The sequence below is a fragment of the Nyctereutes procyonoides genome, unplaced genomic scaffold (genome assembly GCF_905146905.1).
Source record: "Nyctereutes procyonoides isolate TBG_1078 unplaced genomic scaffold, NYPRO_anot_genome, whole genome shotgun sequence".
Taxonomy (NCBI): domain Eukaryota; kingdom Metazoa; phylum Chordata; class Mammalia; order Carnivora; family Canidae; genus Nyctereutes; species Nyctereutes procyonoides.
In genome coordinates this window covers 12647173-12719261 of record NW_026575136.1, presented here as the reverse complement: position 1 = coordinate 12719261, position 72089 = coordinate 12647173, and the positions used below count along the sequence as shown (strand labels likewise).

Below are 72089 nucleotides of genomic sequence, written 5' to 3'. Positions count from 1 at the left end.
TAAAATTTTTTGTTTGCTCTTATTTATTTTCAACGGGTTATAATAAGCTTTCATCTCTTTTATTGCTGTTTAATAGTTTGAGCTGGGTGTCACTTTATTTTGACAAAGTAACTATAATTATCCTAGAAGGAACTAGGTCTTTTGCAATAAACAAGATTAGCTTAAATGTTATTAAAAGCCATATTACACGATTACACATGCAAAAATAATACCACTGGTCAATTCTATGACAACTTGTTTGAATTACTTTCAAAGAGTAAAAATGGATTCATATTGATTCATTCACACTTTCTCACTAATTTTAACTTCAGATTTGAAGCCAGCATTTGGCAAAATAAGATCCATTTCTAATAACCACTTATTTTTATGGCTCTTTGTCTGTGAATCCTATGACTTAGACAAATAATTCAGGTATGAGGATGTTTGCTCTAATTTTATGCATCGTACCTGAAGAAGAATACCCCATTGTCATGGTATCTGTAATTACTGGCCAAAGTCCCTCTTAGTCTCCTTGCCCATACACGGTACAGATCTCACACGTGATTCCATCTCTATGACCTACTCCTAGAACCAGTTGTGGTTACTTATTTAAAGCTACAGTGATTTCATGCTTAATCTATGTGCCCCTTGAGATCTGGAATTTAGCCACAGTGAGCTTGTTACAGAGGCCAACTATATACTGCTGTGGTTTGAGTCCAGAACAGAGGTTTTTCTCGCAAGGACACCAACTGTATAGGCAATTCTCCAAGCACTGACCAGCACTCCTACAGTGAATTCCAGGTCAATCTGACCTTTCGCTCTTTGCAATTAATATTTCAAATCTCCCTACATTTCTCAAGTTGCGAATCTGCTCATCTTTCTCCTCAAGAAGCTACCTCATTTCTAATTCTTCTAGAGAAAATAGAAGCCATCAGATGGAAAATCCTTCTACTGCCCACCTACAACCCTACATTTGCACGTGTTCTCTCTCTCCTCTTCCCTTTATTAATCTAAGGCTAATCCTTTTAGTGAATCTAATTCCCCTCTCCTCAGAAATTTCACACTATTGCTTATCCCTTCAAACCAATTGTCTTCCATTTTTCCCTATGAATCAGTTTTATTAGAAAGTTATATTTCCCAAGTATCTTCCATCTCATGGTAAAAAAGAAAACACACACATACACAAAGTAAAACAAAACCACATGTTTAATCATATTCCCACTTCCCACTTGTCTAACAGCCAGACATTTATCATAATCATCAGAAAAGTGCCAAAAACATCAATAAACAGTTCAGTAACTCATCACAAAGTGAACACTCATGAACTCACTACCCAGGTGAAGAACTAAACAAACACTGCCAACTCTCACGAGACCCTCTCCTAATCATTACTCCCCTACTAAGGATGACCACTATTCTGACTTTAAGACACTGTGGTTTAGATTTACCTCTGTTTATAAGGTGATCATATTAGTTATTTTATTATTGTTATTTCTCAACATTATATTTAAAATTCAGCCATGGTGATGCCATGATTCATTCATTTTCATTACTTATAAAAGTTTGATGAGTTCTAATAAAAATAAAGTCATGTATCAGCCATTGATACCAGACAGAAAATTTCTAACATTCCCCAAAATTTCCTTATGTCTCTTTGCAGTCAACCCTACGCCTCCTCGACTTCCCCCACACACAGTCCCTGGCAACCACTGATCTACTGTCACTACAATTTTGCCTTTCTAGGATTTTACATAAATAGAACCAGAGTATGCAATCTTTTTTGTCTGTCATATTTCACCTAGAATAATGCTTTTGAAATTCATCCATGAACGATGAATCCATGTGTTGTTAGTTTATTCCTTTTTATTGCTAAGTTGTAGATCATTGTAGGAATGTACTCTAATTTGTTCATCCACTGACCAATTGTTGGACATTATTCACTGTAATTTTTATTTGTATTTTCCTTATTACTGATGGATTTGTTTATCAGCCATATATCTATCTCCTAAGTGCATTATCTAAGATTCTTGCCCATGGTTCTGTTCTTTTGAGGAGATCAGTACTTTGTTACTATTTGGATTACAAGTACTTCCTCTCACTGTGTACCTTGCCACTGTATTTATTAATTATAACTTTTGATGAACATAAATGGTCATTTTTATTTAGCCAAATATATTATTTCCCGTTTAGTTGGTATGTTTTGTGTCCTCTTCAAAATTCCTTCCCTATCCCAAGAACATTAAATGATTTCCTTTATTATCCTATATAAACTGTATTAGTGTTTCATATTGAGATCTATAATGAACCTGGAATTAACTTTTGAGTATAGTGTGAGATAGCGTTTGACTTTCTTTTTTCCTTGTTGTTTGTTTAGAATTTTGGTAAAAATACTACTTAAACTAATATCATTTTTCTAAAAGTCCCTTCTTCCCCATTAGCCTATGTGTCACTTTTATCATAAGTGTCTATATATGCATTGTTCCCTTTCTAGACTCTCCATTGAATCTTTTAATCCATAAACATAATGCATCTTCCCATCGTTTGATTCTTAAATTTATCTTTACACACACCCAAATGTGTATAGGTCATCTTTCACATTTTTAGTTAGACTTATTACTAGATAGTTAATATTTTTTGTTATTATAAAGGTATTTTTAAAGTTTGTTTGTTTATTTATTTAAGTCATCTCGACACTCAACATGGGGCTTAAACTCCAACCCTGAGATCAAGAGTTGCATGCTCTTCAATTTTTCTTTTCTTGAAATTCTTGCTGGTACATGGAAACAATTCATTTTTGCATATTGACTTTTACATATCAATATTGCCAGAGTCACTTACTAAAGATTCATGTATATATTTTTATTTTCTAATTATGCAGTTAGATCAGATGCAAATAATGGCATATTTAATCTCTTTTAAAATACTATACATTTATTTCTTTTTATTACTTAACTGAACTGGCCAGGAGTGCCAATATTTTGTCAAATAGAAGTCATATGCCTAATCTGAAAGAAAGCTCTCAACATTCACCAATAAACATAATATTTGCTTTAAGTATTTTGGAAAAATTATTTGTCAGATTAGTGAACTTCCTTTTTGCTCTCAATGTTCTTGCTATGGTAAGAATTATTAATTTTTAATAATAAATGGAATTTGAATTTTATCAAATGCATTTTGGGGTATCTATTGAATATATTATTTCTATCCTTTATTCTCTTTTAATTTGGTGGATTACATTGATTGATTCTTAATGTTAAACCACTCTTGCATTATTAGAATAAATCTAAATTTGTTGTGATATACTGGAATTTTTGTATGCTGCAGGATTTGGTTGATGAGTTTGATTGCCTTGTTTTCTCTAACGTCCTTGTTAGGTTTTTTTTTTTTTTTTTTAAAGATTTTATTTATTATTCATGAGAGGCACAGAGAGAGAGAGAGAGGCAGAGACACAGGCAGAGGGAGAAGCAGGCTCCATGCAGGGAGCCCGATGTAGGCCTCGATCCTGGGTCTCCAGGATCATGCCCTGGGCCAAAGGCAGATCCTCAACTACTGAGCCACCCAGGCGTCCCTCTTTATTAGGTTTTAAAATCAAGGTTTTGCTAGCTTCATAACATAAGATGTGGAGTATTCATTCCTTTTTTCTGGAAAAGTTTCTGTAAGATTGGTATTACTGCATTCTTAAATGTTTAGTAGAACTCACTAGTGAAGCTATATGATCCTTAGAATTTCTTTGGGGGTATAGTTTTAATTACATAATCAACATATTTAGTAGTTAATAACATTTCAATAGCCTATTTCTTATAGGATAATTTTGGTTTAGTATTTTTGTTTCCCTAGAAATTTCTACATTTCATCTAAGTTTGTTTCATAATATGCTCTTATAGTGGTTTTAATGTCTGTAGGATTTGTAGTGCTGTTCCCCATTTTCATGTCTGATATTATTCATTTTTGCCTTCTCTCATATTGTCTTTATCAATTTCACTGGGAGTTTACCAATTTTTTATAAGCTTCTCAAAGAACAAATTTGTTGATTCTTTAATTATAGCTCTAATTTCTGCTTTTATCTACTTTCTCCTTTATTTTGCTTTCTTTGGATTTAAATTTGCTGTTCTCTTTCCACAGTCTTGCTCCAAACATTTGGGACTGCCATACATATATTTTAAAACTTATAAAGCTCAAATTGCTATTGATTAAAATATAACATACTACCTAGACAAAATATGTATCCTTAAGATGCCAATATTTTTAAATATTTGTGAAGGCGTGGTTATTATATAATGGAAATTTAGCAAAATATGAAGGTGCCTAAATTTAATTATCATTGTACGTGTATGGGCATTCTGTTTTGGAAGGACAGTGTTTGGATAGATATAAAATAAAATGATGCTTAAATCATAATTGTATTTTTTTCCAGAAAAAAAAATATTTTTACTTCCTTTCAGGAAAATTATTAATTATATTAGTATAACTTAAAATTTTAGATAACTTATTTTCTATTGACAGATTTAATCTTTTTTCTTAACATGTTATACTATTTAGATGGTTTTAAATTAACCTCATTTTGGAGAAATTTTATTCCACTGAGACTACAGCAACTGAAATTGTCAATTGTCAAATGTAACCAAGAATTATAAATATCATGTTCAAGTATTAAGTGGATCTGTATTTAGATGAATACTGCAAAACATTACAAAATATTTAATTTTATAAAGTAAATTATTTTCACATATGTTGCAATTTGCCCTATCTCTTTAAATACTCTCTAGATCCAAACAGTAATATAAAGAATCAGTATTCTCTTCCTTATATCATATGCAAACATAAACTTAAAATGAATCATAGAGCTAAAAATATAAAACACTTAAAAGTACATAGCAGCAAATCTTTGTAACTTGAGTTGGGCAAAGACTTCTTAATTATGGTCTCAAAAGTGCAAGTAATAATTAAAAATAGATACAGTAAGCTTCAATTTAAAAACATTTGTGCTTCAAAGGACACCATCGATAAAGTGAAACAACAACCACATCAAGGGAGAAAATATTTTCAAATCATCTATGTGCACGGACTAATATATGACTCAAAAAGAACCCGATTTTAAAAATGGATGAGGGATCTGAGTAGACATTTCTTCAAAGAAGATATACAGTGGGCATAAGCACATGACAAGATTCTCAACAGCATTAGCCATTAAAGAATGCAAATAAAAACTACAGTGAGATACCACATTATACCTACCAGGATAGCTATAATAAAAAAAGCAACAGTAACAATTGTTGGCAAGGATAAGGAGAAATTGGAACCTTCATATACTATTGGTAGGAATGCAAAACAGTATAGCCACTTTGGAAGAAGTTTAGCAATTCTTTTTTTTTTTTAATTTTTATTTATTTATGATAGTCACAGAGAGAGAGAGAGAGAGAGGCAGAGACACAACACAGGAAGAGGCAGAAGCAGGCTCCATGCACCGGGAGCCCGATGTGGGATTCGATCCCGGGTCTCCAGGATCGCGCCCTGGGCCAAAGGCAGGCGCCAAACCGCTGCGCCACCCAGGGATCCCCAAGTTTAGCAATTCTTCAAAAGGTCAAACATAGACTTACCACATCACCGAAGCAATTCTATTCCTAGGCATATACCCAGAGAAATGAAAACATCCGTCCATGCAAAACTTATCCATGAATGTTCAAAGCAGCATGAGATTCATAATAGCCAAAAAGTGGAAACAGCCAAAATGCCCATCAACTTATGAATTGATAAATAAAATGTGGTATATCCATGCAATGGAATATTATTTAGCAGTGAAAATAAAGCACTAAGACATGCTACAACATGGATGAACCTTGAAAACACTTTGCTAAGTACAAGAATCAGTATCCAGCTTTATGTATGTTTCATCTACGATATGGGGGAGAAGTGTCTTCCTCAGGCTTGATGCTTCAAGGATTCTTGTCATTTTCCTTGTCTCATGAATCTGATGAAGGTTTGACTCAATGTCTCAACCACTCAGCTACTTCACCCCCACCCAGAATCAGCAGAGATCTCTACAGGGTTTTCTTCTTTTCCAAAACATCATCTCCTTAATTTATCATGTTGCTATAATCCCAATAGTTGTGATCAGACTTTTTCCTACTTTTATCCAGATTTTCAGAACAGTTGTTAGACTGTTGAACAGTTATTAAAATCCTCTATTCTGATTTTACCTTAAAAAAAAGATTGATTTCCGGGATCCCTGGGTGGTGCAGCGGTTTAGCGCCTGCCTTTGGCCCAGGGCGCGATCCTGGAGACCCAGGATCGAATCCCACATCGGGCTCCCAGTGCATGGAGCCTGCTTCTCCCTCTGCCTGTGTCTCTGCCTCTCTCTCTCCCTCTGTGACTATCATAAGTAAATAAAATTTAAAAAAAATTGATTTCATTATCTTTAATGACTTTTTGCTGTCTCTAGGATTACTTTATGATTTTTCAAGTGGTTTACAGTCCCAAGACTGTTCTGTCCCCTGCTCCTGACAAAGACCATAATGGATGCTCTCCCAGGAAGGACAGTAATCCTCTTTGCACAGTGTTTCCCAGAGGTTGGGAGTTGGGCTGATGGTAAATCACTGGAGGTACCCATTCAGGATGATAAATACATGTAGCGATTATTTTTTCATTTACTGGTTTTCGATTATGTAATATTAACTTTCTTTCTTTCTTGTGGTACCAGAGCTCCAATTTCCTTTGGAAGAATAACCCTTCTCCTTCTATTAGTCAGGGCTCTACAGAGAAACAGAACCATTTATATATATGTAAAGAGGTTTATAATAAAATATTGGTTTGCATAATTATGGAGGCTGAAAAGTCCCACAATCTGCCCTCTGCAAGCTGGAGACCCAGGAAAGCCAGTGATTAGTTCAAAGGCCTGAGAGCTAGAGAGCCAGAGGTGTAGACTCTAGTCTTAATCTGAAGATCTAAGAACCAGCAGCACTGAGAGCAGAAGATGAATATCCTAGACCAAACAATCAGGCAAAAGCAAATTCAACCTTCCTCAGTCTTTTGTTCTATTCAGACCCTCACTGGATTGGATAATGCCCACCCACATTGAAGAAGGCCATCTGCTTTACGCAATCCACCAATTCAAATGCTAATCTCTTTCAGAAACACCCTCACAGACACCACAGAAATAATCTTTAACTAGATATCTGAACATCCCATGGCACAGTCAAGTTGACACATAAAATTAACTGTCACATTCCCATTGCATATATTCTTGTGGAATTGTTGCTCAAGTTTATTGCCCTCACTATTGAAGGAATGGAAACATTCTCTAAGCCAATTAAGCTCCCTGCTCTGAATCTTTCAGTCTTGACCAGAGAGATGCAAATTGTGTATGTGGAGTGGTGGACACTGGAACTGATTCAGAAACGACTTTACAATGATCGGTTTACATGATCTACTTAATGTTCTCCTAATTGTTGTTGTTGCTTGCAATAAAAACAAAACAAAAACAAAGAGTAACAATAGTATTTATTCACAAAATAAAAATATGATTCGATTCATAATTTTCCTTTAAAATGACTGCATTGAAAAGAAATAATCAGTTTGGATGCCTGGGTGGCTCGGTCGGTTGAATGTCCAACTCTTGGTTTCAGCTCAAGCAGTGCTAATCAGGCCAACTGTAGGAATCTGGGCAGTGGCCAGTTTGGTGGTTAGTCTGATCCACTCTCCGTCATACACCCATGATTCAATCTTCCTTCTCTCTAAATTTCCCCTTGGAAAAAGTATCCACTTCTTTTATTAAAGCTTGTTCCCTGCTTTCTTAAATTTCTTTCCTGATTATCTTTTTTGGAGTTCTCAGATTGGCCTTGTGTAAGTTGTAAATAATCAAGGCTGATTTTGTATATGACAGAGCAGATTTTGCTACGGCTGGGTAAAACAACACACTCTCTGAAAGCCATCATAAAAGGAAATCCTAAGGCAGTTTATTTTTAATGTATAAATTAGAGGAAAAAAAGATTTCAAATGATTTTGTGAGCACAAGGCCACCCTCCCAAGCCAAATGAATACCATCATCCACAAATAGCTTAGCTCCATCCCAGCCACTGTGCAATTCTCAAGCTCATCTCAAGACAGGCTTTCAAGATGTAAGTGACCGGAGACTCCATCTTTCCTAGTTACAAGAAGCTCTTCTGAAGGTGGCTGTTCTTTATATCCCTGTATACAATTTCTCTACATTCCTTTTACTCCCTAATTTTTTATTATGTTTTCCATTGGCTCTTCTTTATAGTCCTTCTGTTTTTCATTGTGGTGATGGAATCAATAATTACACTACTATGTGAATCCAAATAAAGTTGTCTCTTTTTTTTATTGAGGATAAAACCAATGCTTTGTTTTCATTTATCTTCTTCAGCAGTCTTTAACAGCATTTCATCAGTGAAATTGTATCAGAATATTCAATACTTACAGGACTGTCAATCTCATTTCCAAAGTTGGGGCTTTTCACGTGGGCTCTGCTTGGCACTGCACTCTGCCTGACTTGGATTTTATTTGATCACTTTGGCTTCAACCAACATTGGGAGGCAAGAAAACCAGCAATCAGCCTGCCATGAACTTGCCAGGGGACCACATGCTGTTGCAGAAACAATCATATAAATTTGCTGAAGAAAGACAAATCCACAGCAGGCAGATTACAGCAGCCTGGTCCCCATGCAGTAGCTAGCTCCGGGGAAAGAGGAGCCTGAAGTAGAACATAGAATGAAGAACATACACTCTTCCTGAGATATTGGTTTCACAAGAGCAGGATTTACAGCACTTTGATCAATAACAGAAGGAAGGTAGTGTGACAAGGTACAATCAGTCCTGGGTAGAAGCTATGGACACTGGGTTTCAGACTACACTCTGCCATTGAATAGTTGTGTGGTTTGGGTAAATCATGCAAACTATAAGTCTCAGTTTCCTTTTCTGAAAATGGGAATAATAACCATTGCCATGAATAATTTAGTGCAGTTGTGAAGGTCAAATATAAAACTGCTTATGATAATTGCCTAGGGTAATAGAAAACTTTAGATGAACATAAAAGAGTCTAACTAATCATTATTTCAAAACTAATAATATGGGCAGCACTGGTGGCTCAGTGGTTTAGCACTGCCTTCAGCCCAGGGTCTGATCCTGGAAACCTGGGATCGAGTCACACGTCAGGCTCCCTGGATGGAGCCTCTTCTTCCTCTGCCTGTGTCTCTGCCTCTCTCTGTGTGTCTCTCATGAATAAATAAATAAAATCTTTAAAAAAAACTAATAATATTACTAATAATAATAACAAATACTTTGTCCCAAAGTTGGGCAAATAGCTATTAGTATTTAAGCAGGATTAGCATAAAAATGAATTTGAATAGCATCTAAATCTTAGAGGAACACATTGTGCTTTCATTTTCAAATAGGGTTTCTTCATGATGGATCATTATTAAAAAGTTTCTGAGAGTAAAAAAAGAGATAATCCATGGGAGAAATTGAAATGGAATAAGCGGATTTATGACTATTTTTAAGTATGGTTACAAAGATGCTTTTCACTTCCTTTTCTAGATGCTCAGTGTACATTCCTCTTCCCAGAAAGATCCATTTACTTTCTGTATTTTAATAACCCTATTTTCTTTTTTTTAATAAATTAATTTTTATTGGTGTTCAATTTACCAACATACAGAATAACACCCAGTGCTCATCCCGTCAAGTGGCCCCCTCAGAACCCTGCCATTTTCTTTTCTTTTTTTTTTTAAATATTTTTTTTTAATTTTTATTTTATTTATGATAGTCACACACACAGAGAGAGAGAGAGAGGCAGAGACACAGGGAGAGGGAGAAGCAGGCTCCATGCACCGGCAGCCCGACGTGGGATTCGATCCCGGGTCTCCAGGATCGCGCCCTGGGCCAAAGGCAGGCGCCAAATCGCTGCGCCACCCAGGGATCCCGAACTCTGCTATTTTCTAAACTGTTTTATGAACTGGGAAGCTGAAGTACAAAATCAATAGATATTTATAAAATCCAGACATGGCTACTAATTAAATGGGAGAATAAATAAACAAACTTAACAGGCTAGGATATATACTATTCCTAAAAGGACCTGAATAGTCAGCCCCCTTGGCAGGCAGAAACAGAACGAGATAAAACAAAAACAAAAACAAAACAAACACACGCAAAACACAAAACCCACAAAAAAACAAAACCACATGTATAGAAAAACTTGTTTAAAATGCTTTGAAATAGTCATCAGATGAATCACAATAATGTATAACCAATTTTTTAAGCTATTTAAAAATTAAGCTGATGTTAAAGTAAGTTATTACAACATTTTGAGTGTGTGTGTGTGTGTGTGTGTGTGTGTGTGTGTGATGGTCCTGTCTCATCATTAGTGAGGTATAAATTTTTGTTTTGCTTTTATCTCAGTCAATATGACATTATGGTCTGGCTAATTTATAACACCAGACAATCAAAAGAACAGATCTTCAAAAACACACAATTATTCATTAGTAATATTTGCTTCAACCTACCTTGATAAAAATATGGTTATACCATCTTTCTTTGCTTAGTGACTGATTAAAAGCCATACTGTCAAACTTTCTGTATCTTCATGCTTTAAAAATATCCCTCCTAAACAGCATTTGGCTTTAAAAAAAAAAAAATTCTAGTCTGGTAATCTTTGTCTTATACTTGCAACATTTATTCCATTTATATTTAATGTAATTATTGATAAATTTGCAGTTTAACTTTACATTTTGAAATAATTATAGATTCACAGGAAGTTGTGAGAATAGTACAGAAAAGACCCCTGTATCCTCTATTCAGTTTAAATCTTATATAATTATAATATCCAAACCAAGAATTTGACATGATTACAATGTGTGTGCATGGTGTGTAATTTTATTACATGTGTGGTTTGTGCAACCACAACTGCAATCAAAACAGAGCTATTCCATCATCACAAAGATTTCCCTCATGCTACCCCTTTATAGTCACAGCCACCCCTCACCCCACTAGAGCAGTCCTAACCCACGGTACCCTCTAATCTGTTTTCTATCTTCATAAATTTATCATCTTCAGACTGTTATAGGTTTACAAATGTTTTCTCCCAGTCCATAGCTTGACTTTTTGTCCCTTTTCACATGGTCTTCTGCATAGTAAAAAATTTTAATTGTGATGAAATGCTATTTAATTTTTTTCTTTATGGATCTTGCTTTTGATGTCATGTCTAAGAACTCTTCACCAAGCTAGAGCTTGGTCCCCAAGATCTTATTCTATCTTATCTTCTAACAGCTTTATAGTTTTATGTTTAAATCTATGATCTGTTTTTAGTTAATTTTTGCATGAGGTTTAGGTTCCTTTTTTACGGAGCGGGACATGGATATCCAGTTGGCCCGCACTGTTTGTTAAAAACATTATCTTTCACCTATTGAAATGTTTTTAATCTTTGTCAAAAATCAGCTGGCAGTACTTGTGTGGAGCTATTTCTGGGTTTACTATTCTATTCCATTGATCTAAATGTGCATTCTTCTGTCAATAACACAGTCTTTATTATAGCTATATAATGTCTTTAAATCAGATAGAATGATTCCCTCACTTTATTCTTTTTCAAAATTGTTTTAGCTATTCAACTTACTTCTCACATAAAATTTAATTCTACTATATCACTTTTTAAAAAATATTTATTTATTTATTTATTTATTTATTTATTTATTTATTTATTCATGAGAAGACACAGAGTGAGGGGCAGAGACACAGGCAGAGGGAGAAGCAGGCTATTTGGGGATCCCTGGGTGGCGCAGCGGTTTAGCGCCTGCCTTCAGTCCAGGGCGTAATCCTGGAGATGCGGGATCGAATCCCATGTCAGGCTCCCGGTGCATGGAGCCTGCTTCTCCCTCTGCCTGTGTCTCTGCCTCTCTCTCTGTGTGTGACTATCATAAATAAATAAAAATTAAAAAAAAAAAAGGAAGAAGAAGAAGCAGGCTATTTGTAGGAGTCCGATGCAGGACTCGATCTCAGATCCCAGGATCACAACCTGAGCCAAAGGCAGCCGCCCAACCACTGAGCCACCCAGGTGTCCCTATTACTATTTTTTAAAACTCTTTATCCCATCTGTTCTATGTCTTTGTTTTGCTTATTTAGTTATTTACTTGCTTCGTTACTTTCTTCTTTGGGGATTACTTTCTATAAATTTAAGACCTGCCTCCTTACTTGAAAGTTATATGATTTTTCACTCATTTTTCAGTGCTCCCCTAGAGACTTACATAAAATTATACTGATCATTATTTTATTCTCTTCATAGACAATGTAATAATCTTAAAATACTAAATTTCATTCTCCCAACTTCTGTACCTTTGTTATAATTTAATTATCTCTATAGGACATAAAATTTTATTATTTTATACAGACAATACAGATTTATTAATTACATAGTAATTAGTTATTTAGTCTTCTTGTTTCTCTTGGAAGCATCTCTGGGCTTCCACATGGAATCATTTTTCTTCTGCATAAAACCTGCTAAGTACTATTGATTTCATTGTGGATCTGCTGGTGAAGAAACATGTTTTGTTTTGTTTGACTGAAGATGCTTTTACTTCATCTTCATTTTCTAAGCATTTTTTCACAAGGTATTGATTTATTGGTTGGTAGTTTTGTTTTGTTTTGTTTTTCAATCAGATATCATGATTTGGAATATATCATTCCTCCTGGATACCACTGTTTCTGTTAAGAAGTCAGCTCTGGGCCTTATTGTTGATTCTTTACATTTACATTGCCTTTTGACCACCACCAACAGTCCTATCCACAGATGATTTTAAACATTTTTCTTTGCCTTTTTGTCTAAGAATTTTACTTTTATACATGTAGATATGCCTTTAAAAAAAATTATGCTGCATAAGATTTTCAGGCTGTTTTATGTACCTTTCATCAGTTTTCAGAAGTTCTTGACTATTCTCTTTTCAAATATTGCTTTTACCCTATATTCTCTTTTTTGGGATTTCAGTATGTTCCACTTTCTCATTGTGTTTTCTCTTATGCTTTTTTCTGTGTATTTCATTCCTTTAGTCTCTCCACACTTCATTCTATATGTCATCTTCTGATCTACATTTCATTTTGCCAATTCTTTCTTTAGTTCTATCTTATATGCAATTAAACCCATCCAGTACATTCTTAATTTGGGTTACTGTAGTATTAAATGTACAAGTTCAAAATGGTTAAATTTTAAAATTTCTATTGGGGGGGGCAGAATTTTCATTTTTGTCTCTTTTCTTTTTGAACAATAGAAAGAATAGTTATTTTAAAGGTCTATGTCTGAAAACACCAGCATCTGAACCCTGATGATCTATTTCTATTGTCTGGTGTTTCCATTCATTCCTACTTATGTTATCTTGTCTTTTTGTGCATATGGATCTTTAAAAATTATGTGCCAGACATTTTATTTGTAAGTTGTTTGTAGAAATAAATTGAGGACTAGGATAGGATACTCTATCAGGAAATATTTTTATTTCTATTGGGTCCCTATGAATACTTGCAATCTGGGATAACCTCAATTCAATTATAGGGATTAAGAGGATCCTAAAATGAGCTGCAGTTTCTATGAGGACCTATTTACTTTCAGTTTACCTTTCTCCTAGGGTGCAGCCCTTTGTGGTTCCAAATCTCAGGAAAGCAAGGTCCACCAAGATCTCTTCCTTGACTGAACCTGGGAATCTTTGTTCTCTTAGCCTTTTAAATATGTCAAATGTACTGTTCAATCTCTCATCTGTCCATCTGAACCAGCAAAAATGGCCATAAACACCGATCTCTATTATCCATTTTGTCTCGTTCTCCCCAATTTTTAACACCCTTAGCCCAATAGGCTTATTGTTTATCTACCTCATTCCTAGAACTTCTATGGTGCTGACCTTTCTCTCTCTTCAGCAATTATAACTCACACTCTCCTCTCTCTTTATGCTGCTTCTGGATATTAAGGGAGAACTCAAGTTATCTTACCTTATATTTCTATGAGGGACTTCCTGCTCTTTCCCTTGGCCTTTCTCCTCATTCCTTTCCCATACTTCCCTAGAATAAGATAAGTCAATGTGATATGAGTTTGAGGGAAGCCTCTTGAGGGCTGTGCTCCCTCAAGCTATGGGAGATGGCTGCCTATACATAGAGGACACCATGTTCTGCTCTCAACCATGTGGGCTATCCCCAATCTCATTAGTGGGATGCCTACAAATCCATTTTGAAGAGTAAAGAAAGATATTAGATGTCCATCTGTCCATATATTAAATTATATTACCAATGCAGCTTTTAGTCATAATAAAACTATTATTTCAGTCTCTCTTTGTTCGGCCTTTGTCTTATTTTTCAATAGGTTTCAAGCTCAGGAAAGAAAAGAAGGTGTGTTATTTATTGATTCTCTAAAAGTCTCCCAATGGCCAAGAACTTCTTATTATAACTCATTCTATGCTAGAAGCTCTTCATCCCAATCTTCACCAGTGCCATCACCCCAGGATTATGCCTGTAGCTTAAAAAAATAATACTGATATATCCAGCCACATATTTTTTTCCTCTGCATTGTCATATTCCATTTATAGCCTGGGATTAATGACATGCTTTGAATCACAATAAACTGAAAACAATGAATGTGAAGGAATTATCCCAATGACACAAAGAAATAGCATGGTACAAAAGTAACTATACAACCTGTACATTCTGCCCACAGGTATAATATCAAAGTTTACCTTCTCTAAGCAAAGTAACCAAATTATTAACTATATTTTACTTTTTCATAGTATGTAGGTTTTTAAAATAAAATATTACAAAGCAACCGACACATGATTTATTCCAAGCCAAGGGAAATATTTCCCTAACTGCTTGGACAAAAGAGCCTGAATAATACGAACAACAGTTCAGACCTCATCCCTAAATTCACAAACTACATTTACATACACATAACCATAAATAAAGCTCCTTTTTATCTTAAAATGTTTCCATGAGCCATGAGCTTTCATTTTCCTTTTTTTTTTTTTTTTCCTTCTTTCTGAGAACTTCTGCTTATTTGCAACTATTTCTGGGCCTCAACAGCACTCCAATAGAGTGTTTTGGCAACAACCACTGATGTGGTCAGCAACTCCTTCTGCAGCTGGGATTTCTTGAAAGAAGTGAGTAGCATTTGCCTTATAGTGCTCCAGCAACAAAACAAGCAAAACATTCGTGGGAATCAGTAGTCACAAAACTTAACCCCTCCTCTCTGTCTTTCCTTCCCCTCCTTCATGTGCTCGAGGAGGTCAAAGCCACTGGTGCACATTTTAGTAAGTATGACATTCACAGTGGGGCTAATACATGGATTCGATCCCAACCACTAAGCCCTGAAACAGATCGTGGGAAACTTCTGACTAATGTGATTGTGGGACTAATAACCTGGGTGTCACAAGTTGGAGGACGTGTCATAGCTTAAGACTATTTCCCCCAGAAGTAGACATACCTCAGGGTGGGTCTGCTCATGTGTATGTGTTTAGTCGGGAGTGGTTCAGCTATATAATGTGTCTAAAGGCAACGAGGCCACGGATTAACGGATTAAATAAACATAAATATCTAGCTCTGCCTTAACTGCAGCCAACATACCGAGCAAAACCAAACAAGAACAACAACAACAAAAACCCAAGCAATTTTCCCTGGCTAAGCAGTAATTCAGAATAAGCCAGTAGAGATAAGACTTACCAGGTAAAAGTCACAGCAAGCATTTAAAATGTGTGAGTCTTGTCTGGCTAATCCAACGTGAACAAAGCCACTCTAAGAAATCAAGGTACAGGGACGCCCGGGTGGCTCGGTGGCTTAAATGTCTGCCTTTGGCTCAGGTCATGATCTCAGTCTCAACACCCCCCCCCCTGCGTTGGGGTCCCTGCTCAGTGGGGAGCCTGCTTCTCCCTCTGCCTATGTCTCTGCCTCTCTGTGTGTCTCTCATGAGTAAATAAATAAAAACTTAAGAAAAAAAGAAAGAAATCAATCTAAATATTTGGAAAATGCTGTGATATTTGCAAAAACTGCGACTGTGGAAACACAGGCCACTGACTAAAATCTACCCTAATACCGCAAGATGTTACTATCTTCTACTAATGCTCGAATAACAACATAACCAAAGAAACTTCTCTGAGTCACTGTAACTTTAAATAAATATCTTGTTGGAATCAGAGAGATGGAAACCGCCTGTGAAAAGTGGAGTCCTACAGGCAACTCTCACTGAAGTCTGGAAAGACAAGCCATCCGGTTTTGTTCCTTTTTAAAAATTACTATTCTTTTATTGATGGTATTTTTATGTGAGCCTTAAAAACTTTCTCTCGGTATCAATCCCCTCCTGCAAACATCTGCCTTCACTTTGAGGAAGCAGTGACATTACCACCCGAGGGCTCCCCAGTGAGGGTCAAACACTTCCACTTTTGATGACCAATAGTTTTCAAAACCCACATTAGGCAAAAGGGCATTTCTCAGAAGGAAAACATGCTGTTAGCTCTGACAAAGGCCTGTCTATGAGGTCGCCTCCTGTTTGAATTGCCCCAAAGCAAGACAGATGCTAGAAAGGGAAGTTTGAGAATCGTTCTAATCCAGATCCACTTTGGGTTACTTCCTCTGCTTGCTTCCAACACAGCTGCACAGAATAAAACAAAAGAGGAAACGGGGACACCCAGACTGAATATTATTGCCTTCAGCAAAAACTTTTTAGAAAACCCTCTCAGGAACCCCTGACATCATAGAGATGTGTCATCTTCCTCACAGAACTTTGCTTTACAAGCAAGATTTATGCGATTTCTCAATGCAGACAATTAATGCCAGAACAAAGTTAGTGTGCAGGGCAGTAACAGGAAAGAGGCGATACTCAGGCAAAGTCTTTTTAGAAATCAAAATGTTCATTAACTCAACCAACTTTTATTTTAACCAACCAAATAAATAATGGCATGACATAGTGACTTTGGTTCAGAGGAAGAGACACAGCGAAACTTGGCCAAATCCCAGGGGCTTGGTGTTTCAATTCCACCTCTGTAAGACTCCAGGTGATTTTCCTGAATCCACTTCCTTGCTCTGAATCTCAGCATCCCCATAAAGAAAAGGGAGTTGGGCTTGATGATACTATTGTTTCTGGACATCTGAGTCCGGTGTTCCATGAAAACATAAAAGTAATATATATAGAGATGTAACTCATTATCCTACTGACACCTGATACTCCCTCCTTCTCCAGTAATAACTTCAGTTTAGGATGCCACCAACCACCTTGTTTCTATGGCTAGATATCTACTAGTCATCCTCTCCTCTTCCATTTTTCATAATATAGTCCTCCCTTATGTGGTTTACTATCTTTTCACTACATATTTTTAGTTTTTGAAAGCCTAGTCCTATCAGTTTAATACTTGAATCTTTGGCTGAACCATCCATTTTTATCAATCTTCTCAGGCAGTTCCCGAGCTCAGGTTTGCCCTCTCTTAGGGGAGCCCGTGCCAGCGTCTCCTAGCTGTTCCCCAGGCATGATGCTGCATTGGGTCACGTTGCCCTACAATCTAGCTTTTTCAAAGCCACCCGAGTTTCTTCTTAAAAGATGCATATTCTACATCTCTCTCCTACCTAAATCCTTCCATCATTCCCCACTGGACACAGAATAATGTCGAGCACCTTACCACATTATGCAGGATTCTTTAGTGACATTTCCCACAAATACTCCACCCACCCTGCAAAAACTCCTAATTTTCAATATTCTCCTGGATGCTTTGGTCTATATATACAGCATCCTAAAGCCCAGGTCAATATAAACGTATCCCTCAAGGCAGCTCAAGCCATGCCCCTCATGCTTCTGCTCTGCAAAGTTCATTCCTGGTATTTGCTTCCAAAAGGAAAAAGTGTAGCAGTGCAAAGAGACTTAAATGTTAGACATCCCTTTCTCTCTCCACATGAACAAAATTAAATTCCATTCAAGAAGAGGAGGATGTGGAAAAAGAACACATTGTCCGGAAACAATGATGAGCTGACAATCACAGTCCTTTAATTTCAGCTCTTTCAAAGACTTCATCGCCATGGGTATACCCAAAGGTATATTTAGTTTGTTGCCTATTATCAAGAAATAAATATTATAACTTCATAATTGAACGTCACTCTGAATATGACAGCACTCAGATAATCATGCATCAAGGCCTAGAAAAATTAGTATAACTTAGAAGTTTCCAGTGCTGAGGAAAAGAAACCACACCACTGAAACTGTGTCCTTGGGGGGTTTTATGGTTCTGGTTGTTAATTAGTCTCAGGGACACGATAAGGAACATCCCTGATGATCTAGGAACTACAGGAAGGAAGGTTACCTCTAGGTAACCTTCTAGGTTGCTACAAGACCATGAAACAGTTATTTCACTTTCTTGGGCCTCAGCTTTCCCACCTGACAATATGGGGACACGATGAGTGATGTCACGGTGGCCTCTCGTCCAGTCTGTAGGAAGATCTGCAGCAGTGGTTCCAGGACCAACCGTATACTTTTATACGATGGAGTTACAGGAAGGTTGGCCGATACTACTAGTTGTCTAGTTGGCCTAGGACATGCCTGGGTTATGCATGTTGTCTTAATACAATTATTTTTTAAAATGCGTCCTTGGAACGGAGCCTGGGTGGCTCAGTTGGTTAAGCATCCAGCTCTTGTTTTCAGCCCAGATCATGATCTCAGGGTCGTGAGATCGAGTCCCAGATCAAACTCTGGCCCAGTAGGGAGTGTGCTTGAGGTTCTCTCTCTCCCCCTCCCTTGGTCCCTCCCCCATCCTGTGCGCGCGCACACACACGCACACTCTCTCTCTCTCTCTCTCTCTCTCTCTCTCTCTCTGAAAAAAAATAAAATCTTTTTAAAAAAATGCCTCATTAGAGTTTTGAAAATGTCCCATTCTGGATGATAAATTTTAACAAAACAATAGTATGATGTTTAATTTTTTTCCCTGAAAATCTTTAGGGATTATGTATTTGTCCAGCTTTTGCCAAATCACTGATGATGGAGACGAGAACTTCAGAGCCAGGCTAAAAGCTTTTCCACCTTTTAAAACTCCTTAAACACATGTTTCTTTTTTTATGATTCTCAATCTTTTAGTGTAAAGTCAAAGATTCATATACTTTCATAAAATAGTTTTCATGTGTTATTTACTTTGGTTTAAGTTTACAGATTCCGGTGGGACCTTCTCTTTTTTCAAAGAATATCATTCTTATTGCACTCCCCCACTGACAGCTTCCTTGCTGAGGGAATTCAGCAAAATATATACATCATTTTACCATCTGCAGGGTTGATAGCACTTAATTAGGAAAGCCAGGAGTATCAGAAGACATTTTCAAAGCAGCACTTCAAGTAAGAGACCCCCTTCCCTCCTCTGCTGTGACTAATAGCTCTGCAACGCGTTTTATGTTCAATTGCATCACAGAATTTCCCCTAGAGAATATGGAATTCAAATCAGATGAACAGATGCTCACAAATTAAGGTACTCTATATACCTACAGCAATCATGAAGTGGAAGGTGGGGACAGGATACAGGAAAAATCAAATTTTGAAACCACTTTTATTTCTTGTCTCCCTTTTCCCTTCTCTCTTCTCCTCTCCATGGACCTCCTACCCTCCCCTCTGTTACTCTTCACCGTATTATTTTTCTTACAACCTCTTAGTTGCCATAGATGGATAGTCAGTGAGGGTTATTTGTTTTCAGGGCCCAAGCCAATCTCTTTTTCTCTTCTTCCCTTTATAGTCCTGGAACTTGCTCCCTGTAGTTTAAGAAACAGAGTTTGTAAATACTAAACTTTACTTTTTTAGGCTATGGTTCAGCAAGCAGAGAAATTTGCTTTACCCTGAACAGAAGTGTTTTTGCAACAATGCCAGTCCCCAGTTCCTTCCCCCTTGGATGGTTTCCCTCCAGATCACAGGCTTGTTAGATGAGGATCATCCGGGCTCATCTTCACTCAAATTCTACGTCCCAAACATTATTTCCCAATCTCTACCCCAAAGTGCCCCTTCTGCTCCCACTTCCCACCACACAGCTAATTTTCCCCTAGGGAATAGGAAATAAGAAAGGTATCCATACTAATGTACCTGATAAGGACATTCTTTATATCTTGTTTTTGAACCTTTAAATATAAAAAAATAAAGACATCCTTCCCTTCATGGGAGTTAGCCCTTCTTAACTGGGAAATATCGCAAAGATCGCAAAGAACTTTACCTTCGAGGATTGTCTTTGTCTTTCTATATAGTAGAGGAGATATCAGTGGCTCGTGAAAAACAGCCAGTTCACCAATAAACACTCTAATGAAAGCTTATTTTGGCACATTTTACGTCCTTCCATCTTCCTTTCCCAGCTGAATTTCAATATGTATATTTGCTTTTACAAAACGGTAATAATTTGTAATCTTTGTTGTGAAGCCTATAGAGCACAAACCCACATGTCTGCCTGTCCTCCATCATTCTTCACATCACATTATTTTATTTGTCAAACAATGCTTTAAAATGCCCTAGATTTATTTTTTTCTACTTCAGTTACAGCAGCTCCGCGTTTGTCTCGTGAGGGCCATTCCTCATCAGCCTTATCTGCTTTTGAAAACCCCGATAGTAGACTTGGCTGCGTGGCCACATGAGCTAAGGTCATTCACACTCATCTTGTCAAACTTGTCATAACCCCGAGATTTCACGTAACAGAATGTCCCCTTGTGCATTCTTGGCAATGCCACACAACAGGGGATTTAAGAATTCAATATGCAATATCATATTATCTAATTTGAGTGGTCGTTTCAACAAAATTTCCAGCATTGTAAAATTGTGGAATATAAAATAAACAGAGGAAGAAAACAATGTCCCACATCACTTATTCTATCCCAAGGTGGAGAGTTTATAGCACAAGGGGAAAAAAAATATCTTTTCTACCCATGATAGGGAGTTGGGGTCAGGAGGGTGTGAGACAGTATAAAAGACACATTTCCTTTAGAGATCCAGAAAATATCTTTGTTTACCATTGTAGTGTTGCCAAGGAAACACCAGCTACGTATGACATCATGTTAGATGGCTATCACAAGCACCATAACACTGCTGTTTGAATGTTACAGCGGATCTTGTCCCTCCTCTGTCTTTTCTGTTCTCTTAGGCAGAAGCCAAATGATCACTGGTAGCCAAAGATTGTAATAAAAGAGGGAAACGAGGGGATCCCTGGGTGGCTCAGTGGTTTGGTGCCTGCCTTGGGCCCAGGGCGTGATCCTGGAGTCCCGGGATGGGGTCCCACGTCGGGCTCCCTGCATGGAGCCTGCTTTTCCCTCTGCTTGTGTCTCTGCCTCTCTCTGTGTGTGTGTCTCATGAATAAATAAATAAAATCTTAAATAATAATAATAAATAAAAAAATAAAAGAGGGAAACTAGATTGTAGCCTATATTCAGCTTCAGTTGGAGCATTCCCATTTTATTTTTAAGCCAACTGTGGCACGTCAATTGTGCTTTGGGCTTAAGGGTCGCAGTATTCACACATCTAACTCCGGCCTCCTCAGCTGCCATCACTTGCCCAAAAATTTCAAAACGGAATAGACGTTCTCATCAGTGGGAGAAGAAAAGAAAAAAATCCCAAACCTTTTCCTGGATTACTTCAGGTTTTTCTGGAACACCCCTGTGCCTTTGTTAACATGGACTTGTTGACTCCTTTACATCTCCATCTGGTCTTGATCTCTTGTGACCACGAAGCCACAAGTGTAATAGAATGTCACCCTCCCTGTCTAACTACACTCTTCCAGCTTCCATACGATGCTCCTGAGAAAACCTTTCTACCCATGACCCTGAAAATGTAGGAAGGACTTAAGTCAGCTGTCCATGGATGTATAATGTATAATGTCCCTGTGTGTGCACAGGGACAAGGGCAGGAGGACAGTGGTGAGAAAATGCTCCTGAGCGGAGGTGCCAGGCTCTGCAAAAGGAAGGCATTTTCTGCATATACCTGTTAACACTTTTAATATTGTTTTGAAATTTCTGGCAGATTTTCGAGAAGGAAAATGCTTATGTCCTTTCCTGGATCTCTGAGAAATAATTACTCTCTGTGCCAGAGGGACTAGAGCAAGATTTGGGAAGAAGCTGGCACACGGCTACACCACAGACCACTCACGGCCCACGGAGGGCAGAGCAGCACTGTGGGCCCCCAGGAGTGTGATAAACCTTGCACCATGGCACGGAGGCCTTGGAGACTCACATGGAGCCTCAGCACGGGTCCAGGGAAGGGGACTCTGCAAAAAGCAAAGTAGAATGGTTTGGGAGGGGAAGCTCTGGGAGAGCCACACAGTTACCGTGACAGATATTTGAAAGATAAAGGATCACTTCTGTGAGACACAGGGTGTTTTAGTAAAGAATCAGGCAAAATGGGCAATAAATCGACAACGATGAGGTGCCAACACCTCAGCGGTAGCATCTCCCATATGATCCCCTATAGCACAAAAGGAGCAGACCCGGGGCTTTTCTTTGTTCAAAAAGCCCTTCCAGAAGTTGTATGGACAGCACTCTTTCTTCCTTGCCCTCCTTGGCAGTCTGGACACACTGGAGGCACCTTCCCCTTCGTGGGAGTTAGTCCTTCCTAACTGAGAATAAGTAGGTATCCGTGGCTCATGAAAAACAGCCACAACTAGGTGGCTCAGTTGGTTAAGCATCCGGCTCTTGTTTTCAGCTCAGATCATGATCTCAGGGTCATGAGATCGAGTCCCAGATCAGACTCTGGCCCAGTAGGGGGTCTGCTTGAGGTTCTTTCTCTCCCCCTCCCTCAGTCCCTCCCCCATCCTGCACACATATACACACACACACACACTCTCTCTCTCTCTCTCTGAATAAAATAAAATCTTTTAAAAAAATGCCTCATTAGAGTTTTGAAAATGTCCCATTCTGGATGATAAATTTTACCAAAACAATAGTATGATGTTTAATTTTTTTTCCCTGAAAATCTTTCGGGATTATGTATTTGTCTGGCTTTTGCCAAATCACTGATGATGGAGACGAGAACTTCAGAGCTGGGCTAAAAGCTTTTCCACCTTTTAAAACTCCTTAAAAACATGTTTCTTTTTTTTCTTATGATTCTCAATCTTTTAGTGTAAAGTCAAAGATTCATATACTTTCATAAAATAGTTTTCATGTGTTATTCACTTTGGTTTAAGTTTGCAGATTCTAGATTCTTCTCTTTAAGAGAGGGTGTCTTGGGGCAGCCCAGGTGGCTCAGCGGTTTATGCTGCCTTCGGCCCAAGGTGTGATCCTGGAGACCCGGGATTGAGTCCCACATCGGGCTCCCTACAGGGAGCCTGCTTCTCCCTCTGCCTGTGTCTCTGCCTCTCTCTGTGTGTGTCTCTCACGAATAAATATATATATTTTTTTAAAAAAGCAACATATTAAAAGAAAAAGAGAGAGGGTGTCTTTATTTTTTTATATGTAAGGTTAAAAAACAAGATATAAAGAATGTCCTTATCAGGTACATTAGTATGGATAACTTTCTTATTTCCTATTTCCTAGGGGAAATTTAAAAATTAGATGTATGGTGGGAAGTGGGAGCAGAAGGGGCACTTTGGGGTAGAGATTGGGAAATAATGGTTGGGATGTAGAAATTGAGTGAAGATGAGCCCAAATGATCCTCATCTAACAAGCCTGGGTCAAAGCCTGTGATCCGGAGGGAAACCATCCAAGGGGGAAGGCACCTACTGCCCTCCCACTGTCCACACAATTCACACGTTGTCAGATCCACTGCTGGATAGATTCCTGTTTCTAATCTCCACTGCCCTCCTCCAAGGTCTCTGCCATGCGATACAGTTCTCTGTAAGGTGATAGGGAGAGCAGGGTAATTACAGGCCCATTTCTGGAGTAACCAGTGATGATTTTTATCACTCGATTCACAAAGTAGCTCACTACTTACCAAACCTGCTGAAATTGCTAACCGTGCATGGAGCACATAGTATTCAAGGACTTACGAGAATATCTGGGAAAACGCTACTTGGAAATTTTTGACTGAAAGCAACAATCTAGAAACATAGCTCCTACCTTCTTCTAGGTGGGAATAAGACCTTTCAAGTAGTCTATCATATAAGTGGTATCTGTAACTCATATAAATATTTTTTTATATATACTGCAGAATTTTAGGATGTGACACATTTCTCTTAAATGGAAAATAAGAATGGATATATTCTTGTTACTTCAAGTTCATGGATTTTGAGAAGGCAGAGGAAATAAACTCTATATGATAAAAAAGGAATTTATGATTTTTAAAAAGATGAATGTCAGTTCCAATTTTTGTAAATTATTGCTTTCTGCAGAAAAAGAAAAAATGTTAGTATCTTTGAAAAATGTGTCATTTAGAATTATGTTTTCAATGAGGAATAGATTATAAGTTAATATAATGTTAATATATTATAATATAAGTTAATATATTATAATAATATAATATAAAGCCACATGAAGTTAAAGCTAAACAATTGTCATAAGGAAAAATTGGTTGCTTACTGACAACTTTAAGAGTGAATCTAAAAATTTTATTTTTTTAGTTGTATTTTAAGTTCATATTGTACTTATTATTATTCATGTAAGCAATTATTAAATTTTGTTCCAAATAATTTTTAAAATTCAAATGTGAGACTTTGTATTTTCCCTATTAAATTGCACTTTATGAAAATGCCATATTATTGATGTTAACCTGATGTTAGGAATGCTGAGAATTTTGTTTTTGCCTTGTTCACCTGATGACTCTCAGATTTTTATTTCTTCTCTGAGAGTTAGAGGACTAATCAACTCTTCAGGAAAGAATAAATACAATAGAGGAAGATTGCTAATCCCAGATGAATAGTAATAGGTTGGTTGGTGAAGGGTAATTAGGGTCTACCTTGTAACTCCAAGAATTCTTTTGCATAAAAGGTTTTTAGTTTGATGTACAAGGAACTCCCACTGTACCCGTTACCAAGATTCTACAATTGTTTCTGTTTTGCCCCATTTGATTTATTCTGTAGGTCTCTCTATTTGTGTATGTATGTATACATTTTTTTTCTGAAACCATTTGACATAATTTGGAGACAACGTGTTCCTTTACCCTTAAAACTTTTAGGGTATACTACCCAAGGGCAAGAACATTTTCTCACATAACCCCTGCATAGTTCCCATGGTCAGGTAATTTAACATTGATATCAGAATGATATGGACTGAATGCTTGTGTCTCCCCACATTTATTTGTTGAAGCCCTAAGTCCCCAATGTAATGATATTTGGAGATAGGACCCTTAGATGGTAATTAGGGTTAACAAAGGTCATGAGAGTGGGGCCCAAGCCTGATGGAATCAGTGCCCTTTAAGAAAGACACCAGAGAGACTTTTCTTTACCTTCCTCCCTCACCTTGTACACAAATAACAGATTATGTGAGTGCACAGTGAGAACGTAGCTGTCTATAACACCAACGGAGACTTCTTGCCAGAAACTGACCACGATTGCGTCCTCATCTTGGACTTCCAGGCTCTAGAACCATGGGAAAATAAATTTCTGTTGTTTAAGCTATGGTCTATTGTACTTTGTTATGAGAGCCCAAGCAGACTAAAACACTAATCCTTAGTCTATATTCAAAATTTGTCAATTGTTCCAATAATGTCTTACATGGCTGCTTCATTTTCCTCAGTTCAGGATCCAAGTTAGGATCATACATCATATTTAGTTGTCATGTTGCTTTAATCTTTATTTGAATAAAGACTCTCTGACTTTCATGACCTTGACAGTTCTGAAGAGTACAGATCAATTACTTCATAGGATGTCTGATGTCCTCTCATGGTTAAATTCAAGTTATTTGCTCCGGGATGGAAGTGATAGCTTGTCTTTCTCTGCACCATATATGGAAGTATTTGATACTGGTGGTTCCAATAATGATGATGTTTACTTCAGTATCCACCAGGTTTCTCCAGTAAAAAGTTGCTATCTGTCTCTCTGTAATTAGTACAGAATTTATTCAGAGACACTAGTTTATGTGAATATCCTGATTCTTCAAAATTTTACTCACCAGGTTTAATATACGTTGATGATTTTCTAAGTCTATCATTCCTTATACATTTTTTGGTTATCATTCTGCTGTAAAGAAGAGTGGCTTTCACTTCTCTCTTCATTTTTTGTGTTTTTTAAAATTTAAATAAGAATAGACTCATGAATTCTTATATAATGGCTTGCAAGTATTACTATTGTTACTGTTTTTTATCATATTTTGATGTTCAAATTGTTCTTACTAAATCTGCCCAGCAGAAGCCCATTTAGGCATTGTTTGGACACTTTCTTATGTTCTGTTACAATGAGATGCTCCAGGTCTATCTTGTTCTTTCCTGTTCCAGTTCTGAATTAGTCATTTCCCCCAAGAAGCCCTGGTCCTGGCTCCTGGTGTGCTCTTTGCTCAGGTGCAGCTTTGCTTCAAGGCTTCTCAGCACACAGAGGTATGAACACACACGTGCACAGTTTCTTTCTTCTCCATCATTCAAAATTCAAAACTTAAGTGTTAATGAGTTCTTTCTTCATTTTCTTTCCTATATCCATTTCTTTTTTTCTTTTCTCTTCTGGTTACCTTTCTATGTCTTTCTCCCTTCCTTTTTCTTCTTTCTTTATATTTTCCCATTTCTTCTTGATTATAATCAAGAGAAAAGATGCTCTCAACAACAACTTTACAGTTTGAAGAAATCACACCAGCCACTTTAATTTGTTTTAAGATCCTTAAGTAAAAGTTTAATCGATGAATAGTACTGCCAAAGAAGCAAAATATTTAGATTCATAATTTGACACAAAGTATTTTTCTACTTTTACTTCCTAGTTAAAGATCTAATTTAATAGGGCAATTCATTTTATTTTTCATACAATAATAGGTCCTGACTAACTGGGTGTGAATATAACATATCCATATCTAGTACAAATGAAGGCCTCACAAATCAACCTTTCTGGTACAAATTCAGAGCTCACAAAACTAAACTCTCCAAATCTGGTACATTTTTCTAGAATATTACAAAGGGCTCATCTATATTGATCAGGCTGCCTCATTCTTGCCCTTATGGCTTTTACCAAGGAATACATTCACAGAATTTTAGTCTGAAGGATACTTCAAAATTATGCAGTCCTACCTCGCCATCCTATACTCACTTCTAAAGAAAGTATTTATTTTGACAATTTTAAAAATCAGAAACTATTTAGAATTTTGTATCACTTTGAGTTAAAGCCTTTCGGTGCCTATCATAAAGTCATAAGCCAAGTAGCTTCAAAATATTTTAGTCAAACATTCATTTACTTTATTTGTTAAAATACTGACTATGTGCCAGGAACCGTGTAGATACTGTGGATACAGCACCATAGATAGTGCATGGAGAACATAGATAGTGCATGGAGTAGGGAGGGGATTATGGGCAGAAGCGCAGATTAGTTAGGAGGCTATTGCAACCATAGCCTAAGCAAAAGGTAACTGTGACATTGACTAAGATAATAGGTAAGGTTAGTTGGCTTTAGATATATTTTGTTAGAGCTCACAGGATATGCTAATGGATAGGATGTGGAATGTGAGAAAAGGAAAGGAGTCAAAGATGACTTAGGGATTGTATTTGGTTTTTAGGCTGAAAAACTGGAAGAATAAAGTTCTTTCAATTTGGGGAAAATAAATTTGGGGCGGGCAAGAAGTCAAGTGTGTTTTGTGGGCATGATAATTTTGAGATGAATATTCTATTTCAAAGCAGAGATGCATATGTATTTCAAGTGAAAAACTTTGTGGAGTTCAACACAGGGATGGAGACTAGAGCAGTCATCAGCTTACAGCATCAGCCTAGGACCCAAAGGTATATTTTTGGTTGGCATTTACTGAAGCTTTACTTCTAGCAATTGTTCTGAGAGCCTTACATGCCTTGATTCATTTAGCTTGCACAACCATCCAGCCCAACCAGGTAAATACTATTATTATTATATCATTATTATTTACAAATGAACAAACCAAGAGCAAAGAGAGACTATGTAATGTATCCCCAAGTTTCAAAGTGAGTAAATGTCAAGGCGGAATTTGAATCTCAGCTGTCTGAATCCACAGTCTTATTCTTAACCAACTAAAGGTTAGGTACTAACATAACTTGGCACTGAGACTTTGAGACAAAGGAGTTTGGAATATGTGTGAACTTCCAAGATAATAGGTCACAGCAATAATTAGATGCTTCATTATGATTAAATTACACACTGGAGATCTGGAAGTGTAGCAGGGTCCGTAGATACCCAATTTATAGCCATAGATTAGCTTAGTTACGGGTATTACCAAGCTCATAATGCCTAATCATTTAGATCTTGTGCACACATCTTGTCCTGCCGCCTAGCACTTGTGTAAAATCTCACTCATTTAAATCTTTCATCATTACCTTTCATCAAGTAGCAGTAAAGAGTGGCTACTAAAAGGTTCATTTCATTAACCCCTTGGCGTCTAAACAATTATAGTCTATGTTCATTTCATTCTATATAATAAGAAAGAATTTAGGAACTTAGTGTGGAACTTGGGAACTTAACAGAGATTTAGTGAGCACCAAATTAAGAGTGGTGATGTACTTAGGCCTGTGAGACTGCTTTTGCCCTAAGATTTTGTAAGTTATATACCAAATGCTGCTAATTAATTTCCCTTCCTTGATGAGGAAGTACTTCTGCTTTTCCTCTGCAGAGAGGACCACCCAACTCCTAGAACTCTGCTGTTACATATTGCTTTTGCTGACAGTGCTAAAAGTTTGCATTGTGAGAATAGATTCTCTAGAAATGCTTTTCCAACTTCAAGAATCATTTGTATAGAGTAGGTCTACAGCAGAAGTGAATGTTTGTTCTGTGTTTTAAGTCAGTTTTCAATCAACATGGCCCATGGACCAAATCACCTTTGTATGGCCTATGAGCTAAGAATGATTTTTCCATTTTTGAGTGACTGGAAAAAATCAAAGGAATAATATTTCATAACATGAGAAAATTCTATGAAACTCATATTTCAATGTCATAAATAAAGCTTTATTGGAGCATGTTCATCCACTCAAATACTGTTTAGGGTTATTTTTGTACTCTACAACAGTAAAGTTGCATATTTGTGACAGAAACCATATGTCCTACAAATGCTGGTCCTTAACAGATAAAGTTTTCCAACCCCTGCTGTATATACTTGAAAAAAGAATCCGTCATAACATATTTTAGAATATAAAATAGTTATTTGTTTTTGTACTGCTGTCTTTGAAAATCATGGTTCCATGTGGCAAAGCTGTCAAAAGTAAGAGGACCATCTTATCAATGAGCTAGAAAATAAACAGAATAGCACTGAAGCAAATCAACAAGTTATTGTAAATTGTTTTTTAATTTGATAACTCTCGGTAGAGAGGGTCAAATCTGAATTACTATTTGGCTGCTTTTAAATGATTTTTCCATTATTCCTTTAAGAGAGCTCATTCCTAAATGTTTTCAATGGACAATCCCAGGGGTCTATACACATGTATCAGTGTTGGACATTTTTTGTAGAAGAATGTGAAGAAGAAGGCTTTTTGGTTTAAGGAAGAGCCCTTGGACTTGACATAAGGAAGATAATTTTCCAACTGCATAAGGTTTTGCCTAATCACAATATTTAAAATTTGACTACCTCTTGCCATCCTCACAACTTAGTTTAACAAACTAAGTATATTTATCCTTAGTTTGAAATGAGGAAACTGAGGTCCAGAGCATCATTGTTATACAATGAAAAAAAAAAAGCATTGGTCCTAGGGTCAAAATCTCTGACCTCTTTCTCACTCAACTCTCCAAGTAATAGTGCCTTGCATAGAAATGCAAGTGAGAACCCTTGACCAGCTAACCCCAATGAGCTGTTATAAGATTAAATAAGAGATATATATACATGCTCTGAAAACTCTATAAAACACTTTATTTCAAAAAAGAAGAAAAGAGAAAAAAGGCGAGTGATTTACTTACATCAAATAACTCTTGGATAACTAGTGGGGTTCACCTTCCTTCTAGCCCTGTGTTCATCCCATTAGCCAAAGCTACTGGAGGTGAAAATGAAAATCATTTGCTATGGGAGTCTGTGCCTTCGGCCATCAAATATTTTCAGCTTAGTTAGGACAAATTTCACACCAGAGGGCTTGTGATCCACAACTGCATTGCTCTCATCTGTTTCCTCCAGCAAGTAGAGAGACAAAAGCTTTACACTGACTATATCAAATGCCATCAATTCAAAATTTTGTTTTATAGCATGGCTGCAAAAATCCTGAATGTCAACACAACAGTGCTCCAGATGCCACTCAATCTATGTACTTTTTAATAAATTGCAAATTTACTCTACTGAATAATATAATTGATAAAATCACCATATCTTTGGACTTCAGTGAATTGTTTGTGTGATGGTGTTGTTCTTCATTACATGCCTGAATGCACTCATTAAGCTCAGAGTGAACAATAAGCATAAAAAAGCACAAAGACAATGTGCCTGAACCAGCAGGAAGCCCACATATCAACCAGCACAGGATCTGGCAGGTCTGCTCTTCTAGAAGGAGAATGTTCCAAGCATTGTATCTAAATTTCACATTCAAGAGGTGATTTAGCTTTTTGCTTTCCAGTGAGGAATGAGAGCTGCATTTCCCTGATGATAAACATAAACCTGAGATGAGAAGATTTTTAAATTAAAATTTACCAACTTTTCAAGTTACTGACACTTTTTGCCTGCATTGTTTAAAAGCCTAAGCTCATTTTCAAACTCATTTTCCCTCAGGTTGTGTATACCTTTGTCTTCAAATAACACCATGTTCCAGGGAACTTCGGACGCTTTTTCAGTTCTTTCCTTGCTAATAGCAAAGGATATGCCCAACTAACCTGACAAGGGTTCTGCACAAGGCAACGCAGCTTCATTCCTATGGAAAAGATAGTTTCTGAGCCAGATTCGGCTGATATAATGGGTTCAGACAAGGGTTCATTTTTCTGGGCTCAAAGGTTAAAACAAAATACATTTGTTAATTAATTTACCAGATATGTATTGAACACTGGATATTTTGGGTTCTGGGGATAAAAAAAATGACTAGAATAGAGAAAGTTCCTGTTCCTGTGATCCTCACATTGGTGCAGGTAGGAGAGACAAGAGTACTTACCATAATAGGTTTCTCTATAATATCTTGTGTATGCTATATATAATACTATAAAGTGCTAGAAAGAAGATAATGGTGTAGTAAGAGAGCAAAGTGGTAAATGGGGTTGGAAATACTATCTTATATAGAATGCTCTGGTCACCATTAATGACGTTCCCCAGTTCTCCTAATGTTCACTTTCTAGGAACACTGGAGGGTTACATTTCCTCACATTTTAAAATTTGGGTATGACCATGTGACTTACTTTGGCCAATGAAATATGACTAAATGACATGTCACTGTCAGGCTGGAGAATTCAGGAGCTGCTGTGCAATTCTCTCAAGTGATGCCTCCTGCTGTAGCAAAGCTTTAAGTCTCATTGACATAATGCCAACTTCTAGTTTCCAGTCTGGCATGTAAAATCTTGGAAGTCATCACTTCTCTCCAACAAGAAAAAAGCTGAACAAACTAAAAATCGACACTGTTCATAAATTCAGCAGAGCATTGAGGTCACAGGGCAAAGAACTGCCACCAAAATTGAAGAGATAGAGAGGTGGATATTGAGAATTGCAACTTACTGGAGCAGAAACCCACAAGTAGAAACTTCCATCAGAAGTTAAAAAAAAAAAAAAAAAACACAAGGAGCTCAGTCTTAGAATTCCTGCACTTTAGTGAGCTTCTTACATTGAAAATCAGAGGAAAATTCCCTGGTGCTCTCCAAAAGGGGAGGAAAAGGAACCATAATGAAATGAAATGTGCCCAGAGCAACCTGTTTCTATTAACAAGGCATGCCCTCAAGAGGAACTATTTTACCAGAGCCTAATTGACTTCTGTTTTGCCAGAACCTAACTGATCTAGAAAAAGGAAAATACCCAATTCCATCTCCCTCTAGCTTTCCCACGTCAACTAACTAACCAGTTGAGAGACTGAGAAGCATTTGTGTAGATCACAGCTCAGGGGCAGCAGCACAGGCTCATTCAATGACTGAAACCTAAGTACAGAACTATATAGAATACTTTCCTTCCTCCCACATCTTACCACAACATCAATATACCACAACTATAATAATAAGAAGATACTACAGTAAGAACTGTATGCCTCAGACCTCATTTAGGAAGTTTTCAGGAAAACCCAAATACAAAAGGGGAGACAAAAACAAGGACACCAAGGAAGAAATTTCAGCTTCTGATACCAATAGCTACAGCAAACGATAATTACCAACAAACTCCTAACCAGATAAACATAAAATCTTACACTAAATAAAGGTCTCTTACAGGCATACTAAAAAACAAAAACACGGTTTGAAGAGATCTAGCAAGCATTGGAGCAGATATAGACAGCAGAGATGTGGGAATGTTAGACTAGAATTTAAAGCAACTAAGATTTAATACATTAAGAGTTATACTGGGAAAAATATGCAACATGCAAGAAAGGATGGGTTATGTAAGCAGAGGTAAAAACTCCAAGAAAGAACCAAAAGGAAATGCCAGAAATCCAAACTAACAGAAATGAAAAATGCCTTTGATATTTATCAAGGGACTGGATATAGCCAAGGAAAGAATCAGTAAACATGAATAAATGTCAATAGAAATTTCCAAAACTGAAAAGCAAAGAGTAAAAGTTATAAAAATGGTAGAAGAGAATATTTAAAAACTGTGGAAAAATTACAAAAGGTTTGACATATTCATAATAGGAATACCAGAAGAGAAGGAAAAAACAGAAGAAATATTTTAAGCAATAAAGACTGAGGATTTTCCAAAATTACTACTAGACACCAAACCAAAGATCAAGAAATCTCAGAGAATACCAAGTAGAATAAATATGTGGATAAAAAATAAATACCTAAGTATATCATATTCAAACTGTAGAAAATCAAAGACAAAGAAAAAAGTCTTGCAAGAAACCAAAGAATAAAACACTACCTATAGAGGAGCAAGAATAAGAATTATATCAGATTTCTTCAGAAACCATGCACATAAGAACACAGTGAAATGAAATATTTAAGATGTTGAAAAAAACAAACATCAACATAGATTCAACCTGTATCTGGCAAAAATTTCCTTCAAAAGTTTGAAGGAGAAATGACTTTCTTAGACAAAAATTGAGAACATTTGTTACCAGTAAACCTGCTTTCCAACAAATGTAAAATAGAAATTCTTTAGAAAGAAGAAAAATGATAGGTCAGAAACTCAGATCTACGTGAGGAAAGAAATCATGTTGGATAAGGAATAAATGAAGGTAAAACAATATCTTTTATTTTTTTTATTCTTACTTTAACAGATACCAGATTCTTACCTTATCTATTACTTTTCAAAATAATAGCAACAATGCATTTGATAATACAGCTTATGGATAAGTGAAGTGAATGACAGCAATTTCATAAGAACAGGAGGGAGGAACTAAAAATACTCTATTATAGGGCACTTGTACTTGAAGTGATATACCCTTATTTAAAAGTGGATTTGTATTAGCTGTAAATGTATATTACAAACTTGAGCACTAAAAGAAGTTAAATAATGCAATTAATATTGCTAAGAGAGGATCACACATTAAAAACCAGAGAAGGCAGAAAAAATGGAAGATCAAAAAAAAGAATAAAATAAAGAACAAGCTCAGTGAATAGAAAATAGTAAGAATTATAGGAGATATTGATCCAACTACATCAATAATCAACCATCAATGCTCTAAATATACTAATTAAAAAACAGAGACTGACATATCAGATAAAAAAAAAATCCACAAGATGCAACTATATATTCCCTACAAGAAACCCACTTTAAATACAATGACACAAATATATTAAAAGTAAAGGGATGGGGGGAGAGTAAAGGGATAGACAGGGTTATATATACACACTATGCTAATGCTAATCAAAAGAAAGATGAAATAGTGGCATTATGAAATGTTGGAATTTCCATCTGCCTGGGTCCCTCATGCCCACGATGAGCAGAACTCTTTTCTGATCCAAACTAGACATACAGGGAAATGAAAACCAAACTTTTATTTTTAGTCAGTGAGATTTGGGAATTGTTTGTTGCCACTGCAAAACCTAGCCTATCCTGACTAATCAAGGTAACCAGGGAGGAGCTCTCTGATAAGAACCTGAATGATGTGTGACAGGAGGTGTGTGGATTGCTGGGGCAGGAAGCTCCACGAAGGCGGAAAAATAAGAACAGAGCCAGAGACCCTATGGCAGGAGCATGCACGAGTGTTCTGAGAACTCTAAAGAGAACAATGTGGTGGCAGTGAAGGAAGGATAGAAGATGATAAGGCAGAGAGAGTCAGGACCAAATGCCAGAATAAAACCCAAAATACCTACTCAAGTCATTTTATATTTTCTTCAGTGAGAGATGGATAGTTTATTAGTTTCCTACATAATAAACTACTACAAACTTAAAAATCTAAAACAACACAAATTCAGTATCTTATGGTTTTTGTGGGTCGAGAGTCTGGGCATACCATAGTGGGTTCTCTACTCAGTCTTCCCATGCTGAAAGTAAGATATTGGCAGGGGCTACGATCTCATCTAAGGCTTGGGATCCTCTTCCCATCTCTTCAGGATGTTGGCAAAATCCATCTCCCTGTCATTGTAGTATTGAGGTCTCTATTTTCTCGCTGCATGTGAGCTAGACATTACTCACAGCAACTAGAAGCTACCCATAGACCTTGGCCATCTGCACACCCCTCCCACCCCACCCTACCCCACCTCACAACATTGCTGCTTTCTTTCAGCTCAGCGGGAAGGCATCTTGCTGACATCAAACCTGTGTGACCTCTAGGGAGACCAAGACCTCTCTAAAGGGCTCACACAATTAGGTCAAGCCTAGGTAGGGTTAATTAATTCAGGTCAACCAATTTGGTAACTTAATTGCATCTGAAGAATCTATTTTGCCATGTAACACTTCAAGAGTGCAATCCTGTCTTTCACAATCAAGAAGTATTCTTCCAAATAATCACACAGGGTATGTACAAGAAAAGGTGGGAATCTCGGGGGCCATTTTAGATTTTTGCCTACCAGATGGTGCCAACTTATGATTTAGAGCATCAGAGGGATACAACTTGGCTTAAATTTTTAAATGGGTCACAGTGGCCACTGGTAAGGAATAATCTGTAGTGGGACATTAATAGAAGCAGGGAGACCAGCATAAGTTGATTACAATCATCCAGGAAAGAGATGATGGTAGCTTGAGTTAAGACTTGGCAAATGGAAAAAAAATTAAAAATTAAAAGAAAAAAGACTTAGCAAATGGGATGATAACATGAGTTAAAACCAAATATTATATAGGTTATCATTTCTAGTATACACCCACCAAATAACCATAGTTCAATAACATATGCTCTAATATTAGTATAGTATCAAATAAGCTACTATATTTTTAAGTATAATTTTCTTTAATGTTAAAATTTTATCAATCATTCTTGGCCTATTGGGCTGTGACACCTCTATCTAAACAGTAAAGGGTGAGAGGCCAAAACTTAGACATTGTGCATTCCAATGTACCTGGTTCATCTTGACAAGTAACCCAACACGTATTGACAGTCACACAAAACGAGTTCTCCTTTTTCCTTTACAAAGGGAACCACAGAAACATTTTTAAACTTTGTAATAGCAACATAAAGGAAGGATATTGTCAAATGCTGGTTTCAAAGAAAACCAAACAAAAGTGTGATATTACTAACTACTCAAATGAAAAATCTCTCTCCCCCAGGCTTCCTCCTCCCATGAAAATACAATGGAAGGAGAAAGATCTGGAAGTCTGATGCCGATGAGCTTATGCCTATCAGTAAACAGTCTGATAATTCCTAAAGAAATCTGTTCATTTAGCCCATAATTGCCCAAATATTTGATGTCTGTTTTTTTAAACTTTGCATCTATTAAAATTCCACATATTACGGGAAATACTTCCAAATTATTTGGTTCCATTATGTTTCCGCTGGGCATGTTTATTATGTGTCATGTTTTAGGTACTTACTTAGGTAAAGTAGACAGTTTGGCTAGAGCTAAAAACAGCTAGAAAGTTTTCTGGAATTGAGGAATTTGTTTAATTCTGAACAGTTACAAGAGAATTTAGCTCTCCGAGAAGGAGATAATTGAGCCCAATAAAGCTAGAAACCGATACAAATATGTCTACCCAGAATGAAAGGAAGATTTCTATTGGGAAAATGCTTTCGTAACTAAGAATTAGGCTTGTCCTTCTGACAGCTAACTACTGTACTTTAAAGTATCTTCTTTAGGGGAACTGGAATAATTGCATCCCTCTGATGGAGAAATGGCTCATGGAGAGAGAAAGATGGAAAGTAAGCAGGGTGAATGGTCCTATCTAATTAAAAGCTGTTATCTAATTAAATACATCCCTGGCAATAGATGGGTCTCAGGTTAGTTTTCTGATAGGGAAATGGTGGTCCAAAGAATTAGTCACACGATGAAATGTTCTTGATCTATTCAGTCGCAATTTTTTTTAATGGAAACAGGACCCCAATTTTTCTATATGCAAATTAAATAGAATACTTATACTAATATACAAGATATCACCCAAAAATACATTACTCCCTTTTCTTGTTGAATATCTTGATGGTCTTTATAATACGTAAGCACCAAGTTATAAATCTAGGCATCAATCATCCATTTTTCCATGCTTTCACCTTTTTGCCACTACAGGAATGGGTATGTCCTCATTTCTCCATCCTAAGACAATACCATGCAGTTTGGGTTTTTAAACTTCTAAGTCCTGAAAATAACTGTGCTTCAGTTTCAGCTTGTCTCACTGTGGCAGCCAAACCAAGTTAAAAATGCATAGATATATAAGTAGTTTTGACACTGAGATATCATTTGTCTATAAAACATTCATAGCACTGTGCTTTTCCAACATTGCTTGTTTATCCATATACAAGACACCAAGATTCAAGCTCTGTTGAAAATAAACATTTTGAAATAATTATCTGCCCCTGGCTTCATCCCCATTATGACCTTCACTGCCTCCCAGGCTAATACGGGATGGTACCAAGTGCAGGGCCGGGTGATGTTCTGCACGCCCTTGTAGAACCATCCTGCAACTTCGCTTAATTATAAGGTGCCCTACACCCAGCCTGGCTTGCCCAAGTGCTTGCTGAGTCTTCTTTGCTCCAAGTGGCACTAGCTACAAAGTTCTATCAGAAAGTATGTAGAGGAACTAAAGCTTTTTTTCCGAATTTCCCAAGCAACTACTCCTTCTTTGTGACTAAAAGAGAGGCTACGATGTTAGTTCCACAGAATTTTCTATTTAAGAAAGTAAAACTGAGGCTTTAACCTCCACTTTCTTGAGGGCCTCGCTTTGCAATCAGCCTGCTCCCATTGGTGCTGTGTTGCCCAAAGTGGAATTTGATATATATATATATATAAAATTTGTGTGTATACAAGAGGGAGAAGGTCCTTAGTGCTGTGGAATGCTATGTTCTTGACTTTCCAGAAAAATAGGCCTGTTCTCTGGCTCCATCATAGTCACATTCATGTAAAATTCTAAATGTCTCTGCTTAACAGAGAAAGAGCCTATTATACGCCTTTCTCAGTTTTTCTCTTCTCTAGCAATTAGAAAAGTTCAGAAGAAACGTTTCAGTTACATCAAAATACCAATTTGCCTCATTTATTCCCATAGGTGTGATTTAAAGTCTCCATCGGTAAAAGGTGATAAAATTGAACTCTACTAGGTATATTGCACACACCCACATCTTAGTATTAACCTCTGTCTGTGCTGTCTTTTCTTTTCTTTATCCTATAAGTTACCATCCTTCCTTCCTAGAAAGGAAACCCAAGCAAAACTTAGCATAACACCTTCAATAGAAGTCTATCCACACAGGGTGCTGCTACATAGCCTTCTCCTATATGAACAAAGATATTTATCCCACTGACTCAGAGTTTACTTCAGATTTTTTATCTATTATTTGGCTACATAGGCAAGGACCCTTGCTATTCATTTACCCAAACTGTCTGCTTTTATAGATAAGAATATTGATTAATTAGGTGATCTATCTAAAATCCCATGATAGAGTAAGGACAAAGCAGGAATGAAAGCAATTTCCCTTACTACAGTTTATATAATATTTGTATTTTGATCAATCCTACTTCCAAGAGTGACTTGGGGGCAAGGAAAGAATTAAAAATGGAAAATTCGGGGATCCCTGGGTGGCTCAGTGGTTTAGCTCCTGCCTTCAGCCAGGGCGTGATCTTGGATCCCCAGGATCGAGTCCCACATCGGGCTCTCTGCATGGAGCCTGCTTCTCCCTCTGCCTGTGTCTCTGTCTCTCTCTGTCTCTCATGAATAATTAAAGTATTTTTTAAAAACCTAGAAAATTAGCATATTAATTAGAAAAATTGTCATAGTAATTTATTTTGCTGATGAAAAAAACATATTATATAAATAACTTATGTGATTGCTTTGCAATGTTTTAGTTTTCTGGCCCTTTAGGAGATGACGTCCCTTACATAAAGAGATGGTGTGGCCTTTCTGAAAGCTGAGGCACTTAGCACAGACTCTCTTTCAAACCCAAGATGATTCTCTGGCAATAGTAAATTGAACTTCCATGATAGACTGCACGGTTTGTTTTGCAACAGTTCACTAAGCAGCACCGCAGGTAATAAAGATGAAACCAGCAGTCAAATCACAAGTGACAAAAAGATGCTGAATCATTTTAAAACAAATTTGTGGTGTTTTTTAACACTTTTCCAGTCACAGTGCTTGGTTTAATTTCTTGAATTCAAATACATCATGCTGACAATTTCTCAAACCTTGTTCAAGTCATAAATAATCTTATTGAACAACAGATATTTTGTTTTCTGTATTTGATGTTCTCATTTAATGAAGTGTGACATATTACCCAGGTAGTGTCAAGTCTGTGAAATACTAGGTGGTATTTCCCTATTTAATGGCAAATGATGGGGCATTAGTGTGATTGTTTATTTGCAACTTTTTTTCCCCTCTGAATAAGATTACTTGCTTGCTTATTCATGGGTGGTAAGATTGTTTTTAAAAACATCTTGATTGTGATTGTATACAACAAAAATCAACCTTCAGTAAGGCCTCAGAGTAGGGTCTGCTCAGAAGAGACATTAACTGGAGCCCCACTGCGGTAGTTTGGGGAAAATGCCATTGGTTCTTCCCACTTCACTCTGTCTACAGTTTTTGCAATGTAATTGTGCTGTACCCTCCCCTCATAAACAGACTTTTACCACGTGACTTGCTTTGGCCATTACATTGCAAATAGGGGCTTTAAATGGGCTTAGATATCTGGGCTTATCCTCTTGTTCTCTTTTCATGATAAATTTGCATTTACTAGCCTAATGGCCTCAGAAGGAGCATCAACGGTATGTGGAACAGAGCCAATTCACAGATGCACAAGTAAGCTATTGAACTGCAGACTATAAAGTGGGCCCAGTCAGCAGCCAGCTGAGCTCGCAAATACCCAAACATGTGAGTAAGCCCAGTAAGTTCAGCTGAGAACCTAGCCTATTCCTGCTGATTCCAGAAATATAAACATGAAACGTTCATTGTATGTCACTGAAGTTTTGTGGATACTCATCGCACAGCATAGCTGTGGCAATAGGTGAATGATCCATGCAAATCCCTTAACGATGCATATCCTAGGGCCCACACTCAGCCATCCTGCAGCCAAACAAGATAGAGGAGTGTTACTCAGTAGTGGTCATGTTTCCAGCACTGGGAGATGCACAAGAAAGAAAGCATGGTCCGTGTCCTTAAGAAATTTATAGTTTCCTTGAGAAAGAAAATGTACATACTCAAGATTATTTTTATCAGAGTATCTTAACTAGGGGCTTATATCAGTTTTACTGGAGAGCTTTAATCAAAATGTGCACGTTTTTGGTGCTAGCCAGGACTTACTGAATCTAAAATTCTGAGGGTTAGGCCCGGGGATATATATTTTAGAAAAGCTCTCCAGGGAATTCCAATGCTCTGTCCTGCATAACAACCAATGCTAAGGGCTAAATAAAAACACACTGTATTTGTGCATAAGTGTAATGCAGTGAGAACGGTGAAGTCAGCAAAGGCAGCAGTTGTCACAAAAGTCTTAAGAGGGAGAATCTGAACAAGTTCCTAATCACAGGATTTAGATAAACAGAAAGAGGGGTGGGAATTCAAGCACAGAGAGAAAGTCATAGCTCTGGAATGAAGATGGGAATTAAAATGCATGGATAGAATATAGACTCATTTATGGATTTATTTATTCACCATGAGCTTCTTCAGCATTTACCATGTGTCAAGCACTAACTAGTCTGAGCTCTTCACAAATATTAACTATCATAGCAACACTATGATGTAGGCACTGATCATTCCTTTTCTTTTTTAAAGATTTTATTTATTTATTCATGAGAGACAGAGAGGCAGAGACACAGGCAGAGGGAGAAGCAGGCTCCCTGCAGGGAGCCCAATATGGGATTCCATCCCAGGTCTCCAGGATCAGGCCCTGGGCCAAAGGCAGGTGCTACACTGCTGAGCCACCCAGGAGTCCCCGGCACTGGTCATTCTTCCTTCATAGTGGAAGAAGTCCTATACTCTACAGCGAATGCCTATGGAATTACCATTTGATAGAAAAATGCTAATTTGTAGAATACTTTTTCTCTGCAAAGAAACCTATAGAGAAATACCAAAGTCACTGTCTACTACCTTGAAACTAGACATAATAATAAAATTATATATTATTATATGTGAATATAATAATTATGGTGATTACATTTAATCACTATTATTATTATTAGTTTTCTAGAGTATATATAGGCTTCAAAAAGATGGAAGAGAGGTAAGGAGAATAAAACCATTTTGTTAACTGTGGTTGTAATTTTGTTTTAATATAATATTAGTAAAATAGCTCGATTCTAATAAAATAAGATCATTCTTCCTGGAAAATGTATTCAAGTTTTATACCATTTTTGAAAGCATGAGGGAAAAGTCTTTTCCAGTAAATGAAAAAGATCTAGGGATTTTGTCTGAATGGAACCAAATTCCTAAGCAAGGTAATTAAAGAGAGAACAGTTATACAGGTCTCCAAAGCATCACGTGGAATTTGACAGTATTCAACCAAAGTTCAATATTAACCATTTAAATTTTACCAAAACTCTGTATATCACAAATGTTTGTAAGATATGTATTTTCTTGTTAAAATAATAAGAAGCATTTTTTCCCCTTATAAATAAGCTGAGAGGATCATTCTGACCTGCTTTACATCCTGAAAATCTCTAGACATGAACACCTACTGATTGCTCTGTTATATCATCTTAAGAAGGTTGCAAATCCAGGCAGATTTTTTATATACTTCTCTATTTTCCAGAGTACCTTCTAAGTCCTTGAAGTCCAACTAATTGATCTCTATCTGAAAATAAATGTCTAATAATGAGAGAATTATAAACTTGATTGATATAACCTATAAATTGATAGTGCTATCATGGTCATCTACTATAAAGAACTACCAGATTCTAAGAACTGTATTTAGACAACTTAACCAGGTATCTCTCTAACTTTTCTCTAAACATTTTCAGTAGGAAAAAAAGTTAACCCAAGTTCTCCAAGTAATCCATTCTCTGTGTTTTACATTCAGCTAACAAAATGCTACGGTAAAGAGTAGGTGAATAATGCTTGCAGTTTCCCTCTTGATAACTGGATACATCAAGATTTTTGAAAGCCAACTAAAGTATACAATGCTAATTTTAAAATGAGCACTAATCACTTTATTCTCTCTGAAAGAAAATGCAAATATAAGTAGAAGATGATTGGTATTGATTGATTGAGCCAAATCTTCTTTGGCTTGTTGGCTTACAAATCCATTCTTCACCCTTCTTCTATCCTGTGCCACAGGGATGCTGACCCTGCAGAGTGTTTCCCAGGCTTGTGCGTGCGGGCTTCTGGTCTGGTCAAAAGGAGATACTGGTAGGAGATTGGGGCTGAGGTGAGGGCATGGTGGAGAGAGGGGAGGAAAGATATTTTATGCTTCCACAGTAGTCATTCTGGTGGCATGCCCTGCTGCAGCTTCTACCAGACGGGGGCACTGACTGGTCTGGCATCTAAGGTCTGAGAGACAACCTCTTCTCCATTCACCCTATCCTTTTACACTTAGGTGTGCTAGCTGTTTCCTGCTGCTGCTAATGTTGGGGTTTTCTCCTTTCTCTGTTTTTTTTTTTTTTTTTTTAGCTCTCCTGTCACCTATGTTACTAATTATCTTAGTAAATGCCCTCTATTTGAAGTCCTTAGAGTGGTTTCTGTTTTCCTGACTAGACTCTGACTCTTACAAACAAGTAATCTATTTTCAAAAATTATTTGAGACAGCTTATAATAAAGACACAGGACCACCAGACCAAAAAAAAAAAAAAAAGAAAGAAAGAGAGAGAGAGAGAGAGAGAAAAGGGAAAAAAAGTGAAATCTATCTAAATCAAATCAAGAAGTAAATATTGTGGTTAAATAGAGAGGAAGGTTGAAATGTATTCATCAAAATGTTTTCGGTTCACAATGGGATTTTTCTCTCAGCCATTTTCATCACCATGAACAAACAGAATCATCAACAAAACAAAAAGACAACCTACTGAAAGGGAAAAATATTTGCAGGTGATATATCTGATAAGGAGATAAGGAGTTAACATGCAAAATACAAGAAGAACTTAATATAACTCAACACCAATAAGCCAAACAATCCAATTAAAAAATGGGCAGAGGACCTGAATAGACATTTTTCCAAAGAAGACATACAGAGAGCCAACAGACACATTTAAAGATGCTCAATATCACTAATCATTGGGGGAAATACAACTCAAAACCACAGTGAAAGATCACCTTATGCCTATCAGAATGGCTAGAATCATAAAGAGAAGAAATAACAAGTGTTGGTAAGGATATAGAGAAAGAAAGGAATCTTAGTATACTGTTGGTAGGAATGTAAATTGATCCAGTCACTGTAGAAAGCAGCATGGAGGTTCCTCAAAAAAATAAAAATAGAATTACCATATGATCCAGTAATTCCACTACTGGATATTTGCCCAAAATAAACAAAAAACGCTTATTTGAAAAGACATATGCAGCACCCCTATATTTACTGCAGCATTATTTACAATAGCCAACGTGAGGAAGAAACCCAAGTGCCTGCCCTTCCATAGATGAATGGATACATCATATACATACATACACACTACACATGTACATTTATACAATGGAATATTGGTCATAAAAAAAGAGTGAGATCTTGCCATTTGCAACAACATGAATGGATCTAGAAAGTACAAAGCTAAGTGAAATAAGTCAGTCAGAGAAAGTCAAACACCATTTGATTTCACTCATATGTGCAATTTAAGAAGCAAAACAAATGAATAAAGGAAAAGCGCAAAAAAACAGACTCTTCAGGGGACAAACCGATGGTTACCACAGGGGAGGTAGGTGGGGGGGGGCATGGAGAAAATAGAAGGGGATTCAAGTGTACTTATCACGAGCACTGAATAACATATAGCGTTGTTGAATCATTATATTGTACACCTGAAGCAAACGTAACATTGTATGCTCATTATACTTCAATTTTTAAGAAGAAGGAAAAGCAAAAAACGTTTTCTCTTTGCAATGGGAATTTTTCTCTCAGCCATTTTACCTGCTGAATCTGAATGGGCAATACCTTGAAAACTATTCAAGTAAAATTTTCAGAATAATGTGAAATGAGAGCATATAGGTGGAGGTGAGGGGTTAAAGGGGAATCAGGACAGGAGGCTTTCTGGTTCTGTCTGGGCCAAAGTCTATCACACATGCTTCCATCGTAAACACAGGACAAATACAAGTCACATATCCAAACCCCTCCCATGTACCCATATCCGGGTTTACAAGCAATTCTATTTCTTTCTCTTCCTGTCAAGAAAGTATATCATAATGTAAAATTCATAATAATAATAGAATTGCTATAAGGCTAACCTTATAATCCTTCCTAACTTATCTTAAAAATTAAATCATTCACAACTTTTGATATTTTATTTTTATAAAATAATCAGTTGTAGCAGAGCTAACAAGTAATCAATGGCTCATTCCTCCACAGAGAATTTCTGGTTTGCACTAATTGCAGAAATCATATAATCGTCAGAGTTGTTTCTTCACTTTGAATGCAAAAGCATAATCTGTATGTTTTCTAAACATTATGTATGGCTAATAAGCTTTAGATTTATTAGTAAGATTATCCACAATTAATAGGTTCAGAATCGCTAATTATATGTCCTTAAGAGAGACAAAGTAAATTTTTAAAAAGCAGGCTGATATGCCTTTGTATAATCATGAGTATCTAGTATGTGTTAAATTCTGCAAGGCAAGAAAGAACTTCAATTAATGTTGCAATTGGATTAGCTTAGGCATTAGAACAAATAAAATCACTGCTAATAAATTAACTCTTTCATAAGTAACATTATTTCAGGACCCAACATTAAAAAAAGTCTGTCACTTACAGCTGATACTCGTCTAAAAAATGCTAATGGGACATTAAAAGTATTAAAAAAATACATTAAGTATTAAAAAATACATTAAGTATTAAAAAAATACTTGTGACAACAAGTAAATCAGAAACACACAATGTGCACGGATCTAAATGAGCACAAACCAACCAACAAAAAATATCTTGATTGCATGGTCTGCTGAGAATTATCCACAAGTTTTCTTTTTGTAATATAAAGTATAGAACTAAAGTAAAAATTTCCCATTATTTTGCATTACTTCACCAAGGTGAAAAGTTCCATGAAAATGGAGGTATGTTCATGCTGCTCACTTTGTCTCACAAATACCTTGTGTCTGGCCTAATAAATATTCGTCGACTGGATGAATACCATCCTGATTCTGATTTGAATGTCTGAGGTGTTTGATGCTTACGACAAATTGCTGATTTCCGAAGAATATCATTTTAAGTTACAATATATAAATTAAAACCAAGTCCAGTCCCATCAGAGACAATTTAAAAAGTTGAATACATGATACTTCTCTCACTACCGGAATGATTTTTCCTACTATCCAGCATATGTAAGAGGGACAATGAGACTTTCCAAAGAGAGTGTTTCCACTTGCTAGATCTCAGGATAGAGATCTTTTTAGCCTCCTTCTCAATATTTTATTCCTTGTACCATGAAGAGCTTACAGATGCCAATATTATAAAAACAAGTGTAACAATTTCCGTGGGGAGACATCCCTTTTGGCAAATTACAAATAGAGACCAAGAATCCATGTGGCTTGGCTAACCAAACTTTCCTGGAAATGGTCACCAGACATAATAGAAAATTATTGAAAATTAATGAAACTAGCAGTTTCATTCCTTTCTAGGAATAAACTCAAAAGTGACCCTTAACCAAAGGTCCCCCAGTGACATCCTCTCACAATTAATCTAATTCTCTTCCCATAAAATAAGTGAAGAAATATCAGTCCCCTAACATTTTAAGAGACTGAACATATTACCAGGATTGTTAAAACTTAACAGTTGTTGAAACATGGCCAAATCCTAAACTTTTGTACTTTTCCCCTTCATTTTAAGGGTCACCTGTCTCCTGTTCAAATATTTGGTAGGAAACTAGAACCAAACAAATCACTTTACCTTTTCTTAAAAATTGTTCTAAATAAGCACCAGTGTAACAGCCGTAAAGTATGTCTACAAACAACACTGTTAGGTAACAGACACCAATGGTCAGGGTTTCGAAGCATTACAGTGTATTTAATTCAAGCATTTGCATGCTATCCACCTTCCATCTGCTGCAAAAATGAACTCTCTGGTTGCAAGTGAGTAGAATAGAATAAATATCATTTGAGGCTCTGCCAGTAGTACAATTGCCAATTCTATAACTGCTCTTCATCCTCCTTTCTCTTCCAGGATGAAAGAAACTAAGGCAGCAAGCTGGATATTTCCAGCTGGGTTCCCTGTAAGCATGCCTCGCTTTCTATAATCAAACTCAACAGAAACAGGCTCTTGCTACTGGGACATCAAACATGAAGAGGCTGATGCTCTGCAGAAAATAAATAAGCAGACATCAAAGATTTGTAAGAAATTTGATTAAGAAACCTCCTCAGTCTTTTTACAAAACAGCAGACACCACACTATTGGCATGTGCTGTAGCTAGAATTGGGTATATAGACTTTTATTTTTGCTTTTGGATCCTATGTTGTATTAATACACATCCCTCAAGTTGGACACTGTAATGAAAAATTAACAAAATAATGACACTTGCATGAATTTAGCCTTTGAATCAGAAACGCCATTCACACGTGTCAAAATATTTTTTGTCATTTACCACTTATGTCATGAGGTTTAAATTCTTTGTAGAATTGAGAAAATAGTAATATCTAATTAAAAATTACTTTACTCCAGTGAAATAGCAAGGCAAAATGTTTCCTTGCCTAAAGAATACTACACATTACCACAGGGAAAATGGTATGGGGGGGAAGAAGGTAGTATCTAGGGGGGAAATCAACAACTTTGTCTTATTCCTTCAACCATTCATTTAGGTCTCAAGATTCTCTCAATAGGTAATCAAACTTCAAAACTGCAGGAGAATACAAATATCCAACATTAGACTTGTCTGTACAGATAAGGTTCCACTGAAAGCCACTTGGATAAAAATGTTTTAAAAAGTCAGAACTGTAAAATCATACACTGGAAAAGCCCATATAAAAAATGAGGAACTTGCGTAATTTATGTAATTTGTTCAACCATCACATTATTGCTCCGATTTCTACTTTGTTTTGCTGGGACTAACTTTGCCTGCCAGGTTCTCTTCACTCTCTTTACAGGACTGTCATCTTCACTCTCGAGGCTCTTGACCTCACCCAACATAGCAAAGCATACCTCTGAAAATAAATCATATCATGTTTCTGAAAGCTGTAAGGAGCTCGAGGAACGGCACATTTCAGGGGACAGGCTTGAAAAAGGAAAGTCTCCATCCTAAAAACCCTAACTTAATTACCCAATTGTTACTAAAAGTATGCTCATGATTTCTCCCCCCAAATTCTTCATTTACCTGTCACAATTCACCATCCATCTGGTCTACAGGTCTAATATTAACTAGAAGATAAAGCAATTAAGAAAAGCAATCAGCTCCAGTCCTAATTAGCCTACCAATACCACACTAAGGTCCAGATGTTACCTCTAGAATTCTCAACATCCCCTGACTCACACAGGAACACCACCTGTGATCTTACTTCAGGTGAATGGGGGTATGATTTGTAACAACGTCTGCAAAATTTCAAAATACTCAGTTCAAAAACAATGCATTTTTTTTTCAGATGAGAAATCACTTTAAAAGTAAACTAGCTGTTATGAATTATCTTTTCTAGGGTAGTTGTGCAACAAAACAATTATTTTAAAAATTAAACATTTTGGAGTGAGAATAAAAACTGTCACTGACAAAATGCTCAGCTTTCAATTTTAGTGTGACAATTTGACACTTAGTTATAGGACTTGAAGACCTCATCTGTAAGCTCTATTATTAAAAGGACCTGGTGCTCATAGCATTTAGAAACCTCACTATCCTGGGTATTAAACAAAAGCCACTATCTGGGTGTCTTACCTTGAGTCACACTATAAGAACTACTCAACGCTATGAAAACTCAGTCAAGAATGTCCACATAATCATGTTATAGGTGACACTTTTTTGATTACATAGTCCTTGAAATGGTTTGTGTCAAATGCCATTATAAAACGTTCTTTTGCTAAATTGATCTGAAGCTAACCAACACTGTAGATTCGATAACATCCCCCGCAAACGTAAGAACGTTCCATTCAACTCTTAGCAGGCATGATGGATATCCCTAAGATCTAAAGCATAATGACATTTCTCAGGCACTGAATCGGATGTTGTCAAATGAAGCATCCTGAGCCAGATGAATCCATTAGGTCTATGTAAAGATCTTCCTATATAGCATGTGAATACTGATTTTCCCCTTGGAAAACTCCTTAGAAATTTCAAAAGACTGAGAGGCTCCAGACTTCTCCCTCTAGCCAATGCCTGGTTTTATCTGGTCAGCCAACCTTTTAATGACACAAGAGTGGTCACCAATAAATCTCAGATTGTAATTATTCACCAGCACTTCATAGGCCCCGGCTGCTCCTTTCATATCATCAAACTCTTTGAAGTTTTGTGAGGGTCCATCTTTAATTTAGATGAAAGATTTCACTCTGTAGGTTTCTGAAATACACTTAGGAGAAGGATGAGTTCATTTATTCCTACAGCCATTCCTCACTCACTGCTTTGTTTCGCGGGTGGCATTTAAACCACAGTATTTTGAGCTCTAAAGTCAAGGGCAGGAAAGCAATCTCATTTGCCTTCGAGGTCTATAATTCAGAATCTGACTCATCTGAGTGCCTGAGAAGTAGGTCCTGGTGTCAGTCACAGCCAACAACAACAATAAAATAATAATAAAATCACTCAATCAAACTAAAAGTTCCCAAAGTATGAACCCAAAGCAAAACAGCTAGGCTGTGAGCAAGAGGACTTCCCAGAAAGCAGAAAAGCCACCTCCAGACAATATTAATAGCACATCAATAAACAGGGGAGATGATAAGGGACATTTGTAAGATTGGCTGAGTGCTAAGTTAGAATCTTTTGCTTCAGTTATGTACATTTTCCTAATCCAAGACACTTTGCTGAACCTCAACCCTGAATCTAGAGTAGTTGCATAGAGTCTAACTTAACCTTTGGGTCTCAGCTTAAATATCACTTCTGTAAAGAAATCTTCGCTGTCCCTCCAAACTAGATTAGATCATGTGTCATTTATTACCATAATATTCTTTACTTCTTCATAATGTTCTTTACAGTTAAAATTAATTATTTCAGCAATTATCTGCTTAATTACTAGCCCTTCTGCTGGATTTAACATTGCAGTAGGTAGGACGGTGTCTTTTTTGTTTCCTGACATATTTGATATGCTAATATTTATTTATTGAATAATCAGTATTGGGGGACTGAATATCAAACTGAAATATCTAAGAACGTAGAATTTTAGACCTAGATCATACTTTACATCGCAATTGGCACAGTTTCTATTCCAATGTGGGGATCCTCTCTCAAAGTGTTTAACTGATGATCATCGGGCTGTTCCCTAAATGATTCCAACAAAGGGTCAATAAATAATTTATGAGAATTTGTTTTTGGTCCACCATTCACCATTTATTAGAAATTGCTCCATCAAGTGCTTCCTATAACTTCTGTGTGTCTCTCTCTCCAGTCTTAGCAGCAATCCAGAATAAAATCTGTTCCTTCTATATAAGAATACTTAAAAAGTAGCCATAATGTGCTCCAGTAGGTCTTCCTTTCTACGGGATTAAATCCTTGGTTCCTCCAAATGTTCCTTATGTGAATATAACATGTAAATGACAACTTTTCACTGTTTGGTTTTGATCCTCCTCACAGTCATTGTTCCTTTGTTCAGCCTATGTCCCAACATAAATCAAATCCCACAAGGCTCCAAATGTGGTATGACCCAGACGTAGTACAGTAAAACCGTTATCTTCCTTAATGTGGACTCCATAATTTTATTAGTGTAACTTAGGTTTGCATTGCTAGTAGTATCCTACTAACCCTATAAAAAATTGAATCCTACTGAGCTCAGCACCTGCTTAATAAAGCTCTGGTATCTCCTAGAAATCTAAGAGTGACTTTTCTTTGCCATATGTGTGTCAGTACTATATTTAATTCCTATTGCTTTGGGGACTATTATATGATATGGGGTACATAAGAAGTGCCTTAAGTTCTATAAAATATAGAAATATATAGTTCTATTTTCTCTTCCTTTCCTTCTGATTATTTTCATTTATCTCAAGACATGTCTGGAAAAAATTTTATTTCTGCCTCCATACTTAATTGGTAGTTTAGCTGAGTAGAGTATTCTTAGTTGGAAATTATTTTCCCTCAGGATTCTTATACAGTACTCTTATTATTTTAAATGTCTCTTTTAAAAAGCTGAAAAGAGTGAAGCTTGCAAATTCCAAAGATAAAGAGAAGATCCTTGAAGCAGCAAGAGACAAGAAATCCCTGACTTTTATGGGGAGGAATATTAGGGTAACAGCAGACCTCTCCACAGAGACCTGGCAGGCCAGAAAGGGCTAGCAGGATATATTCAGGGTCCTAAATGAGAAGAACATGCAACCAAGAATACTTTATCCAGCAAGGCTCTCATTCAAAATGGAAGGAGAGATAAAGAGCTTCCAAGACAGGCAGGAACTGAAAGAATATGTGACCTCCAAACCAGCTCTGCAAGAAATTTTAAGGGGGACGCTTAAAATTCCCCTTTAAGAAGAAGTTCAGTGGAACAATCCAGAAAAACAAGGACTGAATAGATATCATGATGACACTAAACTCATATCTGTCAATAGTAACTCTGAACGTGAATGGGCTTAATGACCCCATCAAAAGGCGCAGGGTTTCAGACTGGATAAAAAAGCAGGACCCATCTATTTGCTGTCTACAAGAGACTCATTTTAGACAGATGGACACCTACAGCCTGAAAATAAAAGGTTGGAGAACCATTTACCATTCAAATGGTCCTCAAAAGAAAGCAGGGGTAGCCATCCTTATATCAGATAAACTAAAATTTACCCCGAAGACTGTAGTGAGAGATGAAGAGGGACACTATATCATACTTAAAGGATCTATCCAACAAGAGGACTTAACAATCCTCAATATATATGCCCCGAATGTGGGAGTTGCCAAATATTTAAACCAATTAATAACCAAAGTGAAGAAATACTTAGATAATAATACACTTATACTTGGTGACTTCAATCTAGCTCTTTCTACCCTCGATAGGTCTTCTAAGCACAACATCTCCAAAGAAACGAGAGCTTTAAATGATACACTGGACCAGATGGATTTCACAGATATCTACAGAACTTTACATCCAAACTCAACTGAATACACATTCTTCTCAAGTGCACATGGAACTTTCTCCAGAATAGACCACATACTGGGTCACAAATCGGGTCTGAACTGGTACCAAAAGATTGGGATCATCCCCTGCATATTCTCAGACCATAATGCCTTGAAATTAGAACTAAATCACAACAAGAAGTTTGGAAGGACCTCAAACACGTGGAGGTTAAGGACCATCCTGCTAAAAGATGAAAGGGTCAACCAGGAAATTAAGGAAGAATTAAAAAGATTCATGGAAACTAATGAGAATGAAGATACAACTGTTCAAAATCTTTGGGATGCAGCAAAAGCAGTCCTGAGGGGGAAATACATCGCAACACAAGCATCCATTCAAAAACTGGAAAGAACCCAAATACAAAAGCTAACCTTACACATAAAGGAGCTAGAGAAAAAACAGCAGATAGATCCTACACCCAGCAGAATAAGAGAGTTAATTAAAATTCGAGCAGAACTCAACGAAATTGAGACCAGAAGAACTGTGGAACAGATCAACAGAACCAGGAGTTGGTTCTTTGAAAGAATTAATAAGATAGATAAACCATTAGCCAACCTTATTAAAAAGAAGAGAGAGAAGACTCAAATTAATAAAATCATGAATGAGAAAGGAGAAATCACTACCAACACCAAGGAAATACAAACGATTTTAAAAACATATTATGAACAGCTCTACGCCAATAAATTAGGCAATCTAGAAGAAATGGACGCATTCCTAGAAAGCCACAAACTACCAAAACTGGAACAGGAAGAAATAGAAAACCTGAACAGTCCAATAACCAGGGAGGAAATTGAAGCAGTCATCAAAAACCTCCCAAGACACAAGAGTCCAGGGCCAGATGGCTTCCCAGGGGAATTCTATCAAACGTTTAAAGAAGAAACCATACCTATTCTACTAAAGCTGTTTGGAAAGATAGAAAGAGATGGAGTACTTCCAAATTCATTCTATGAGGCCAGCATCACCTTAATTCCAAAACCAGACAAAGACCCCACCAAAAAGGAGAATTACAGACCAATATCCCTGATGAACATGGATGCAAAAATTCTCAACAAGATACTAGCCAATAGGATCCAACAACACATTAAGAAAATTATTCACCATGACCAAGTAGGATTTATCCCCGGGACACAAGGCTGGTTCAACACTCGTAAAACAATCAATGTGATTCATCATATCAGCAAGAGAAAAACCAAGAACCATATGATCCTCTCATTAGATGCAGAGAAAGCATTTGACAAAATACAGCATCCATTCCTGATCAAAACTCTTCAGAGTGTAGGGATAGAGGGAACTTTCCTCGACATCTTAAAAGCCATCTACGAAAAGCCCACAGCAAATATCATTCTCAATGGGGAAGCACTGGGAGCCTTTCCCCTAAGATCAGGAACAAGACAGGGATGTCCACTCTCACCACTGCTATTCAACATAGTACTGGAAGTCCTAGCCTCAGCAATCAGACAACAAAAAGACATTAAAGGCATTCAAATTGGCAAAGAGAAGTCAAACTCTCCCTCTTCGCCGATGACATGATACTCTACATAGAAAACCCAAAAGCCTCCACCCCAAGATTGCTAGAACTCATACAGCAATTTGGTAGCGTGGCAGGATACAAAATCAATGCCCAGAAATCAATGGCATTTCTATACACTAACAATGAACTGAAGAAAGAGAAATTAAGGAGTCAATCCCATTTACAATTGCACCCAAAAGCATAAGATACCTAGGAATAAACCTAACCAAAGAGGTAAAGGATCTATACCCTAAAGACTACAGAACACTTCTGAAAGAAATTGAGGAAGACACAAAGAGATGGAAAAATATTCCATGCTCATGGATTGGCAGAATTAATATTGTGAAAATGTCAATGTTACCCAGGGCAATTTACACATTTAATGCAATCCCTATCAAAATACCATGGACTTTCTTCAGAGAGAACAAATTATTTTAAGATTTGTGTGGAATCAGAAAAGACCCCGAACAGCCAGGGGAATTTTAAAAGAGAAAACCATATCTGGGGGCACGCACAATTCCAGATTTCAGGTTGTACTACAAAGCTGTGGTCATCAAGACAGTGTGGTACTAACACAAAAACAGACACATAGATCAATGGAACAGAATAGAGAACCCAGAAGTGGACCCTGAACTTTATGGTCAACTAATATTCGATAAAGGAGGAAAGACTATCCACTGGAAGAAAGACAGTCTCTTCAATAAATGGTGCTGGGAAAATTGGACATCCACATGCAGAAGAATGAAACTAGACCATCTCTTGCACCATACACAAAGATAAACTCAAAATGGATGAAAGATCTAAATGTGAGACAAGATTCCATCAAAATCCTAGAGGAGAACACAGGCAACACCCTTTTTGAACTTGGCCACAGTAACTTCTTGCAAGATACATCCATGAAGGCAAAAGAAACAAAAGCAAAAATGAACTATTGGGACTTCATCAAGATAAGAAGCTTTTGCACAGCAAAGGATACAGTCAACAAAACTCAAAGACAACCTACAGAATGGGAGAAGATATTTGCAAATGACGTATCAGATAAAGGGCTAGTTTCCAAAATCTATAAAGAACTTATTAAACTCAACACCAAAGAAACAAACAATCCAATCATGAAATGGGCAAAAGACATGAAGAGAAATCTCACAGAGGAAGACATAGACATGGCCAACATGCACATGAGAAAATGCTCTGCATCACTTGCCATCAGGGAAATACAAATCAAAACCACCATGAGATCCCACCTCACCCCAGTGAGAATGGGGAAAATTAACAAGGCAGGAAACAACAAATGTTGGAGAGGATGCGGAGAAAAGGGAACACTCTTACACTGTTGGTGGGAATGTGAACTGGTGCAGCCACTCTGGAAAACTGTGTGGAGGTTCCTCAAAGAGTTAAAAATAGACCTGCCCTATGACCCAGCAATTGCACTGTTGGGGATTTACCCCAAAGATTCAGATGCAATGAAACGCCGGGACACCTGCACCCCGATGTTTCTAGCAGCAATGTCCACAATAGCCAAACTGTGGAAGGAGCCTCAGTGTCCATCGAAAGACGAATGGATAAAGAAGATGTGGTTTATGTATACAATGGAATATTCCTCAGCCATTAGAAACGACAAATACCCACCATTTGCTTCAACGTGGATGGAACTGGAGGGTATTATGCTGAGTGAAGTAAGTCAATTGGAGAAGGACAAACATTATATGTTCTCATTCATTTGGGGAATATAAATAATAGTGAAAGGGAATATAAGGGAAGGGAGAAAAATTGTGTGGGAAATATCAGAAAGGGAGACAGAACATGAAGACTCCTAACTCTGGGAAACAAACTAGGGGTGGTGGAAGGGGAGGAGGGTGAGGGGTGGGGGTGAATGGGTGACGGGCACTGAGGGGGCACTTGACGGGATGAGCACTGGGTGTTATTCTGTATGTTGGTAAATTGAATACCAATAAAAAATTAATTTATTAAAAAAATAAAATGAAAATAAAAATAAAAAGCTGAAAAGAGCTTAATACTTGAACTATTTGGTGTGATTTTCTCCTCCCTCCTTTTCTTCTATTCTCATTTGCTCTCCATCACTCTTTCTGAGACCTTTATTTTCTTCATCACTGATGTTCTGAAATCTGTGACCCATATCTCCAGTGTTAGTGGGATTTTTGTGGATTTTTTTTTCTGGATTACTCATGAACTCTTTCAATCTGAAAGCTTATGCTCATCAGTTTTAGGAAATGCATTACTTCATAATTTTTTACATTTTGTTCTGTTCTCTTTTTTGGGATTCATATAATTCATTAGTTGTATCTCTTGGAAAAATATTATTTTCCTAACTTTTCTTCCAATTTCTCACCTTTTGTCTTTTGATATTACTTCTGGGAAGACTGCCTCAAATATATATGCCAAACATCTTACTGATTTTAAGGTTTATTCTTATCCAGTTTGTAGTTTGAAAAAGTTATTTCTTATTCAAAGGAAGCTCCCTCACAAAGATATTCCATTTCTTTGTAAGATTCTATTTATTTATTCATAGGAGACAGAGGGAGAGAGAGAGAGAGAGAGAGAGAGAGAGAGAGAGAGAGAGGCAGAGACACAGGCAGAGGGAGAAGCAGGCTCCATGCAGGGAGCCTGATGTGGGACTGAATCCCAGGTCTCTAGGATCAGGCCCTGGGCTGAAGTCAGCACTAAACCGCTGAGCCACCCGTGCTGCCCAAGATATTCTATTCTTGTTTAAAATGCAAAGTCTTGTCTTCTTGAGAACTTTACTTGCAGTTTCTTTCTTTCATTCTTCTTTTTTAGGAACTGTTTATTTTCTGTTAACTTTATTTTCATTTTGTTTGCCTTTGTGCAAGAGTAGCTTAAGACCACTCAGTGGGGACAGCCCGGATGGTTCAGTGGTTTAGCACCGTCTTCGGCCCAGGGTGTGATCCTGGAGACCCAGGATCGAGTTCCACGTCGGGCTCCCTGCATGGGGCCTGCTTCTCCCTCTGCCTGTGTCTCTGCCTCTCTCTGTGTGTCTTTCATGAATAAATAAGATCTTTAAAAAAAAAATTAAAAAAAGACCACCCAGTGGTTGTTCCTACCCATTCAGTGGCCTGAGCAATGGGAGGTGTGGACCAATCTTCAGCGGCAGGCTGAGCACTGCAGTCTTCTGTGGGGAACTGCTGAATGAGCACAGAGGGCATCAACCTGCCTTCAGACCAGTCTGCAACCTCATGAGCAGTAGTGAACTCAGGCGCTGGAGCAGTCTATTCAGCCTGAAACTCCTCTGTGGTCACAGCCTTTCACAGCAGAGGCCTGCTTTTCCTTTCCAATCTCTTCAGGATCTCTACAGTAGAGATCAGATCAGATCTTCCATGGTTATTCACAGGAAATGTTGCCTCACATGTGCAGAGCTTCCTGGGCCGGCATCCACTACATCAGACCCCCCGAGTGAGCTCCCTTGTTGCAGGAGATAGCAATGTCCACGGAATGCAGAGGAGAGTCTGTGTGACACAGTGGTGGGAGGCAGGTTAACATAAGACACCTCTGTGAGAGGCTGGTGATTGGCCTTGGGATCAATAACCACCTGAAGTCTCAGCTCCTGGAAGGTGCTTGGATCTGGTTAGTGAAGGTTCCAGGAGTGCAGTGGCCAACAATAGGAGTGGCTCCCGTAGCAGCAGCAAATTTCATCATAGCTCACTGACCAGGATTCCTAGATGGTAGGACAGTGGCATGAGCTGGGTTTTCAGTGCCACAATGACATGAGCTGCAAGCAGGAGCTTCTCCTAGGTTCTCTTCAGATTTATGATGTAGACGTCATCACTCTTCCTTCTGTAGATGTACTGTTCTATTTGGAAGTCCAGGATGGTGCCACCAAAGTGGGTTCCTGGTGCAAGCAATTTGAGGACATCCTCCTCCTTCATTTTCAGGACATCAAGGGCTCTGGACATCGTGAAAGTTTCCCTTTAAGTAATGACGGGAATGCAAATCAAGGCTGTATGAACCCCTACCCAGGTAGCGTGTAAAGGCTCTTTGTTTTTTAAGTTTTATTCTCTTTCCTTTCTCAACTTTGTTTCCACCGAGTCTCCTTTTTCTACTTGCTCATTTTGGTCTTTGTCTTCTGCATTAGGAAATTCCAACGTTTGGTTTTCCATTTTCCATGGTCAGCAATTTATATTTAAACATGAGGTCCTAAACCCCTGCTTGCAGGAGGAAAAAAAATCTTTGGACTGATAGCTCTTACCATGAGCAATAAGACGGGGACCATGTGGGTTGCCTGGGTGGCTCAGTGGCTGAGCATCTGCCTTTGGCTCAGGGCATGACCCCGGAGTCCCGGGATCGAGTCTCACATCAGGCTCCCTGCATGGAGCCTGCTTCTCCCTCTGCCTATATCTCTGCCTCTCTGTGTGTGTCTCTCATGATTAATAAATAAAGTCTTAAAAAAAAAAAAAAGAAGAGGACCATGCTATTTCACTTGAGATGTCCTAATGATAGTTTTATACACTTTTTATTTTGATCCAGTCTTTTGAGCACAGGATGGGAACTCTCCAGGCTACTCCTCAATGGTGCTGCCATCAGCATTCTGAGAGCCAAAAAGGAAAAGAAGTCTGGAAGACTCCCAGTGTAGAACATTGATTTTCACTCAAGCTTCATGCTCCCAATCCAGGGCTACACCCTATGCTTAGCTTTGCTTGCTGTTCCTGAGTTAAGTCTCTTTATATCAACTTTGCCAGAAATGGAAACTTCATTTCCTCTGCTGGGAAATTCTTCTGATTTGGGATTTTGCCTGGCTATGATGCCTTGGGGAGGTGATCTGGGAGTCTAGTTACTCCTTAGATAAAATGTTCCTTTCACCAATCTTTGTCTCCTGTGCCCAATTAAGAAGTATCTGGTATCCCAAACTCTTACAGCTATTGGGGTTATGCAGGTAAATTGGTTATCTTATTTTTTGTATCCTCCCCAATATACTCTTCTTTCTCAAGTCTGATTAACCAAATATCACTTCATCCACTGAATAATGAGCATATGCAAATTTGGGACATACTTATACTAAAAAATTAGTTGTTTATCTAAAATTCAAATTTCATCCACTATTTTTTTCTAACAACCCAAGTATGGTAGAAAATAGAGTAATGAAGTGTTAGGAATGCTGTTTTTACCTTACAATATCATGAACCAAGAGAGTGCTTGGATTTGATACAAAAAGAAATAGATACTTTTAATATAATACTGAGATTAGCAAAGGTACCTAATAAAGTTACTAACCCAGAACTTTTTAGAAAGGAAGGAAATAAAATAAGGGAAGTAGTGTGAATAAAATATTTGGCTATCATAGCAGAAAAACACTAACTTTCTGTTAGTGTTTAAATTGAGAAATAAGCGAGGATGGCTGGATGGCACAGCGGTTTAGCGCCGCCTTCAGCCCAGGGTGTGACCCTGGAATCCCAGGATCGAGTCCCATGTCAGGCTCCCTGCATGGAGCCTGCTTCTCCCTCTGCCTGTGTCTCTGCCTCTCTAGCTCTCTGTGTATCTCATGAATAAATAAATAAAATATTTTTAAAAATGAGAAATAAGAAAAGCAATACAACATTAAGGCATTCACCTAGAAGACCTAAAAGCAGGAGTGATTAAATATGGTTGTCACTGGGCATCAGGAAACTGCTGACATAACATACAGAGGAAAGGATTATGGATTTTTATTATTAGCCATATAGTACCTTTTGCTTTTGAATACATGTTTAACTTAAATTTTTTTTCATTTTGTTTTAAGGAATACTTTAAGTAAATATTTATAATTCTAGTGTGGTGTTTATTATTATAAAGAAACAAAAATATTGTGCCCATAAGTATCTATAGCCCTGACTTAAGAACATTTCCATGAACATCTTAAATTTTAAAAAGTCAGTCAGAATAGCTTAAATTTCAAAGATACAAGTCTATTGGAGAAATTAAATTTTCTCTTTTTCTAGTAAGGAGAGACTTTTTTTCCTAGGGAAAATAGCAAATATGAAAGCAAAACTCCCAGCAGGTGATAATAATCTTGCTTTCATGAAAGAGCAGTCAAGAAAAACACATTCATTTGTCTGCTTTCAAAGCTTGCTGCAGTTACTGTCAAATATCTGAGCAATGTTCTCATTTTTAATAATGATTAAATAAGTAATTGTTTCATTAGTCTTAATCTTGGGGTTTACTATAATCTAGGTTTCATGAATAGGCATACTAATTTGTCTGATTAATTTCCTTCTAGCAGTAATTTTAGTTAATAAGAGTGATAAAGGCAATATACAGAAAATGTAACATTCCTATAATTACTGACTAAAGTTATGAATATAAAAATATGCAATTTCCAAAATGAATAAGAGCAAAAAATAATAGAAGGGCATAGAAACAATAAATTTGCATAGTAATATCAAAAAACTTAATATATCATGGTAGTCAGTGAATCCCCTTCAAGTCAAACTGGTTGACCTCATGCATAAACAAAAGAAGGGAAGAGAAGAGAAAAAAGAAAAGGAAAAGAAAGAAAAGAAAAGAAAAACTGTTGTAGCCTTTATGTTCAGTACTATAGGGCCTCTGATGGAATTTTGCTGATGATAAGATACAATTACTCCATACTCTTTACACACCATGATCTTAGATATAATTGATCTTATAAATGAGAGATAAAAGTACTGTTTTATAACCCAAATCTTTTTTTTTAAGATTACTTATTTATTTATTCATGAGAGACACAGAGAGAGAGGAGAGACACAGGCAGAGGGAGAAGCAGGCTCCATGCAGAGAGCCTGACGCAGGACTCGATCCCAGGACCCTGGGATCACTCCCTGAGCCAAAGGCAGACGCTCAACCACTGGGTCAGTCAGGTGCCCTAGAATCCAAATCTATGGTGAAAGTCAGGTCTACAAAATATTGAAACCAATTTCCACAAAGAAGACCTAAAGTCCAATCTAGTTACATGTTGAAAACTTACTCTTCTCAGTTGTATTTACAAAAGTATGCCTCAATTAAAAAAGGAAATGAAAACAATACAGTAGCTTTAACAAAAGTCAGGATTTGCATGAATTACTTATGTTTAAAGGTTTTTCTTACTTATGATTCATAATATACTGCACCTTATTTTACAACAGAAAGAGAAATTATGGTCCAATTTACTAAAATAATTATAATCATAATCACATCTGCTCTTAAAGACTGTCAAATATCTCCAGAGTGCACTGCATACATTTCCTTTACTAGATTCCCTCTTTTATGAGTTAATTAAACAATTTCACAGCATTATTGTACAAGTATTCTGCGTGGCATATTGTTTGTGCAGAACATTCCTTTTAATAGCTCTATTCTTCAAACAGATGTTCATTTAAATTTTTTCTCAGATTTTATTTGAGGAACAATTAGTGCATTTATCCTACTACGTTGTCACCTTTCTGTGGATTTTGAAGCTCTATCCTTATCTTACATAGTCAATTCTAAAGGGAAGAAAAAAACACTCTTCAGCAAAGAGGTCAGTACACAAAGATATCAGAGCAAATTACCCTCAAATGATAGCTACTCAAAGTTACCTTGGAACGAGAATACAAAATCAACATGAATTTTTTTCCTCAAAGGCATGGAAAAATAAAAATATATGATGGCATATTTGCCCACTCTATTACTTTTGTTTTTATGAATTTTTACTTATATATCCAAGCAGAGTGGATTCAAAACACCAGGGTTAGAGTGACAGATTGAAGGGAAAGAAATGGATGCAAGACCCCTTAAAGGTTATTTATCAAAAGAAAACTGAATCAGTCATTTCCTAAGACATATTATCCTGGGAAGTGACACTGTATATTGTTATGAACTGGCTTATCTCACCTAAACATTTTAAAGGAAGGAGATGCCATCTACCATGTGTTTTGAAGAGGAAGTTTCCCTCCTCGCTTGACTCAAATCAAGTTTTACAGGACTTGAGTCTCCGGTCAGGTCTGCTTTGTTGCAAACTCTCTAAATGGATTTATCTCCACTTATCCTCTCTGTCTTAGAGAACTATTGCAGAGTTAGCCGTGTTCGCCGGTAGAGATGTTGCATCTCAGGCGAAGAAGGGCCATTTTGTTTTCTTTTTGTGAATAATTTCACTGCAAGGAAGTCAGAATCACATTCTTCTACTCGCCTTTAAATAAATAGTGGCACAGAAATGCATTCATCCTCGCTTTTGAACTACGGATTAATGAATTATGAACATCTATTTACCACCTTGGAACTATAATGTGCATTCACTTAGATGGAAATACAGTGTCAACAAAAATGAGGAACATTATGTTTTCAGAGCTATTCTTCTATTTCTTTTTCTTTCATTTTCTTTTAGCTGGAATTTGGTTCTATCCGACTAAGAAAGTCTGAAGAGAAATTAAAAATATGCTCACAAAATGAGCTCTTCATTTTTAGTTTCAAAAATGTGCAAAGTATTAGTTATTGGGAAGTTTCAGAACAATTGCACAACATCCCAGCTTCCTCAACAAATGCAGCAGAGTTTAAGGTAATAAAGTTTGAATTGTTTCTTTATCCAGACCTTCGAGGGTCTCTAATCAGGAGCCGTCTCAAGGAACATTATTTTACAATAGGCTTATGAGATGCCATTTTGGGAAAGAAAAGTTCAGGAATGATTAAGAATATTGGGACGGCCTTTTCTCTCTGCCATGTGAATTGTGTGCACCTGGAAGAGAACAATGAGAAATGGAATGTATATGACAGGTTGCCAGAAGCAGAGCAATGACTGCAGTCATTGTAAAGGGAGACCATGTAGGCACTGTTCAGAAGGGCAGTAATTTGAAAACCATCTAAAATGTTCAGACAAAGGTAAGTTTTAAATGGATTTTAATATACGTATGAAATAAAATGCTCTTTAGACATTAAAAAAATGATGACCTTTTTAAATTTTGTAGCACTATAGAACGATTACAGTGTAAACCCTAAAGAGAAAACAATAAGAAAAAAAGCAATATACAAATTAAAGACTCATCTATTTATATATTTGTAGGAGTACCTGATGTCCAGACCAAGCAACTTAGTTCTTATTGCATTTACTTAGTCTTTCCCCTTACATCATGCTAAATATGATTTGGTGGACACTACAGCTGTCACAATGGGAATTTGCTGCAACATACCATGGACACAAATGCTAAGCTCTGCAGGCCAAGTAGTAGGCTACATTATTACATTGTGTGCAGGCATGTGTGTATGTGCATCATCTGAATTTCCTTTTGTAGTAGTATAAGCATTCATCTAGGTGCACGAATCGTAATTGAGCATGCTAATGAATCTTCACTATTGAACACTTCCAAGTAACAAGTTACCCATATCAGGAAAAAACCGTTTCCAACCTCATTTCCTGTCTCCTCTCAGTCACTACTACCTCCATCCAAGCTTAACCCATATCTAACTAACAATACTTTAGCTTCTTTTGTTCAATACTATCTTTGTGATAGTCACTAATGTTTTCTGCATTTAGTTAGAGCTCATTATTCTCATAGTTGTATAGTACTTCATTTTAAAAACATTATCACAATTAAAATACTTATTCTGTTAAAGGACATTCGGATTGTTTCCAGAATATCATTTTTAAAAATAATGCAGCTATAAACATAATTGCGACATTGACTGATCTCATTGTTAACTCACTCCATTAAAAATGAGGTTTTTATACATATAAATCATGGGGATTTATATATGGTTATGTAACATTTGCTAATTTTTAAAGATTATTCACATCTATGTTTGGTTACTAATTTTTCCTTTTCTGTAGTGTCTTGGTCAAATTGTAGTATCAAGGTTATGCTGACTTCATAAAATTAAGAAGTACTCCTGTTCTTCTATACTCTAGTTTTTTACAAGTTCACTCATTATAAATATTAAGAAGCATTCATGAGGAAGCCACTTAGACTTGGAGTTTTCTTGTGGGGAGTTTTTGTAATAATATTTTCAATTTCCTCAAAAATAGGTGATTAAATGGTATCATTTTTGGTAAATTATTTTTTGTGAAATTTTTTAAAAAGATTTATTTATTTATCTGAGAGAGAGAGAGACAGAGAGAGAGAGAGGGGGTGGGCAGAGGAAGAAGAAGAGAGAATCCAAGCAGACTCGATACTCTGCATGGATCCGGATGCTGAGCTCAATCTCACAACTCTGAAATCATGACCTGGGTTGAAACCAGGAATCAGAAGCTCAACTGACTGCACCACCAGGTGTCCTGGAATAACCACTTTTTAATCTATCACATTGGTAATGTTTCATGTTCTCTCTTTTCTCTTGGTCAATTGTGTTAAAGATTTAGGAATTTTCTTACTAATTTGATTAGTAAAATCACATTTGATTTTCTCTATTTTATATTTGTTTCATGTTTCACTGATTTCTGATCTTATTTTCAGGATTTCCTTCTTTCTACTTTCTTTAGCTTTGATTTGCTTTCTTCCTGTGCTCTTGAGATGGAAGCTTATATAATTCATTTTTAGAATTACTTCAAATACAAATATAAATACTGCTTTTGTTTTTATAGTTGGTGTTCATGCTGGATTTTAGCTAGTAAATTTTAACTACAAAAAGTAACAATCATATCAATATTAGGTGCCATAATGGCTGACATTTCACTGAGCTATACAACGAACATTTATTGATGTCTACCACATGCCAGGAGCTGGGGACAGTGTTGAAATGAGACATATACATCTTCTGTGTGGAGCTTATATTAACAGAGGACAGCAGACAGCCGTCACATAAGCAAACACTATTATTTGCTAATCATTGTTAAATGATTGTGACTTTTGTTTTAGAATTAAGAAGGACCAGGATGGGGATCCCTGGGTGGCGCAGCGGTTTGGCGCCTGCCTTTGGCCCAGGGCGCGATCCTGGAGACCGGGGATCGAATCCCACATCGGGCTCCCGGTGCATGGAGCCTGCTTCTCCCTCTGCCTGTGTCTCTGCCTCTCTCTCTCTCTCTGTGACTATTATAAGTAAATAAAAATTAAAAAAAAAAAGAAGGACCAGGATGAATACTAGGATGACAAAAGAAAAAGACATTTAATATTTAATATTGGCAACTGTGCTAGAAGAGGCATTAATATCTGCATTTTACAAAGAAGACATGTAAGACTTATGAAGACCAACTAAATAAGTTCATAACCAACAGAGAGACGAAGCCTCCAAATATATTCTTTCTACTAGAACAATACTTCTGCCAAAGAGCTTGGCATTCTGTTAAGGGGTTCCTCCCTCCCTCCATCCTCTTTTAGACACATAGACTCTAGGACTCATTCTATAGTTATAAACCCACAACGGCAGATACTTCCAATGAAGGCTTTAAAAAGGTCTTTTGGCAATGAGATTAACATTTGAGGTTCGATTTGCAGATTCAAAGTGCTAGACTGTAATAACTGGAGGATGTTCAGAGATGATTTTATTTGCTCCTGTTATTTATGGGTTGGTCACACCAGCAGGATGGGAGACAAATGTGTAAAGGGTTAGTGTAAGAGCTACAAGAGAAAACAAAGGAAATGCAAAGCACATGCCTTAGAGATCAACTGTATCTTCACAGAAAACTCACATGATATAAATCATTTCTCACAAAATTGAAAATGATGTGGTCAAAGATCCCTTCTGGTCCTTTCCTAAATGGTTACTTGTTTGAAGTCCCTTCTTATGCATTCCCTAAGAAAAGCCTCACAAATAAACAGAAGACACTGAATGGGCTCCATTTACAGACAGGCTCCTAGAAGGAACCCCAACTGCTCTGTTGTTTGTTTCCCTTTGCTTCACTGCTCCGGGGCGACAGCTCCATTTTTGCCTCCAGCAGAAGAGACTGAACAAAGAAATCTCTGGGCCCAACCTGCTCAGAAGACCTTCAAATACTTTGGGGCTAGTGGATTTTCAAAACCCGTGACTTTTGCCTTAAAATTCAGAAGGGCCCGCGCTGAACACAAAGCTGGACTGTGACTGAAGAAGAGAGTTTCCTTTTTTTTTTTTTTTTTTAGTGTTTTATTAAATTCACTTTGCCAACATATAGTATAACCCCGAGTGCTCATCCCATCACGTGCCCTCCTCGGTGCCCGTCCTGAAATGGGGGGACCGAGGCTTAGCATCTGAGCAACACCTGTGGAAGGCGAGAGCAGCCTGGGCGCATCCCTGGCGCCCGCGTCCTCCCCCAGGCCGGACTTCTGTTCCAGAGGTACCTGACCCACGCCGGCTAATCACACTGGCGGCCAACACTCAGCGTCGCCCTGCCCATTGTAGTCCATGTGGTGAACACTGTTTAGAACCATCAACCTGACAGAAGAAATGTGCCTAATTAACACTCTCCTAATACCCCAGCAACTGCTGTGGGGGGGAATGCATTCACACTTCCTTATCAAATTAAGGCCAAAAAAAAAATGCTCCTAATTAGCTAAAATCAATTAATGTGACAGCAAAATGAATGTATTTATACTGTCAGCTAAAGGTACAGTCAGAGGAGTGTCTAATATATAATGAAGCTGCTGGAGTTTCTTAAAGCCGTTAATAAGGGGTTGAGGCCGAGCAGATTTTATCAGTGATATGCAGAATCTGATGGATTGACCTCAGAAGCAGCAGATGTCCTAACGTGTTAGAGGACGTGGGTGATTTCTAATTGTGATTAGTCATTAAAACTTAGGGGGGAAATATGTGGTTAACCAATAATAGGCGTGCAGATCTTGTTGCTTGCTTGCAATCATGCATATAAATTCATACACTCAAAAATAAAAGAGGAGTGGGGAGCCTGGGTGGCTCAGTCGGTTCAACATGTGACCAGGCTCTTGTTTTTAGGCTCTGGGCATGATCTCATGGGTTGTGAGATGGAGCCCCAAGTAGGTGGGCTCTGCACTCAGCTGGGAGTCTGCTTGCAGGTTCTCTCCTTCTGCCCCTCCCTCCACTCACCCTCTCTCTCAAATAAGTAAACCTTTAAAAAGAATAAAAGAGGAGCTTTAGACTGCTCATTAGTAAGCTCGTTATTAGTTGTATCTTCTGTAAGGCTTTTGTGGATAGTAACTATTTCATAAACTTTTTCTTTAAAGCTATGCTTAGTTCAAAACTTGAGACAAAAATGTAGTACTTGCCAAATAATTCATGTTGGGTCCACTAATTATCTTGTTCCCATCCTCTTCAACTACAGTGTTTGGATTCCAAGAATACTAGGCGAGTTGGGTGGCTTGAGAAAATGGTCTTACTACCATGATAAATTGTTAACAGAGAAATGCCCACATTGTGATGATTAGTTAAGTGTCATCTAAAATAACAATAATTATATGTATCATGACTTTCTGTTCTAGACCAAAGAATTTTTATTGGGCATTTGAGCAGGTTATACAGCAAAATTTAGCACCTCTTCTAATCATAGTTGACTCTTACTGAATTCACCTTCATCAAAGATTCCATTTGATTCCTCTCCACGCCAGTGGACACAATAGGCATCATCCTTTCCCCTGTGTCCGGATGACGTGTTGTTTACTTAATGAAGTGTCTGGAGGCCTCTACTGGTGTTTAGGAAAATATCAACTGAGATAGAACAATAATCTTAAAGGGATTCTAAGGAGATGGACCACCTTTATATGTGATATATACAACACTTCACTTCTGCATTTTTAGCACTCTTTCATTATTAGAAACACTGGTAAACTGATTATTGTCATTCTCCGATATCACCTTTTCTAAGTGAACGGTGTGACTGCAGGATGCCCTGTATTCTCTTCTCCAGGATGCCAGTCCTGTTCCTGCCCATCCTAGCTGCACTAACTTATCCGCCTGAAGATTATTTTTTCACCCTCTGTCAGCATATATCACATCTGAACTCCTCATTCTCCAGGGATTGGGGGAGATTTTCCATCAAACCAGCTGCTTGCATTTTTTTTTCTTTCTCAGTAATGGCAAAACAGCTTTGTTATAAATTAATGGTGTCCGCATTGGATGGGGGTAAAAAAATCAGCTTCTGTTTCATATCTGTTAAAATTTCTAATCAGGCAAAACTGACAAATACATAAAACACAGTGAGAAGCTGCCAGCAGGAGAAATGGGTGGGATGTAATAAAATCTGGAACAGAAGAGTAATTATAAAATTATTTCTAAAAGCATACAGGAAGAAAGGAGGTGATTTCCATTGATTGTGACTTTCAGTAATCTTAGCAATTTCCTCAAAAATATAAATGAGCATTTTCTTTCCACATTCAACAGCTTATGAAATTCTTTGTAACGTTATAATATACAATATCAATATTCTTCCATCAATGGAAGAAGGGCATAGAGAAAAGGCGAAATAGAATCAAGTACCACAACCAGCAATCTTAATGGCTATGTAGGCATCCATATAGATCAAAAGTGAACCCAGGCACACTCGAAATATAGGCAAGGAAGATGAGTTCTGATAATTAAATTGCCACAAGTCTTAAGTCTAGTTCCTCAATAGCAGACCTGAGACTAGGATTCTTCGGCAAGTTATTTTTTAAGGGAGTGATCTCAGGAAAGACCAGCACAGAAGGAAGCAAGATGAAAAGTCAAGAGAAGCTAAGCAAGGAATTGATTTCTGGTGCACCTAACCTTATTGTGACTCTAGGATTGTACCAGGCTGCTATCTCCCTTCCGGAAGCAAGGCAGTGAATACTCAGTACATCTATCAGTCTTGAAGTGACCCTGGGACCCTCGGACCTCTCTGGATGAGGTAGCTCCAGTAGCCCAATGGTTCATTAGCAGCACCTACTACTCCCCCTCAAAGGGCTCTCCCGGGTTCTAAGAGAGATGTCCATTGTCTGCCACACTCTGTGATGCTTTTATGGCATTTGTTGAGAATTAGTGTTCAATCATACATCAAACAGTCTTGTGACTTCTTGGTAAATTTAAACGCTAATGAGATCCTTTAGGCAATGAACACATGCATGGAGATAATAAATAAATTGTAATTTTCTTGACTATCCCCCTTTCCTATCTATGATCCCATTTTTCTACAAGACAATGGGTAATAAAATCAATCCTTGAAATGATTAAACAATAAAGGTTTTCTTTTAATAAAGAATATAAAATAAGATCTTCTTTAAGTATAAGAAATACAAAATTTTATCCATCAATGTTAGCCATGCAGCCATATTTTGGCCAAGAATAGGATTTTTAAGTTATAAATGATATTTGAAATATCTTTTAACCTTTCTCAAAGATTTCAGGATATTCTAATTACATTCTAATTTACTGTCTTTTATGTAAAAAAATCAAAATACTGGTTTTTATAAATTTTAGGGTTTATAGAATTTATGAAATTTTAATTGGGTGGAAAAAGATGAGATTTCACTTACTTTATTGAAGTGTTGATAAGCAGATCTGCTAACTCGTTCGAAGTAGTAAGATGATGCTCATTCATTTTATAGTCACTTGTGTATCTGCCATAGTTGAACATTTAAGATTTTATAGATAATATTCAAAGGCTTTCTGAATAAGTCTTCATGGTGCCTTAAATGTTGTATGAATCTCCACCTCTACTGGACGTTCTTCTAAATTGGTACTAGGTCACCTTGACTGTAGTTCAAGAGAAGATCATGGTTGTAGGTTCAAGCATGCCTTGGATGTAGTATGTGCTCTGCTATGGATTAGTTGTGTGATCTTGAATATGTCACTTAGTCTCTCCAAGCTGGGGCTTCATTCTCCATTTACTATTTAAAAAAAAAAAAAAGTACATGTAACATTACTTACCATCCAAACTTATAATGAATATTAAATAAAATGTATATCAGATAAAGATAGCACATATAACACCTCATCTGCTCAAATACCATATAAAGGCAGAAAATACATATTCTAAAGATTCAAAAATAATTTAAAAACAGAGTTTAATTGGTAAGCCCAAAATTTTGACCAACTCTTGAAAATCCAAAGCTTTCAGGGATCAACAATCTTGAAAATCAAGACTGAGGGAACACCAAGAGTTCCCACACTCAAAGTTAGTGGAGAGAAGGAAGAAAGAAGGTCCTAAAGAAAAGTTGCTCTCCTCTGCTGTACTGTTCAAATACTTGAGAAGTTTGATAAAGTGCCAGGTTTCAGTAGCAGCTTATTTTGTGATAATGCTCTCATTCAAGTTATCCTGTACTATCATATAAACTTGCACAAGAACATTTTGGATCCCATTAAATCTGACACATATCAAGCACAGAATGGAGATGGAAAACACAGTTACTGAGAGAAACTTTTCAAAAAGATTATATCAAAAAAGAGTAGTCCTGAAAACATTAAGCTATTAAAACTACCCAAAAATTTAAAGATTTGCATTAAGGTTTTTATAAGCAAGGGAAAACAATATAGAAATTTAAAACATGGATGATTCATGTTCTATTTATCAAAATAATCTTATACCTAGCTTAATTTTTTTAATAAAAATTGAGTTTCTAATGATCACCTGATTTAAATATCAAATTTAAGGCATTACTATAATTAAAGATGGAGGAAGCTGCACCATGTAGAACTAGTGCAAGGAAAAGAAACAGCAGACTCTCCTAGTGGTTTCAGAGTGAGGGTCAAAGAGTCCCTATTTGTGTTCTTTTATTCTGCAAACCTCTTATTTCTTCTAGTAATAAGGATTTATTTACTTTTTTTTCTTCAACCTCCTTAGAGATACTCAACATTTAATAACCATCCTTTGTAAAAACCTTTCACTTCTCTAAAGATGCAAATTAATTATCATCACTTTGCATAATTGGTTCATAATAGTTTAGTAGAGTTAAACTAATGGGAAAAAATAGGAACAAGCTTAAGTATGTTCCATGTTTGTATTCTTTATGGTCACTAAAGTGTTTCACTAGGAAAAATAGCTAAAAAAATTGATGTAGAAATGGTAGTTAGAAGAATTCCTACAAATTTTTTTTTTTTTTAATTTCAGGCTCCTTATTTAAACGAACTACTTGAATATTCATCCTTAAAGATTTGATCATAGTTTAATGCTGTAACATTTAATTACCTTCATTTTTGGGCCACTATAAATCAAAAGATTGTAATTCAAATGTATACTAATTTATTCGTGACCTTGAAGTTAATTACTAACCATCAGAGGCTTTAATTATTGTTGGCAAGGTGGGAATATTATCAAAAGAAGACCTGCTGAAACAAGAAATAGAAATGAGGTTTATGGGCACTGAGAAGGTCTAGGAAAGTTATAATCAAGTAATATTTAAGGAAAACCCTGATGCCAAAAAATGGCAAAGGAATAATAATAATAAATAAACTACAAACCAATATCCTTACTGAAAATGCATGAAAAATTTGTATATAAAATTTTAGCAAATTAAATCCAAGAAATGTAAAAAGTATAACATATCATGACTAAGTGGGGTTCGTGCCAGAAATACAAAGTTAGTTTAGCATTCAAAAATTAATTGAAATATTTCAGCAGAATAACAAACTAAGAAAAAACATATAATCATCTCAATAAATGTAAAAAAAAAAACACACATGACAAAATTCAACATGCATAACTAATAAAAAACTACCCAACATATTAGGAGTAGAAAGGAACTTCCTAAACTTGATATAGGGCATTTATGAAAAGTCAACAGTTAACATCTTATTTAATGGTGGTATCTGATCCATGAAAAAAAAAATTAAAACTTAGGCTCTTCAAAAGATACTTTTGGTGAAAAAAGAAAAAGGTAAAACATATTGTTGGTGACTTCCAGTTCTGATGAAAATAAACTAGCCCTTTCCTTCCAGATTCTCCCTCTCACCATGAATATAACATGAAAACAATCACAAATGGGCCTGAAAGGTGGAGGGGCAGACTGTCTAGTGACCCTGGGACTCGAGGTGAATTTCCTTGTGTTTCTTTATTGCCTCCTGTATATCTCAGACAGGGCTCTGAAGAAGCCTCCAACCTAGAACTTCTAATAGGTGTAGACTCCAAAAAAAAAAAGTCTCCAGGAAAAGCCTATTCCTCCTAGCCAAAATACCAGGAAAAGGGTAGCCTAACAGAAAACATTTTTGGCAATATCTACCCTACTCAGACCAACACCAGTGGAAAATCCATCCCCATAAACAACTCTCACAGTTTCAACTGGACCAAGAAGTAAGCTGATCCTTAATCCCCATCTCCCCACCACTTTACCTCCTACATCCCCTGCACAGGTACATCAAATGGTGGTGTTCCAATGTCCCCACACAGTAGTGCCATCAGAGCCAAGCATGGGGGGGATTCTTTTACCCCCCCCCCACCTCCCCCAACTCCATCTGGCTAAAGCAAACAGGATTCTGAGTCCCCTGCCATGTTAGGGTCAGCATGGCTCAGCAGAATATTGATCTTCCATCTCCTGCCCAGTAAAAGCAGAGAATGCTTTGACTGTCCAGGTGGTATTAGCAGGTCCAGAAATATGCTAAGCCTCCACTCCCACCTGGAAGCAGAGACTTAATGAGCCAATGAGAAATGGAGCTCATCACCACTCTGCTTCATACACCCATTCCAGTGTCAGTGGGACCCAAAAGAGAAAAGAGGGGGATGAAAAGAAAGTGGCACTAGTTGGCATTTGACTTCCCTCCTCCTTACTCTGGCAAGTTGGGGCCCTTTCAGAGCAAAAAGTCAGGCTCAGCCAATGCCCCACTTGCACTGACACGGTGTCAGCGGGGCTAAGAGAGAAACTGAACCTCCACTCCACCCGCCTGCCACAGAGCAGTATGAATCAGTGCCGCGCATTTGCATAGTGGGGAGTGGAATAGATATACCCACCCAGCCCTTGTGCTACACTTCAACAGGGGGGAAATATGCTTAAAAATATTACACAGAATCCAGAGGTTCGTTACATGATATCTAAAATGTCCAGAACATCTGAATATCACTCATCATACCAAGAAGCAGAAAAACCACAACTAGAATGAGAAAAGACAACCAACAGATCCCAAGATGCATTGAATCGGAAATTGGAATCATCTGACAAGAATTTTAAAGCCACCATCATAAAAATACTTCAAAAAGCATTTAGAAATTCTTCTGAAATGACGAACTAGAAAATCTCAACAACTACAAAATGTCATAAAAAAAGAACCAAATGAAAATTATAGAATTATACAATAAATGAAAAAAACTATTTTTTCACTTGTTAGATGGCCTCAATAGTAGTGTGCGGATGACAAAGGATAAAAGCAGTGAACTTGAGGACAGATCAATGGAATTTAGCCAACTTGAACAACAGTGAGAAAATAGATTGGAAAAACTACAAAGTCTCAGTGACTATAACAAAAAAGTTAACATTATATTATCAGAGTCCCAGAAAGAAAAAAGAGAAAAAATGGTACTCAAAAAAAAAAAAAAAAGCATTCAACTAAAATAATGACTTAAAATTCCAATTGGGAAAAGATAGAAAAGCACATATCCGAGAATCTGAGAAAACCTCAAGTAGGATATGATGGGCCGGCTGGAAAACGGGGGCTCCAAGATGGCGGAGCCGGCTGGGAAACGGGGGCTCCAAGATGGCGGAGCCGGCTGGGAAACGGGGGCTCCAAGAGGGCGGATCACCCCGCCAACCCTCTGTAAGACGGCGCCCTTCACTGCGGCCTCCAGGTCACCACCAGGAATCTGAAGTTTTCCACCCAGGAACTTCCCAATTGGGAACTGTCCATCAGGGGCTTCTCCCACCCCATGACCTCCATACCTTACCTAATA

The 72089-nt window shown here is 37.2% G+C and overlaps 1 pseudogene; it reads right to left on the bottom strand.

Annotated features, from left to right (window-relative positions):
• Positions 1 to 13577: 13577 nt before the first annotated feature.
• LOC129495423 (40S ribosomal protein SA-like) lies at positions 13578 to 56379 on the bottom strand (annotated as a pseudogene).
• Positions 56380 to 72089: the final 15710 nt, after the last annotated feature.